The sequence below is a fragment of the Nelumbo lutea genome, chromosome 6 (assembly GCF_056320005.1).
Source record: "Nelumbo lutea isolate HS-2025 chromosome 6, American lotus-T2T, whole genome shotgun sequence".
Taxonomy (NCBI): domain Eukaryota; kingdom Viridiplantae; phylum Streptophyta; class Magnoliopsida; order Proteales; family Nelumbonaceae; genus Nelumbo; species Nelumbo lutea.
The window spans coordinates 18,132,649-18,204,737 of record NC_142689.1 but is presented as its reverse complement, the minus strand read 5'-3'; the positions used below and the strand labels follow the sequence as shown (position 1 = coordinate 18,204,737).

Sequence of the window (72,089 nt, the reverse complement as noted above, 5' to 3'; positions counted from 1 at the left end):
TAGAGAACCCATAAGACTGGTTTTGGATCATCTTCCACATTTTGTCAATGGAAGGTTCCCTTTTGAGATCATTAGATTAAAACATGTTGTTCGAACCAGAACTTCAAAGAAAACGTTTTTTTTTTTTTGAACATGTCTTCTGTGTACTTGTTTTAATAACCAATCTGTTTCCAAAACAGATAGTTTTGATTCGTTTTTGAAACTCACAAGAAGAAAAAGTAATTCACATTGAAGAACACCTGGTTAGAAAGTATTCTCAAATTGCACACGGTACCAGGTGAAAAGCACATCAAAAGAATACCTAGAATAACTAAAACAGTGCAGAACAACCCTAGTGTTGATGAAACATAACACTAAGCAAACCAGTATGTGTTTCACTTCAACCTGACACATCTAATCGAAAATTTATAAATGCACTCCCAATTCTACTATAGACTCAGTCAACTTACTTAGACTTGCTTGAGATTCAAGATATTCTGATTTCTGAACGGAAAAATCCAGGAAAATAACCATAATGGAGAAGGAAAGATGAAGAAGAGGAACAAGAACAAAAATCGAAGTCATTGCAACAATTGTCACTGTCGCTTCCTTTTCTAATAACAATGAATAACATGAAAAAAATGTACTCTGAAAGGTGAAAGCTTACCAAATATCAGTGGTCACACCCTTTGCACATGTGCATGGGGAATATCTCCCATAAATAAAAGGGACTTTTAACATTCAGTCCACCCCAGAAATCCTAACTCAACCATACAGTTCAGGGTAGGTGCTAACTCGAAATTGATGCCAATTCATGGGCGGGTATGGGTGTTATAGGTGGAGTTGTTTATAAATTTGAATTGTTGTAGGTCTACTATTCAAATCAGAATTGTGAGGGGGAGTGCAATTTAAAAATCTCTAAATAAAAACATACAAATATCGAATGTCTCCAAATAAGAATTTAGGATATGCTTCTAGACATCCCATCATGTATTTGGAACATCTCTGATGAATAATAGTTTGGAAGGAGTACAAATACAAATATATAGAGTGCAAAACCTTATATTTTGTATCATTTTGTATATATTTGTATTTGTACTGCTTCCAAACTGAGTCACAGGGACAAGTATAAGAGGTGTTCCCAATGTGCAACTAGTTGGAGTGAGGAGTGCTTTATGAGGAGAAGATCTGCATTCTACTAAGGGGGCGTTCTTTGTTGGTCAATGGGATTTTGATTCCCATTTACCAAGAATCCCATGTTATTTTTTCAAATTTACATGGGGACCAGGAAAAGTTTATTTTTTTGGGTATCATTTACCCCATCTCCTAGGGAGCTCACATCTACGCCCCACAATGCCCCACAAACACATCCCCACCTTGTATTGGGAACATCTCCCAATGATGTCTCATCATCTCCCATACTTGTTACTGGGAGATGTTCTCAATACAAGGTGGGGGTGTGTTGTAGGGCATTGTGGGGTGTCCCCTTGTGAAGCACGGATGTGAACTCATCTCCTAGGTGAGTGAATAACTTTCCCACCTGGGGGGAAAGGTTGCCAACACTTGAACAGAACAAAAATGCCCCTTTTAATATTGGACTTTTATGGCTAAAATGGCCAATGCCTTATCTACATGGGAAATAAAAGAACATGGGTAAATGCATTTACCTGAATAAGTCTTTTCTGGGGAACACTTACTTGGGTAAGTGCATTTACCTAGATAAGTAACTTACCAAAAAATGAACAGGCCCAAGAGATAAATAAAAAACATACAAGTAGGGGAGTTGGGATTTGTTCCACATAGGATTGTTCTCACAGTTTCTTGTAGCTATGCATTGGAAATATCTCCCAATGAAAAACAACATGCAAGTATTAAGATATTCCCAATGCATGGTTGCAAAAGTATGTAAGCGATGCGAGGACAGTTTTGTGAGAATCAAATCCGATCTCCAAGAAGATATTTCCAATTCACACTAAAAAAAGCTACGAGGATTGTGTGAGGTGTGAGGACCAAATCCAAGTTCCAATTAATAGCAACTAGCCCAATAGGTACTTCCTTTTTCTAATCACAATGTGCTATAATAGTGGAAATGTGTAATCTGAATACCAGATCAAAAAAGAAATTTGCTAAAGTGTCTATCATTGAGTTTGGATACTCGACCTTGAAATCTAGATATTGTAAAACCCTAATCTGTCTATACCATCTATCTATACTATTATAAAAGTATGTATGAGGGTGTGGAACTTTTCTTGGCTAAAGTGTCCACATTTGTTATTTAGCCCATCTCTAATTATGAAGGTTGAAAACATAATTTCAATTAATGCTTTTCACCTCATTTAATCACCTCTTATTAATTATTGTATTTAAGGTATTAACTTTCATTCTCTCTTATTAAATCCCATATTTAAGCTATTTTTAACTAATAAATGCTACTAATTAGATTTATGTCCAATACTTTTTAACAATATAAACCCATGTATTTTAAAACTTAATCAAAAACAAAATCAATCATTATCCAAGTGGTGACTAAGCAATTCAACTATCCAAATCAAATTAGCCAACCAATGAAGTCATAGTTAGGGATGCAAATAGATCAGATCGAGTTCGAATCAAGGTATATTCAAATACGATCCAACGTTATTCATGTCAATCCGATTGGATCTAATAGGATCCTATTTTAATTCAAATGCTATCGGTAACGGTAAGTCGGATCTTCGGATCTAATCTGACATGACTTGTTTTCTTTAAAAATTAATAAATTATTAAAAGAAAAATAAAATATACTAATTTAAATAAAGCAAAATACAAGAAATACAAGTATTTTTAATTATTTTCATCATATATATACATATTTTTATAAAAAATAAATGATATAGCAAATTTACAAAAATATATTTATAAATAAATAAATAACATATATATTTATAAATACATATATATCGAATCAAATCTTCTCAGATCGGATAAGGGGGTGACCGAATTTGGTCCGGTTTCTAATTGGGTCCTATTATCCGATCTGATCCGAAGATCTAAATAGGAGTGATCCGAATTCAACCAAATATGATCAGATCCTGGATCTTAGATCGGATTGGATCATGATCCGATCCATTTGCACCCTAGTCATAGTTATATAATAATGTTTTAAATAGAAATAAATATAGAAAATTACAAAATATAAAAAAAAATAGACACATTTATTATACTTTTATTAATCAAATTAAAAAAAGAAGTGTAATAAACAAGAATTATTTTTATTGATGTTAAAAATGAAATACAAAGTCTAAAACTAACAAAAAATTAAATTGTTTTCCTATTTAGTGAAGATCAATAGTTCAACTTTTGGGTCAAATCTATCAACATTTAATGTCATAAATAAATAATAAAAATTAATAAAATATAAAAAAAACACAAAAATAAAAATACATAAAATTTACAAAAATAACATTTGAGCATATGTATAATATCATATATTTATCATATTAAACAAAAAATAAGTGTATGTACAACATTATTTTTTCACACATATAAATAAAAAGTTATAGAAAAAACGAGCATGTCTATAACTCCATATTTAAACTATTATTAAAAATATGAATAAGATTATAGAATTTTCTTTTGACTAAAATACTCTTTTTTGAATTTAATCATATTTAATTGTGCGGTTTAAACATAGTTTGAACTACAATTTTCATGTCATTCAATTATCTCTCTTTAAATCTTACATTTTTTTTAAATGAACACAAAATATATAATAAGAAGATAAAAATAAGAGTTTAGCCAAGTAGGTAGGCCTGTCAATGATACCCAAAAATTTTCAACCCAATATGAGGTGCTTATGTAACTTATTCAGATTTTGCAATATGCATTCAATTAAAAGTGAAAAGCAAAAATATAAAAAATAAAAAATACATGAATTTTATAGAACATTTTGGATACATTATTCCTATCATTGTCTTCATCTAGAATTGTCATGTGTAAAGCATGTGCACACTTCATAGTATATAAAAGTGTGGATATAAAGTGGACTTTTTTTGGACTAAAACTACCCTCTATTTATTTGTTTGATAAAGGGAATAAAAGTCATTTTATTATAATTTTAATGGCTACTAAAGTGTCCATATTTGTGTTCTATAATTGTAAGGGTTGAAAATGTAACTTCAATTATTACTTTCCACCTCATTTAAGTCTTATACTTGAGGTATTAGCTCTCATTTTCTCTTATTAAATCTTATATTTTAAGTTATTTTTCACTAATAAATGCTACTAATTAGATCTATATCAATATTTTTAACAACATAAACCCATATATTTTAAAACTGACTTAAAAACAAAACCATTGTTTATCCAAGTGGTGGCTAAGAAATTCAACCATTTGAATCAAATTGATCAACCTATAAAGTCATAGTTAGGTAATAAAATTTGTAAAATAGTAATAAATATAAAAATTACAAAAATTTAGAAAAAAATAGATACATTTATGATATTTATGTTAATCAAATTAAAAAACTAAGTGTAATAAATAATAATTATTTTTGTTGATAATGAAAGTTAAATTACATAATTTAAAAATGACCAAAAATAAAATTATTTTATTTTTTATCAAGTATCAATAGTTATTAATAAAATATAAAAATAATAATTATTAATAAAATATCAATATTTACAAAATTTAATGTTATAAATAAATAATAATTATTAATAAAATATAAAAATACAATAATGAAAAAATACATAAATTTAAAAAAAAAATCAGGCACATGTATAAGATCATAGATTTATCATATTAAACAAAAAAAAGTATGTGTTACATATCTAAAATATTTTTACACATGGAAATACAATAATATATATATATATATATATATATATATATATATATATATAATTTGAACACATCTATAATTATATATTTACACTACTATTAAAAATCTGAATAAGATTGTGGATTTTTTTTACTAAAGTACTCATTTTGAATTTAGTCCCTATTTAATTGTGAGGTTTAAATTGTAAATTGAATAATGATTTTGAAAACTGGACTAGACCAGGTAGTCAGGCCATTTGAACTGGGAACTAGTGAAGTCTCTACATCCGGTTTTTCTTTTGGACCATTAATTATAAAAAAACATTGAAATGGTCAAAGAACTGTTGACCTAGGTGGTCGAACCGCTAAACCGTTTGACCCCTATATCAATTCACGGTTTTATTTAACTTTTTAAGGAAGTACAAATAGAGGAGATGTTGAATTTTAGATAGAGATATCAGTTTTTCAAATATGAGATCACTAAGATGAAAGAGAGAGAGAGAGAGAGAGAGAGAGAGAGAGATTTGCGAGATCTGAGATGAGATATGAGGTCTGATCTGTTGTCGCCTGCTCGCCGTTGTTGTCCGATACCGTCATCACCATCGTTGACGTCGTAGCCACCACCACCACTGCCAGTGTCACCATTGCGAGTGAAACACCACCACCACCACCACCTCCTCCTCCTCTATCTTCTTTCTTTTCTTTTCACTTTCCTTCCTCCCTTTCCTTCCTTAATTGACATACCTTCTATGTATTTATATTTCTTCATAACTTGACCTAATATGTTAATTCAATGGTCAAGATGCAAGAAAATTACCTTGAGCATTTCGACCCATTCGACTTGGACACTCGAACTGATGACCCAAAAATCGATGACCAAAGTGGTTCGATGTTTGGGTCAGTTTTTTAAACCTTGAATTGAACTGCTACTTTTCACCTCATTTAATTCCCTCTATTTAAATCTATTTTCAAGCCAGAGATATCAATGAAGGAGAGGAAGAGAGGGGGGAGGAAGAGAGAAGATAGAAAATATAAGAGAATTTGGATTCAAACATGTAGTTGGCGGCACCAGCTATTAGCTTATATATTAGGGTGACCCAACTAATAATAAAATGAAAAGGAAATTACAAGAGTGCCCCTACAACACTAAAAAACAGAAAAAACATAAATAAAATGCCTCAGAGAAATCATTGTGCCGCAGGTGATATAATCCCTTGGTAAAGATGTCTGCAAGTTGATCTGACATATAGAGTGCATATTTCCCCAGTAAAAATTTTCTCCCTAATAAAATACTTGTCAACCTCAATATGTTTAGTTATATCATGGGGCACTGGGTTGGAAGCAATGTTGAGATATTAGCTTTGTTATCACAATACAAGGATATGGGGCCATCAACGAGAAATCCCAACTCATTCAACAAGTTCTTTATCCACATAACTTTAGCCACTCCATGGGACATTGCTCTATATTCAGCTTCAACACTAAACCTTGCCACAATATTTTGTTTCTTGCTTCTCCACGTGATTATGTTTCCTCTCACAAAGGTGCAATACCCACTAGTAGATTTTCTGTTATCAATTGATCCGACCCAATCAACATTTGTATACACCTCAATGTTCAAGTGACCATTTTTTTTGGAAAATTAAACCAGCCCCCAAGAACTTTAGATACTTGAGAATTCTATTGGATGCCTCTAAGTGAATAGTAAGAACACCCACAGCATAAGATATGTTTGGCCATGTCATAGACAAATATAATAGTTTGCCCACAAGTCTCTGGAATTGTTTCACATCCTTGATAGTCTCACCTTGACGATCACCTAATCTGTGGTTTGGATCAATGGGGGAGTCAGCAGGCCTGACTCCAAGTTTTCTTGTATCTTGTAATAAACATAGGGTGTATTTTCTTTGAGAAATGAAGATCTCATTTTTTCGAACGGGCCACTTCAATTCCAATAAAATACTTCAAGGGACCTAGATCCTTCACCTCAAATTGAGAGATTAGGAACTCCTTTAGTCTCTGAATTTCCACCTTTCAGTCGCCTGTGATCATTATGTCATCAATATACACTATCAAGGCTGCAATTTTTCCTTCTCCCTTTTTCACAAATAGTGTATGATAAGTTTAGGTGAAATTTGCTGAACCAAACTCTCGGTGATTGTTTTAGTCCGTACAAGGACTTCTTTAACCTATATACATTTTTTCTTGGTCTTGGGCATAGAAACCAGGAGGTTGCACCATGTACACTTCTTTTTCAAGATCACCATTAAAAAATGCGTTTTTAATATCTAACTGGTGGAGATCCCAATCAAGGTTAGCAGCAAGAGAAAAAATAACCCTAATAGAATTCATCTTAGCAACTGGAGAAAATGTCTCTGCATAGTCTACTCTATACACCTAAGTAAACCCTTTTGCCACCAACCAAGCTTTGTACCTTTCTACTGTACCATTAGCCCTGTGCTTTACTGTAAAAACCCACTTACACCCTACCGGTTCCTTTCCCATTGGGAGATCCACTAATTCCCATATACCATTTTTATGTAAGGCATCAATCTCTTTTTTCATTGCATCTGTCCATTCAGGCACTGAAAGAGTTTCTGCCGCCTTTTTTGGGATAGGGATAGGGATATTGTCAATGGAAGAGAGAAAAACACGAAAAGAGGATGAGATGTTCTCATATGAGATAAAGTAAGAGATATGATGTCTAGTGGTACATGACCTAACTCCCTTCCTTTATGCAATAGGGATGTCATGGTCATTGGTAGAAGAATAAATAACAATAGGATTAGGAATGTCAGTGGGAATAATAATACCTGGTGGAATGTGATGTATCCCTGGTGAATCTGATGATGTTGGTGGTATAGTTTTAAGTTGCTCTATAGCTTTTAAACCCAGCTACCCCTTGTGGCAATGGAGAAAGACATAGAAAGGAGGAGGGTTAGGTAGGGGAGGTAGTACGTGAAATTGTTTCTCCTCCACCCTATTTTCCCCTTAAGAAGAAATTGGGAATAAGGGATCACCCTCAAAGAAAGACACATCTATAGAAACATAGTATTTTCAAGAGATAGGATCGAAACAATGGTAACTCTTTTGACAAGAAGAATCGCCCAAGAATACACAAGGAAGAACACGATAATCAAGTTTACCATGGGTAGGAGACAAGTTTTGAACAAAACAATGACAACCAAATACACGAATGGGAATAGAATAGATGGGAGCTTTGGGGAATAAGAGAAGATGAGGGGCCTTGTACCCTAACACCCCATATGGTATACGATTGATGAGATATGTAGCACATAACACAACATCCAATCAAAAACGTTTTGGAACACTCATACGGATGAATAACCCACGAGCCACTTCAAGTAGATGGCGGTTTTTTCTTTTCTGCAACACCATTTTGTTGAGGAGTTTTGGCACAAGAGATACGTTGGATAGACCCACACAAAGCAAAAAACTCTGTAAGATCACAACGGAAGTATTCTTTGGCATTGTCAAACTGGAAATTTTGGATCTCTGTCTAAAATTAAATGAATATCATGTGTTGGAAATCTTTCATAATCTTTGGTACTTCACCTCTGGACTGCATAAGGTACACCCATGTATATTTGGAATAGTCATCAATAAACTTATAAAAGCAATAAAATATTTATAACCAAGCCCAGATGGTAAACCAATAAGGCCCCAAACATTAGAATAGACAATATGGAAAAGAAAATCGAATTTATTGTTTCTTGAAGAAAAAATGATTTCTACAATGTTTTCTCAACTGACAAGTTTGACATTTGAACTCAAACATTGACACCGATTTAAATAAATCTAGAAGTAAGACCTTTAGTGACTCAAGCGACTATGCCATAAGTAAACTTGACTCATACTAGACTAACTCGTAGACTCAATGACCGCAAGACTAGCTTTGTTCTCCAACATGTAGAGACCATCCACCATACGACCTATACCAATCATCTTCCCCGAGTCCAAATCCTGTAGAACACAAGAAGAAGGGTAAAATGTCATTGAAAAGTTTAAAGAATTTGTAACGCTACTAACAAAAAAATAAATTTATAGGTAATTTCAAAACATGTAATACATTATAAAGGGTAAATCCAAAAAGAAGGGTTATGGTTCAATGACCAATTATGGTGGAAAAAGAACCATCAGTTAATCTCACTTTGTCCCTACCAAATAAAAGTTGATAGGATTGGAAATAATTTGATTTACCCATCATATGGTTTGAAGCTCTAGAGTCAATTATCTAAGGGGAATCAAATGAATGGGAAGACACATGGAAGGTTGTGGCAGGATTATCATTACCTGAAGTAGATGTAAAAGAAGTTGAGGCAGGAGAAACAGAACCCATTTGACGGATTGCTCTCCTATATAGATCCAAGTGGTCACGGAAAGAATTAATGATATCTTCCCGGGGATCGATAACAAATGGGCAATCCTAGTGAATAGCAATAGATGACGTAGACTCCTGAGAGGCCAAGCTTGTTGTATTAAATTTGTTTTTGGCTCTGCTGTCTCAACTTCTTATTTTGATTTGGTTTCTTATTTAACTCCTTGGCCCACTTTGGCTTTCCATGGAGGTCCCAACAAGTATCTCGAGTATGCCTGGCCTTTTGATAGTGAGTACACCATAGCTTATCTTTATCATCCACTCTTTTATGGAATTCACCTTAAAGGAATTATTGCCTCTTACAGTCGTACTCCCTTTAGCCACTAAGGCAATTTGCTCCCCCTCTAAGCTATTCATCACACTTCACCCGCTTTCTTCGTATTGAACTAGAGCATACACTTCTTGTATCGAAGGAAGATCTTTACTTCATAATATCTGAATTTTGAGGGACTTACATACAGGGTTCGATCCCAAGAGGAAGGTAAAAACCCATTGTTGGGAAACCAGAGACTTGTAGGCCTTAGCATCAACATCACACTTCTAGTCAATGTTCTGATAGTAATCTAGTTCTTTCCAAATTGAAGTCAAATCTAAATAATAAATTGAGAGGATCCTCTCCCCTGCTAACAAGTAGAGGAGGCAACTTGCAACTGGTATATTTTGGCATAATGGTGTTGCTCTAAATAAGTAGATTTTGCCTGCTCCCAAATCTCAACAGTTGTTTTAGCCTACATGAAGGTTTTCCTAACTGGAGGCAACATGGAAAGTAACAACCATGACATCACAATACTGTTTTCCTGATCACACCTATCATGCTCCACCCCCTTGAGACTTTGGTTCTTTTGTTTTACTATTAATATAGCCTACCTTCCCCTTGGCTGTTATGTATAATTTGATTCCCCTTGACCATTCTAGGTAGTTAAGACCATCAAAATGTATCACGGCCATGGAAAAACTCATGTCAAAACCCCCACTCATTCCACTTTGATTGGAGGACCCACTAGACAGGATAGAATCCTTAGATGACATGTTAAAGGATGGTTTTGTTTAAAAAAAAACAATTCAACCACAATCATAGTTCAGCCAAGTTCAACCACTATTCAGCACTGTTCAATTCCAGTTCATCCAGTTCAGACCCCATACCAAGTTCGGCCATTGTTCAGTCACTGTTCAATTTCAATTCATACAGTTCAGTTATAGTTCAATCCTCAATTCAGTTCAGACACTATTCAATTTAGTTAAGTCTTAGTCAGGTATAATTTTTTTTTTGGATCCCACACATCTACTGGAAAATTTTCCAAGAATTATAGTCGACTACTATTTTATAGTTACATGTCATTTTTTACCTATATCACCCAGCTATTTGGGCACAAAAATGGATCACACGATCCACAAGACTAAGAACAAAAACTTATAGCACTTTAGGTTCACACAATTCAAATTTCAATGAAACCTAGTAGTTTTAGGTAATCTAGACCTCCAAAAACCCACTTACCTAGGTACAAGAGAGGATCACTTGATCTGTAGAAGATAGATTTATCCTTGCAACATCAGATTTCCCTTCCTTTGATGGGTTTCTTGGCACACGACCAAGGAAGAAGAGAAGAAGACTAGCAGAACCTCCTTTAGATCAATCCGATCGGCTTCTTGATCAGATTCGATCCACATCAAGGAGAGTCCAAAAAAAGAAAACTTTATCACACACTTTTTGATCTCAGAAGTCATGCTTTGATACCATGTTTTTAGGCTAGAGATATCAGAGAAGGAGAGGAAGAGAGGATGATGGAAGAATAAGAAGAGAGAATAGAGAAAAGAGAAGAAATTTGGATTCAAACGTGTAGCTGGTGGCGCCAACTATTAACTTATATATTAGGATGACCTAACTAATAATAAAAAGAAAAGGAAATTACAAGAGTGCACCTGTGACACTAAGGAATAGAAAAAATATAAATAAAACGTCTCAGAGAAGAGGCTAACTGATTCCAACAAAATCTTACATTCTTTTTATGAATGAACAAAATAAAAAGATAAACATAAAAGATGAAAAATTGCAAAAAGAAGAGCCTAGCCAAGTAAGTAGGCCTATCGCATTATATTTGAAACTTCACAACTCAATCTGATTATCACATATTTAGATGAGGTGTTTATGTAACCATATTTGGATTTTACAATCTACATTTGATTAATAATAAAAATAAAAAATAAAAAATGCATACAATTTATAGAAAATTTTGGATATCTTATTACCATCATTATCATTATCATCTATAATTACCATGTACAAAGCTTGTGCACACTTACTAGTTATAAGAAAAGCTTAAAGGGATATTTAGTTTGAAAGAATCTACCTTTAAATACCTTTTTCCCTTCAAAATAAACCCAACCAAATAGATTTCAAGAAAATCTACAGTTACCAACAAACCATCAAGGATAAACAAAGGTTAAATTGTAGATTGTACCTCATACTTTGGGGCTAATCTCACTTTAACTTTACCCCAACTTAGAAAAAATGGGCCACCATAGAATAGAATTCCAAACTGTCAAGTTAGGTTTTGCTATTAGTATTTCATTTTTTATTGGATACACGTGATATCATATTCGACTTGAAACTTGTAAAATTCTAAAATCACTCTTCAAATGAAAACACTGCTCATCATCTTCTTCCACGAGATCAAATTAGAACATTGGTGAATGGAGTCCCAAACCTAGTCCACCTCTTCTCAAAGATGCCCCAATGCCATCTCGAAGTCATCCCTTACGGTCACAATCAAGAATTCCTTTGACCCAATACTTAATAATATTAGACAAATGGAGGGAGCTCCCTTGACATAGGTGGCACATAGAAGAGACTTATCAATGACTTGTCAAGTACAAGGTTGCTCTATGCTCCTCATTTGCCAATATATGGAAGAGACCAATTTTCTAGTTCTCTAAATGTATTTGATGGTTTATGACAATGAAGGGTGTTTTGGTAAATTTACTACATATTGTGATGCCTACCGGACTAAAGTGATAGCTTTAAAGAGTGGGTACTAAGGTTGTGTTTGGTTTTAAAGAAAACATAGGGAAAGGAAAGGAAAGTTAGGGAAACCTTTACAAACCTTTATATATTTTCATATCTTTCTTCCCTTCCTTTCCCTACTTTTCCCTTCAAACCAAACAACCTAAAGTAAAACTACCCCCAATACTTTTTCCACTCTTTAAAACATAGCCTAAATAAATTGCATTGGGAATGAAAATGAAATTATATTAAGCCAAAATAGATATACAAGCTCAAGGTCCAACCAACTTGGGGGAACTGGCCAAACAAAATTTTCTAGACATATGAATAGAAGATTGCCATGACTCCCAGTATTTCCCTTCCTTTTTCTTCAAACCAGTTTGGCTTGGTATTAGTTTTCGTGCGAGTAGGGTGTCAATAGTATTCAAAAATCCGATTTTGAATGCAAGATTTGACATAATCAAATCAAATTTAGATAATTTGAATATCTAATTGGTCAAATTTGGATATCCTTCTCATATCGAATAAGTAATCGGATTCGAATTTGGATATGACTTGGTTCAATTCGATAAATATTTGAATTCGACCAATTATTTAATTCTTATATATAAAATATTTTATATAATTTATATTTAATAATTAAATTATATAAAAAATTATATATGCTATATAAATAAAATATTTATTAATTACCTAAAATAATTATTTAGTCAAATTAAAATCAAATCAAATATCTAAATATTTAATCAAATTCAAATTCGAATATTAATTTTCAATATCTATTTAATCAAATTCGAATATTACCTAATTCTATTCGAATTCAATTCGTTTACATATGCGAGGAACCCTTGGATAAGAACTAGGAATAAAACTTTTTTCTCTCATTTGGACGTGGATATTGATGACGGGATAAGATCCATATCTCTGGCCAAAAACTGTTGAATCGTTCAATGACCCATTGACCCCAGCAATTGAACCGTCGACCCGCTCAACAGTTATGATGCTTTTTATTTTTAATTATTTTTAAAATTTTATTGTCTGAACGGATTATCCATTTGAACCGGACGATCGAACCGTGGTGGCCGGTGAGATCCGCATGAGACATTGAAACTGTTGGTTACTTTCCCAAATTCACTTCTTCCAAGTCAAACAACACCCCCCCCCCCCCCCCCCAAAAAAAAAAAAAAAAAAAAAAAGAAACAAAAATTGAGTAAATTCGAGGAAGGGTCCGTCTCCTTTCTTCTTTCTGTTTTGGTGGGCGTTGATCCCAGAGTTCTTCCGATTTCGCCGTAGCCCGTCACTGTTGAAATCAGCGAGAAACCCTTTTCAGTTTCTTCAATTTCCTCACTGGGTCTGCGTTTGATTCGCCAATAACCTTCTCTCTCTTTCCCCGTTCATATTTCTTTTGGGAGGAAATCCGATCCGTATTTTTATTTTTCGGTTAATCGATCTATTTTGTTCAAATTCGTATTAATTTAGAACCTGGAAATGTACAACGCTATGATGGACCCTGAATTGATTAGGATGGCTCAAGAACAAATGAGTAGAATCTCGCCTAGTGAATTGGCGAAGATCCAACAGCAGGTGACCTTCTTTTCTTCCGTTTCTGAAGTTCAATTTAATGTTTGAATCCTGAGTTATGTTTTATTCTTTAAGATCGTTTTCTTTTCCTTAAGTTCTGGTTGGCTGCCGCTTGTTGGAAATCAAAATCCAGGTACATGTTGATTTATGGATTTCAATTGATAACACTCGAGACCTACTTCCGTTTCGCGTTTTAAGGTTTGAATGAATTGTGAAGAAATACGTTTGTTTTTTCCCTTTTTTTTTGTTCAATTCCGAATCGCTTCATGTTGAAGCGTTGAAGTCAGAATTCAGAAGGACCAGAACATCCCTCCTTCCGGAGTAGGGATGTTCTAATGAATTCTTAATTACTATCCTTTTTTAGTTACCTAGTTGTAAAATAATATTATTTTAAGTTACGAAACAACTATAGTTGTTAAGCTGGAATCCTGAGACAACTTTACTCTTTCTTCCCTTGGTAGATCTTTAGACCGAGGTTTATGGGTTGAATAGGCAACCGACCAATTCATAATCTAAATTGTAATATTATAATTGTGGAACTAAGAACTTGTGATCACAAGAATGGAAAATATTTTTTGTATTGCTGAGGTTTTGGTTAAACTTGATGGTTAGTCTGTGATCCACTATCCAAATGATGGATCGATAGCATCTAACAACAGGGTCATGGCTCCATACTCTGGTTAGTGAGAGCTCTTAATTTTGAGTGATGTGCTTTATGATATCCATGTATTATATGCTATTCTCTTTCATTTGGCATCCAAGTCTGGAAGATAGACCGTGACCACTATTTCATATTTACATGTAAGGGACAAGTTCTTTTGTATTAAGCTTATCTTTAACATTGTATTAAGCTTATCATTACATCTTGGCAGATGATGTCCAATCCTGAGTTGATTAAAATGGCCACTGAAAGCATGAAAAATATGAAGCCTGAGGACTTGAAAAATGCTGCAGAACAGCTAAAGTATGCTCGTACAGAGGATATGCTTGAGATTGGTTCTAAGATGGCTAATGCCACACCTGAGGAGATTGCGGCCATTCGAGCCCGTGCAGATGCTCAAATCACATATGAACTGAATGCAGCTCAGGTGCTGAAGAAACAGGTATTGTCTGAATTTTGGATTCATGGGTCATGACTATTGTTTCTTTACTTATACCATGATGTCCTGAAAGGTCTTGCTTTTGACACTTTTAGATGTCTTGTCAGATTAGTTTTCCAACAAGATATGGATTGTGCAATTTGTGCATATTTGACTGTATAGGAAGTCATGGACAAACTACCAATAAAATCCATTACCTAAAAACCTTATAGAATAGAAATGGGATTTTTAAAGCATGATTTTTGAAGGCAGAACAGGCAAGGCGAGAGGCCTTTGGCTCAAGGCAAGAGTGGTCAATTTCACCTCAAGGGTATAATGTGAGAGTTGATCCAAGAAATGTATGCCTCAGTTTCTGAGATCTGTACACCTTTGTGCCTCTTGCCTTATTATCAGAGGTGTAGGTCTCTGACTCTCTGCATGGTCAATCCAGCTACAAACATAATTATGTCGTATTTCTATCATGTGGGAAGGCTTAAACTCTCTTTCTCCATTATTCTGTATTCTATTCTTTGCTTCTCTTAATAAAATTTCTGATACTTTCTGACAAAAAGACTTCATATCAGACATGCCATTCAAAATGATATGCAATGTGCTGCATGCCAACACCATTAAAGGTGAAGAGATAGTCATACATTTGTTTAAGTAAGGGCATTGGTATCATTGTAACTATGGAATCAGTATTAGTGAAAGGGCTCCTAGCCCACAATTGATGATTGCTCTCAAACTTGTTTCCTATTATTCTCTTGTCATATTTCTTCTCATTTTTTATTGTTCTTTCTACTTGCACGGAAATCTCATGTTGGTAACAACCTTCTACTGGAGACTGGATTACTAATTACACATTCCCCTTGAAATGGCTGATGGCATCACTGTCACCAGGTAATGCCAGCAGACCATACAGATGGTGGTGACTCCTGAAAGGAAAAAAAAACCTAGTTTCTGATAGAGGGTCAATGTAGGATTATTTTAGTGTGAGAATCATGCTTGTTTGATGTCATTTAAGATTTTTGGTGACTTTAAAAGGTGAAATTGAAAAACAAAATGAAAAAGTTATAGATCTGAGATATGCTTGCATAGTGAAGTATGACTTTAAAAGGTGAAATTGAAAAATAAAATGAAAAGTTGTAGATATGAGATATGCTTCATAGTGATCCATATAGTTGGTTTAAGAATCATGCTGGTTTGGATGTCATTTAGGATTTTTTGGTGTCTTTAAAAGTTTAGTTGCATATGATCCGGATAGTTTTTTTTTGGGCAAGGTTTGTTGCTTCATTCCAGATCGCCCAACTTTCCTTGAGCTATAGAAAGTTCTCTAGTTTGATTTGGACCATATTGAGAAATTTGTGAAGATTTCTCTTTACTATATTTGGTGCCTCGCTTGTATGCTCCCTTTTTTGGGATTCTAGATCATTGTTGATTGGAGATTTGGGCTGAAACATGTGTGCGGCATTTTGAATAGTACTCGGATGGTGTAGAGAGACTTCTAGGATGTTCCAAGTGTCACTGCCCCTTTTTGGTACTTTTTATGAGGTGTTTCAGTGGATAGAGAGCACTTTGAGGAAGAAGTTATTAGAGAAAAAGTGCCTCAGTGATTAATTTGTCATCTTTGGAAGTTTTTGATAACCCAAATATACAGATGGAAGCCCATGAACCAGTAGCCAACTTGTATATAGAAGCCCATTAAGCTCAACTGCTCAATCCCAGAAAGCCCAAAAGAAGAGTTCCAGGGCCCACCCTATGAAGCCATGCAGCAGCCACAAGTGAGGCGTGCCACACCATGGCACGTGGCAATTTTGTGTAGAAAGGGTGATGCCACTTGTCAAGATCTCATTGTGCCATATTTCTTGATAATTTCTCAAATTTCTTTCTATATTCTCAATATTCTCAGAATAAAATAAAAAGGCTCTCCAAACCAAATCAAATATTCTGCGAATAAAATCAAATATTTTGTGAATCAAATCTTCTACAAACTTTGTTGAGGACCTAGCAAAGTTGCACTTCATCTTAATCAATCCAATATTAATCATTAGCATTGCATCCAGCAATTTTAATCCATATGCAACCAATGCTTCAGTAAATTATTTATTATGTTCTTAAGGTTAATAGTGTATACATATAGTTGTGCTTGCCAATTTTTTATGATTTGTTTTTAAAAAACAAAAACAACTGCCAAATCAGCAAAGTCAATATGATTTTGCTGATGCGGCAGTAGTTTTTTTTTTTGAAAAACAAAATCGTACCTATTTGCTATTGCCCCCATATGTATTTAACAATTTTACTGTCTTCTTTGCTGTTATGAGTAAAGTGTAGGCATTGACTTATGGATCAATTTCTACTTTGACAGGGGAATGAACTCCACAGTCAGAGCCGGTTCCTGGATGCTGCACAAAAGTATTTGCTTGTATGTGGAATTACAGTTCCTCTTTTTCCTTTATCAAAGTTTCAAAATGCTAGTTCTTCTATTCGTTGAAGATTCCATTTTTATTTTTAATAATCTTTGGAATAATGAAATCTCATTTTTTTTTTTTGCATTTTTAGGCAAAGAAAAACCTGAAGGACATACCAGTCTCCAAAAGCAGAACACTCCAGTTAGCATGTTCTCTTAATTTGATGTCTTGTTACCTCAAGACAGGGCAATATGATGAGTGCATAAAAGAAGGCTCTGAGGTATGACTAAACCACTGTTTCTTCTTTCTTCATTATGTATTGTTGTATGATTAGTGCAATACTTACAACTCATTTAATGCAGAAATGGCACCCAACCATGAAAATGATAATCTAAGATGAGTAATTATGGTGGTGGATAGACCATTAATTTGGGGAGAAGATAAGCAAGCTGGAAGTTGTTTTCTTATTTCCTTTCAGTCTATATATGTTTTAGGGGCTATTTGATAATGGTTGAAATGGCTGAACTAATTTAACAGCTTATTTAGTGGTAAAATAATTAAATAATAAAATATACAAGTATAAAGTGATCAACCTAATTTCAGTTTCAGCCATTAAGGAGCTCACAACCTCCTTAACAACTTGTTCATTAAAAGAGCCAATTTAATTCAGCAACTTTGGCTGTTATCAAATGGTCCCTTAGATGAGCAATCTACTTCAAAATGGGAGTGTACCTTCTCCATTAACATCCTCCATTTATGCTTTCATATATCTCTTACAACTAAGTTACTTGTATGCAATTCCAGGTATTGGCATATGATGCTGAGAATGTCAAAGCTCTTTATCGAAGAGGTCAAGCATATAAAGAACTGGGATTATTAGAAGTGAGTCTACATTTTTCTGTGGATCTTCCTTGCTTGAGATTGAGCAGGAAACCCCTATATGGTTACTTAAAGTTAATGATGTCATTAGCTCAATAGAATTGGTTGCATCTATGAAAAATTTTGCTCTTTATGTTTTAATCTATTCGTATTATCTGATGACATTTATGAAACCTATTAGGATGCTGTCTCTGACTTGAGTAAGGCACACAGAGTTTCGCTTGATGATGAAACTATTTCGAATGTTCTAAGGTATGGATTTATATTAATGGTAATCCGTAATTCTTGGGTATTTGGGTGGATGTATCTTGAGTGATATTTCTACTGTGTTGTTATGCATGTGCTGTATGTGTCACTGTCAGTCTGGGTAAGGTTATCTGAATTCTGTTTCCATGTACCACATGGTCATAGATGTTGTCATTTTGTAACAGGGATGCAAATGAAAGATTGAAAAAAGAAGGTAAAGAGCAACACTTATCAAAAGGTACGTTTATATTATATGTTTCTTAATCATATTAATGAATGCTTGTCATCTGAACATATTTCCTTAATTCACATTTAGAAGAATTTTTCTGCATTGAATTGCAGGAGTAGTAATTGAGGAAATAACTGAAGAAGAAGTCCAAACTGTGCTACCTGAAAGACTTAAAAGTTCATCCACAGAATATTCTGTGGCACAACCTCAGGAGATGGGAGAATGCTCTGAGACTCATAGCTCATCCAACTTTGGCAGTGCAACTACTGAAGCTGAGTGTTTACAGGGTTTGAAAGACGACCCAGAAGCTATCAGGTGGGTATGTCTATGCACTAGTTTTTGCAAACCAATAAAATCTGAGTTTAGTTGATGAAAAATTAAGATGAGCAGAAGCAGGAGAATGGAAGGAAAAAGGAGAACATGGAAGAGAAAACACTCCAAATTGTGGCCTCTATGATGCAACAAACTATCTCTTATATTAACTGATATAAAAAAGAAGAAAATTACAATAATGCTTCTGATTAGGTGGAAACAACAAAGAAATAACAAATAAGCCTCAGAAGATTTCTACTTAGAGAAGCTGACGTCATGGAACAACTCAAATTCTATGTATGACTACTAATAGAAAGAAGATTTCTACTTAATCTAGGACTATGAAGAACTGAAGGTTAACATTGTTTTTTTGTAACCATAACATAACCCTTTCCAAAACTAGGAGCAAGTGACCTATTGTCATGGAAACCTTATCCCTCCCTGAAGATAACTGATAAGAGCAAAATAAAGTAGAGAAATTGGTCATGTGACCAAATGCTTCCAAGGAGTCCTACATTTACCCAAAGCAAAAGCTAAGTTGGCAGTTGGCAGTTGTACACATACCTTAGTTGGCAACTGTAGTAGAGCCTTAATGGAAAGAGGGCTGGAGAGAAAGAATTCGAAGAAGCTGAAGATTCAGTTGCTGGGTTTATTGGAAAGTTAGGCTGTAAGCTCAAGGATCCCAATGAGCTGAAAGCCAACATTAGTGAAAACGAAGAAGGGGAGAAGATATGGAAGAGGAAATTGAGTGAGGCTGAAAGACTAAGAGGGGAAAGAAGAAGAGGGGTAAAAAAAAGAAGAGGAAGCACAATAAAAGGGGTTAGCATTAAGAGGAGGTAATAGAACTTTAAAATGAGGATTATAAGTTGGAACGCATGTGGTTTGGGGAGTGCAAGGAAAAGAGCTGTGATAAAGGAGGTTATTAGGAAAGAAAAGCCTGATTTGGTTTTGCTGTAGGAATCTAAGCTGACTGATTTTGATAGGAGATGGTAAGAAGTCTGTGGAGGACAAGGGGCATAAGTTGGGTGGTGACCCCTTCTTGGTGGTCTCAAGTGGCATCATTACACTCGAGGAATGAAGTGTTAGAAGGGGTAGAAGAATTGATTGGTAATTTTTCTGTCTCTATCAAGTTTAAACAGATTGAGGATGGTTCTGAATGGGTTCTAACCAATATATATGGATCGAATAGTTACAAAGAAAGGAATGGGATTGGGAAGAACTTGATGCTACTAGAGGCTTATGGGAAGGACCATGGTGTATTTGGGGTGACTTCAATGTTGTTAGATTCTTGAGGAGACAAATAATCCAAGGCAAAGGATCACAACTAGTATGAGGAAGTTTAATCCATTTGTGAATTCTTTTGGACCCAAGGACTTGCTCCTTGCCCATCATAGTTTCACTTGGTCAAACCTCGAACTTAATCCTATTTGCTCAAGATTAAATAAATTCTTATTCTCTAGGGATTGGGAGGAGCATTGGGGTGGTTTAGTTTCAAAGGCATTACCTAGAGTAACATCAGACCATTGGCCGATTCAACTATACAATACAAGGAAGATTTGAGAGGATGATGTCCTACTCCATAGTCCATTCATATATGAAAACATGTGGTTAGGCCATCCGGGTTTTCTTCAAAAAGTAAAAGAGTGGTGGGTAGAGGAAAGACCTAGTGAAAATTGTGAAGGAATGGGATTTCATAGGAAATTACAAGGGCTGAAAATAAAAATCAAAGAATGGAATGAATTACATTTTGGGAGACTAGGAGAGAGTAAACAAGAGGTGTATGATCAAATTGAAGAGTTGGAGTAAATGTATTGATTAAGTTGGCCCCGGAGTGCATAACGGAAGTAGGACGAGAAGAAGGAAGTAACAGTCTTTATAATGCCCGGCAAGTTGTGCTCGGAGATGGTGATAGAGGCAAAGACTTTTCTGTTCGAACAGGGTTGGTCAAAAGGAGATGCAGTCTTGAAGATTAGAGAAAACAGTAGGGTGACACTGCTACCACCGGAGGAGGTAGTTTCTTGGTTGAAAGGATTTGTGAATGGAGTGGTGAACTCTGCTAGAAAGGAAGGCTGGAAGAATTCGATATTGAGTCAGGGGAAAAAGTTCGAAGTGGAACTAAGAAGGAACACCAAGGGATGGTTTATCACTGCCATAGAACATTTCGGTAATGATAAGAAACAAATGATGTGTGCCAGAAGGGAAAAAAGTGCAGGGATGGACATCTTTTGCTAGTAAGTTACAGTCCTTTGTTACGAGCTATGAAAGGAAGGTTAAAGTGCAACAAGAACAAAGAAACGAGAAGCTCAACGAAGATAGGGTAACTCAGGAAGAGGTTAGACCCCAAGAACTTAGTGAAAAGCAGTGCATACATGGTACTGGGGTCGTGGTAGCTAGCCTAACAGGATGCCAGAGACTGCTGACTGTAGCAGAAAGAGGAGATTGGGCAAGAAGATGATTATTACAGCAGAAAAGGTGAACGACTGGACGGAAGTGTTGGAGGCAGTATCGCAAAAATTGGAGACTGAAGTTGATGAGATACTACTTCCATTTTCTGAGAGGAAGGCTTTACTCGATATTGGTGACAAGAAGCTAAGCTTTGACCCGGTGTTAGTGAGTGGAAACTTAATACAGATACAAAATTGGTCCCCGATTTGCAATGAAGTAGAGCTTTCCGATGGAAGTTTTGTGATAAAACTATTAGGATTACCGTTTCATCTATGTAAGGAAGCAATCTTTGGAAGTATAGTGAAGATGTTCGGAGTTTTATTGGAGATCAATACGAGAAGCTTGAGGGCAGTGGAACTTTGAGTGGCCGGAGTAAAGCCGAAAAAATGTGCCTCGGTTGATTGAAGTCTCGGTGGAGGATACCTGGTACAGAGTTTGGCTGGCTTCAGGAGCTGAAGTGTCACTTTGGGGAAGACCTCTGGAGGTTGAAGACAGTGGTGTAGTCGCATGTTGGAATACACGTGGTGCGGCGGGATTGGAAGAGAAGGAAGGCGTGTGCATATCAGCATTAAGAAGGAATTGGGACAGTTGCAGGCCAAAAACCGAACGACAAGTAGTCCCGTTATGGTAATTAATTCAAAATATTTTGAATTAAATCGTTGCATGGGCTAGGTCTCTTATGCTAAGGTGGTCAGGGAAAGAGAGAGCCCAATTAAAACGTGCCAAGCAGCTGTGTCCGAACCAACAGGGGAGGGAGTTCAAAGTTTGGGTGGATTGGATTTGAAATAGACCGTCCCATGTGATAAATTAAGTGATCACATGGGGCGGGTCCCCAGAGGAGTGATTGCAAACGGAAAATTCTGTCTATCATCTTCTACGAGCCAACTCGATGGTTCAGGGTTGCGATGGCGAACTTCAGTAAGAGAAAGCCAAAGAAGCTTGCTACAATGGGTCACTCGAAGAGATTTTAGGGAGAAAGATGAGAATCGACAGTCTCTAGACCGTCCAAACCCACGGTATGTGAGGGGTTGACTGGAGGATAGGGAGGAAGAAGATGAAGGATGGGTTGATTGTATAGTGGAGGAAGAGAGCGACGGGGAAAGCTTAGATGAAGCTACTAGCATCGAAAGCGATGATGACGCATGCTCCGTTATGGGGGACAATGAAGCTACCTTAGACCTGGAGGTTCTATTTCGAAATGATGAGAAGGAAAAACATTTAGTCAGGTCGACACTTGAAAATAGAGCAAATAAGACCGAAGGAGATGTGCTTCATCAGTGAGTAAGAGAGGAAAGCCAACACCCAAGAACCAACAAAGCCCAACCAAGTACCCACTCAGTGCCTTACATTGATAGGGAAGTAAATTAGTCTCCTCAGAAGCAGACCGGGAACACACCACAGAGGGTTAAACAGTTGGGTCTGGAAAGAAATCCTAATGTTGCAATTGTGACAGAATTGATTTCCCACCAACCCTAGGAGCTAGATTGCATTCATACCTCAAAACAGGGAAAGTCAGATCAAGTGTTCTTCCTTCCTCTTCTCCTACCCCGCAACAATACCCAAGTAACCTTGTCATTTCCGGTTTTGTTACTAATGAGTGTTCAGTGTCTTTTGTCCTAGATTCCCTACCCATTAAGGAGTCGAAGGTCCATGACATTGCAACCACTATAATTGCTTGTGCTCGAAACCTACAAGGGGAGGCAGGGGAAGTAGAGGGGGAAAGGGAAAGAAATAAAAGAGTGTGCGAAATCATTGAAAAGTTAATGGGAGAGGTTGAAAGAATACAACTACAAGTAGAGGGTGCACTAGGGGTGCCAAAGGGGAATGAGGTGGAGATAGGAAGAAAAAATAAAGGGGAGAGAGTAGGGGGAGAGCAAGATAACCCCAAGGCAGATGACTCGGTAGCAGAATTTGTGGGGAAACTGGGATGCAAGTTGAAGAATCTGAATGATCTAAAAGCCTTCCTACAAAAAAGGAAGGAGGAAAATAAGAGAAAGAAAAGGAAGCTAAGTGAAGGAGGAAAATAAGAGAAAGAAAAGGAAGCTAAGTGAAGGAGGAAAATAAGAGAAAGAAAAGGAAGCTAAGTGAAGTTGAGAGATTGAAGAGAAATGTAGAGGGAGATAGGAGTTTCCTTATGAAAGGGGAAAGGAGAAAAGGGGCTAAGTAGATACAAAGTAATAGGAAGGGGTCAGAGAGAGAGAGAGAGAGAGAGAGAGAGAGAGAGAGAGAGAGAGAGAGAGAGAGAGAGAGAGATTAAAATGAAATTGTTGAGCTGGAATGTTAGGGGTATGGGTAGTGAAAGAAAAAGAGCAGTAATTAAAGAAGCAATAAGAATGGCTGATCCAGATGTGGTTCTAATTTAGGAGTCCAAACGGATGGAATTTGACAGAAGATGGGCAAGAAGTGTTTGGAGATCTAGAGGTATAAAGTGGGCATCTATTCCTTCTTGGGGAGCTTTTGGAAGAATAGTACATTGTGGAAAGAAGATGTTCTAGAGGGGATTGAGGAGTTGGTGGGTAACTATTCAGTCTCATTGAAATTTAGGCAGGTGGAAGGGGGTTTCTAATGGGTGTTAACCAATGTTTATGGTCCTAATGATTATAGGGAGAGAGAAAATGCGGGAAGAGTTGGGAGACATTAGAGGATTATGGAATGGACCTTGGTGTGTTGGAGGAGCTTTTAACACTAAGGTTTTTCAATGAGACTAATAACCCTAGGCAAAGGGTTACCACAAGTATGAAGAATTTCAACCAATTTGTGGAAACCTTTGAGCATAAAGATATTCCTTTTCGGCACAACACGTTTACTTGGTCCAATCTCTAATCGAACCCAATCTGCTCTAAGTTGGATAGATTCTGATGAAGAAAGATTTGGCCCGACCTCACAGTTATGCGACACGTGGCAGAAACAACAGCTCGGCAAAAGGGCCAAGCCTAAGGCATGAACAAGGGGACACCAGCGGACCGAACTCCCTACGGGGGGCCCGAACTCACCCTTGGCCCAAAACCAGAGTAATCCGAACTGGCCAACCTTGTAACAGCTCGGGATATACCTCGCCGAATTGGCCAACCTTGTAACAGCTCGGGATATACCTCGCCGAACTGGCCAACCTTGTAACAGCTCGGGATATACCTCGCCGAACTGACCTGCCCTATAGATACCTCCAAACTCAAGACTTCGCCTCGCTCACCACTTCGCATCACCTTCTGGGCACCAAAACCAAACAAGTCGTACCATGCCTGACACTGAGGAAGTCCGTGCCCGAGGGCGCCGCACCTGACTGACTTGGGATCTGACGCTTGGCGGCCGCACTCTAAACGGCCACCTGCCACCGCCACTGACACCGCCATCTCCAGTTAGAGAGACGGTTAGGCAGTGACGGTTTTGTCCCAGCAGAAAGGACGACAGCCGAATTGACAAGCGCAAGGGTAATCATACCCGACCTGACAAGGGCCTCGGAGCGAGTGTGCGAAGTGATTATAAGAGCCCCCTGCCCCCAACAAACAAGGTATGCAAACTTTGCGCTATCTGGTGTTATCTTGCTTTTGAAGGATTCTAACTTGAGCTTCGGAGCCGCTACATCGTGTTCCCCCCCGGAGCTTCCTCATCTCCTCTGTTTCAGGTTCCCTGCTACCCAGTTCAGAAGCAAGGTCGTTGACAGCTAAGACCGGCCGAATCGCGCTTCATCAATTGGCGCCGTCTATGGGAACGCTTCAAAAAGCCTCCCTCCAAACTTCCATAATGCCTTTTCTTAAAAAAACCCAACACTCATGGCCTCCTCCAGCAATGCTGGACGTGGCACGGAGACAAACACCACCGGGGAACAACTTCAAGTCCCTGTGGTGTGCGTTGGACAGTTCACCATCCCCCTTTCGGTGGATGGGATCCCTAGCCTGAATGCGCCACAAGCAGTGGCGCCCGTAAACCTTCCTACCACAAGCATCCCCTTTCCTCCCTCTATTGAGACAACCTTTATTGAACCGACTGCCGTCCCCCTGGCAGCCAGCCAAAACCGGTTGGACGACCTGATGCAGTGCATGCGGGTAATGCAAGCCCAAATGCAACAGTTCCAGCAGCACCAGCTTCACCAGCACCAAGTACTGCACAACATCTCCCAGTATCACTATCAACAGCAGTTCCCCCAACTGCCACTGAACCAACCACTACTTCCACCTCGCCACCCCGCTCCAAGGCTGGTCAAGGCCTCCCTGCAGGATGGATGCCCCCACCAGGGAAAGGCCTCCCGGCCCCAGAACCCCCCTAACAGCCAGGTCTCGTTCCCAGGCCGAAGAGAGAAAAATATAATCCCCGCCTCACAACTCGCAGGCGGGTCGGGAACCTCGCCCGCGAGATCGGCACCCCGGCGCTCCAAGCCCGAGTTCCCGCTCACGGAAAACCGATTTGGCGCCCTGGTGGCAGACTACCAGCATTCCGGGCCCATCGAGCTCGGTAACACGGAGGCCAGCAGCGCCAGTACAAGGCCCACTCAACAATGAAGGCGCCGGCGAAGTCGCCGTACCGCCACCCATGTCTTGTTAGAGCTCAGAGGCAAAGAGACGAGCTCGGACGAGGTAGGAGCTGCCCCGATTCTCTCGGTTCCTTCCCCCCTCGCATCAGAACTCCTGGCGGTCCCCTTACCTAGAAATTTCAAGCTCCCACCTCTGGACAAGTACGACGGGTCCTTCGACCCCAACGACCACGTTGACGCTTTCCAGTCCCAAATGCACCTCGCCAGGGCCAACGAATCGTGCATGTGCGTGGCCTTCACCACCACCCTCAGGGGGGTAGCCTGCACTTGGTACAGGAACCTGGCCCCCGGGTCGATAAAGTGCTGGGTCCAGTTCGTGCAGGTCTTCACCGCACACTGTCATCAGCCAACGGTGCCCCAGAACAGAGGAAAGCATCTTCGGAGTAGTCCAAAGGGAAGGAGAATCCATCCAGGGCTACATCAAGCGATTCAACGAAGCATGCTTGCAGATACCGCGGTTGGACCCCGCAGTGCAGCTCGCGACGGCCAAAAGAGGGGTAACGCACAAAGAATTCAAATGGCACATGGTGGCTAACTAGCCCGCAACCGTGGCCGAATTCCTCAAGCTCGCGGACAAGTTCATGAGGACAGAGGAAGAAATCAACCAACGAACCGAAGGCGGGAACAAGAAAAGAAAGAGGGAAGGCGAGCTCTCCAACCCGGTCGACAGAAAAAACCCGGCCTGGGAGCCGAAGCTGAACCAGTCGTTCCGAGCTCCCCTAGCAGTTCGGACGGATTACACGCCGTTAAACACAAGGTGGACCGAGATCTTAATGACGATCAAGGACGCCCCGTACATGAAGTGGCCACCTCGCCTAAAGGGAAATCCGAACGAGAGAAATAAGAATTTGTATTGTAGTTTCCATAGATACCATGGTCATAGTACCGAGCAGTGTAATAACCTCCGGGACGAGATGGAGGGGCTCATCCGTCGCGGATACTTGAGAAACTTTGTATAGCACAATAATAATAACAATAAGGCAGGTCGGCAAGGGGAGCACGAAAAGGATGCCCCTGAGTCTAGCAGCAGACCTGCCGAACCGTTGCAGCGACAACCTCCGGAAGAGAGGCCAGTTCGGGGAACCATCCATGTAATTGTGGGAGGTTCGGTGGTAGCAGGGTGTACCTTGGCAGCGGCCCGGACTTTAGTTCGTGAAGCGGCCCTCGAGGAACGGAACCCCCCAAAGAGACCAAAGACCGAAGAACCAATCTTCTTCACGGAGGACGACGCGCGAAGGGTCCGCTACCCCCATGATGACGCGCTTGTCATTAAACTAAGGATCAACGACTTCGAGGTCAGACGCGTACTCGTTGATTCGGGCAGCTCAGCGGACATCCTCTTTAAATCAGCATTTGACCAGCTACAGTTACAGAGGAGCGAGCTGAAGCCCGCGAACACTCCCCTGGTAGGTTTCAGCGGAGAGGAAGTCAGGCCCCTCGGAAAAATAACAGTACCTGTGGAAGTCGGCACATGGCCTTGTGCGGTCAGACTCAACCATGATTTCCTGGTGGTCGCGACCCCCTCCCCATACAATGCCATAATAGGGCGGCCGATCACGCATATCCTACGCGTAGTGGTCTCCACCTACTATTTGGCCATGAAGTTCCCTACGGACTTCGGTGTGGGGGTAGCGCGGGGCAACCAGCTCGAGTCCCGCAAGTGTTATGTTGCCGTCTTGAAGGGAAAAACCAAGGCGGCCGACGACCTCAAACTAGAGCGGCCTGCGGAGCAAGGTGAGGAACGAGCTTCGCCCACGGAGGAAACGGTCGCAATCCCGACTTCGGCTACGAACTCAGCTCGCACACTTCAGATTGGAGCTTCCGTCGAGGAACCCCTACGAACCGAACTTGTGAGTTTTTTACTTCAAAATTTAGATATTTTTGCCTGGTCCGCGGCTGACATGCCCGGCATTAGCCCCGACCTGATAACTCACAAACTTAATACTGACCCTGTAGTCAGACCCGTTAGATAGAAGAAACGCAACTTAGCCCCAGAACGTTGGAGGGCGGTCGACGAGGAGGTCGAGAAGCTCATCGCAGCAAACTTTATAAGGGAAGTCCATTACCCGAGCTGGGTGGCCAACCCGGTGTTGGTAAAAAAGGCAAACGGCAAGTGACGCATGTGCATCGACTACACTGATCTGAACCGAGCTTGCCCGAAAGATTGCTTCCCCCTCCCCAGAATTGACAGCCTAGTGGACGCGACCTCGGGAAATGAGTTGCTAAGCTTCCTGGACGCCTACTCGGGCTACAACCAAATCCGGATGGACCCATCCGATGAGGAAAAAACTAGCTTCATAACCGAGTTCGGCCTATATTGCTACAAGGTCATGCCCTTCGGATTAAAAAATGCCGGGGCGACTTTCCAAAGACTTGTAAATAGGCTGTTTCGGCCCCTGATTGGCACGAAGATAGAATGCTATGTAGACGACATGGTCGTCAAGACTCAGTTTTCGCAAGAATTAATACAAGACTTAGATTCTGTCTTCCAAATCCTGCGTCAGTTTAGCATGAAATTGAACCCCAACAAATGTGTCTTCGGCGTCACCTCGGGCAAATTCCTAGGGTACATTGTCAATCGGTGCGGTATTGAGGCCAACCCGGACAAGATAAAAGCCATTCTAGATATGAGACCACCTCGGAAAGTAAAAGAAGTTTAGTGGCTAAACGGCTGCATAGCCGCTCTAAGCCGCTTCATGTCCAAATCGGCAGACCGCTGCCTACCTTTCTTCAAAGCAATCAAAGGCAAAGGGTTCGAGTGGACCCAGGACTACCAGCTCGCGTTTGACGAGCTAAAAGGTTACCTCGCTAGTGTGCCAATCTTAGCTCGGCCCGAGGAGGGTGAGGTCTTAGAACTGTACCTCTCGGCAAGCGACGAGGTGGTCAATTCGGTACTAATAAAAGAAACAGACCGGGTCCAGTGACCCATCTATTATGTTAGTAAAATTTTGCAGGGAGCAGAGACAAGGTACCCGCAGATAGAAAAGCTAGCATACGCACTAGTGACAGCAGCTCGGAAACTCCGCCCATACTTCCAGGCTCACACTGTCATCGTTCTAACTGACAAACCTCTGAGACAAGTTTTACTCAAACCCGAGGTTTCCGGTCGACTGACGAAATGGACCATCGAACTCAGCGAGTACGACCTCCAGTACAAGCCAAGAACTGCTATTAACGCCCAAGCTTTGGCAGATTTTATCGCCAAGTGCACTTTCAGCCACGAAGCCCCAAAGGTCGAGCCCGAGGTCCCCAGTTCGGGCGAACCCGGAGCTCCCGAGCCAATAGAGTCTGAACCCCGTGAAGTAGCAGCCAGTGTGGCATCTCTCCTGGTCAGGCGAAATGCGAACTAGGATGAGGAGACCTGGATCCTTCACGTGGATGGTTCCTCGAACCGGCAAGGCAGCGGAGCTGGAATAGTCTTATGCAGCCCGGGCGACACAAAAGTAGAATGCGCACTACGCTTTGAGTTCGCGGCATCCAACAACGAGGCGGAGTACGAAGCACTGATCGCCGGGCTGGACCTAGCGCGAAAGGTTAAGGCAAAACACTTGGTCATCTGCAGCGATTCTCAGCTCGTGGTAAACCAAGTTACCGGCGAATACGAAGCACGCGATCTCTCCATGATCGCATATTTGGCCAAAGTAAAAGAAGCCCTGCTCAACTTCCGGTCACACATCATCAGGCAAATCCCGAGGTCAGAAAACACGGAGGCCGACGCCCTGTCCCGGTTAGCCAGTACGAGTCACAACAACATGAGAACTGTGTACATAGAGGACTTACCTCGGCCTAGTATTCTCGGGGGGACAGAGGAGGTCGCTCCCGTCTTGGAAGCAGACGGAACCCTCCCTGCAGAACGCATTGCGGCCAAGAGGGTGCAGCGCCAGGCAGCCAAATACGTCATAATAGATGAACGGTTATACCGACGGTCGTACACGCTCCCCTACTTGCGTTGCCTGCGACCTGCCGAAGCCGAGTTCGTACTCCGCGACACTCATGAAGGCCTGTGCGGCGGACACTTGGGGGGCAGAGCACTCGCCCAAAAAGCACTTCGACAAGGATACTACTGGCCAACGATGAAGGCAGAAGCTGTCGAGCTAGTCAGAAAATGCGACAAGTGTCAAAAGCACGCCAATATCCACCATCAACCTGCCTCCGACCTCAAATACCTCGCCAGCCCATGGCCCTTTGCACAATGGGGCATCGACCTCCTGGGGCCATTCCCACCAACAACAGGTGGAAGAAAATTCCTAGTTGTTGCAGTAGATTACTTTATGAAGTGGATAGAAGCCGAACCTCTGGCAACTGTTACGGCCCGAAACATACAGAACTTCTTTTGGAAGAACATAGTATGTCGCTTCGGGTTACCTTGGGTACTAATCTCCGGCAACGGCAAACAGTTCGAGGATATCAAGTTCCAAGAGTGGTGCCAGAACATGGGGATTCGGCAAAACTTCACATCAGTCGCGCACCCGCAGGCAAACGGTCAGACGAAAGTAATGAACAGAGCCATCCTGCACGGACTGAAAGCACGTCTGGATCGAGCTAAGGGATTGTGGGCCGAAGAGCTACCAAGTGTCTTATGGGCTCATCGAACTACAGAAAAAACCGCCACGGGAGAAACCCCCTTCAACCTCACCTACGGCACTGAAGCAGTGATCCCGGCGGAAATTGAAGTACCAACATTGCGACTAGAAACATACGACAATCGGACGAACGGGGACGAGTTACGTACCAACCTTGACCTATTGGACGAGGTAAGGGACCTCGTGCACATCCGAACAGCGGCATACCAGCAGCAGGTAGCTCGCTACTACAATAGCAGAGTAAAGCAACGAAGCTTCCGAGTCGGCGACCTGGTCCTTCGTAAGATTATGGTGCCCGAACCCGGCGTGGGCAAACTTGGACCAAACTGGGAAGGGCCCTATAAAGTAAAAAGAGCGCTCGGGGGGGCATACGAACTCGAAACCTTGGAAGGCAAACAAGTATCTCGAGCGTGGAACATCGTGAACTTAAGGCGATACTACCTATAAACCGCCAAGCGAAGTGGACGAAATCAGGTCCTATGTGCCACGATGCAGAGCCAAGAGGAACCTCGGCGTAAACAAGCAAAGAAGTCGAGCATATTATCAGCTCGGCAAAAAATCAGTTCGCTGCAAAAAGCCTTCGCGGCAAAACAGGTCGCGGAAGTATAATAACCCGGACAAGAAAGTGGCATATTCAGTTCGACAAAGAATCAATTCGGGGAAAAGGAACATTTGGGCAAAAAGATTATCTATTCCGTTGCAAGAAACAGGAGTACATTGGCCATCAGAAAAAAAAAAGGTTGTTACATGCCCGGAGCTACTTCTTCGCCATCAGAAGGCACTTCAACAACACCCGAAGGCCCTGCCTCTCCTTCAGAGTCTGGCTCGCCATTGGCAGCATTGGCCATCTCCTGAGTTGTACGCGAAGTGGATATGGCACTAACATCGAGGTCGGGGTACGTGTTCCTGATCATCCACCTGCTCAGTTTGAACCCCCTCTTGTAAGAATCCACCATCAGATCGTCAAAACGCGGAGAGGCAATGTAGTGATGGCACTTTAAACCTTGTCGTGCCCATTGCCGGAGTCCCTTCACTATCTCTTTATCGAGAGTAACACCTGAATCAGGAGCGACCTCACCCCACCCGGTCTGTAAGGGCCATCCTTGTGCACTTCGCACACCGAAGTAGTCCCGCTTCCACACCGGGACCTTATTAGGAAGATCGTGTAGAAGCTTAAAACCTTGGCGAGGAGAAAGGTAATACGCCCGTCTTCCCCCAGGAAGAGAACCCGCCTGTCTCTTGAGCATCAAGATGGAGGAGAATATCTCTAAGTCCAAGGGGAAATTCTGCTCGCAAAAAAGGGAAACTGTCCCCACCAGGTTCCGAATAGAGTTCGGATGAAGTTGGCCAATGGTGACACCGAAGTGGTTTATGACTTCGACGAGAAGGGGGTGGAAAGGAAGTCGCAACCCCGCAGCGAGCTGCTCTCGAAAAATCACGATCTCATCAGGACCGTGTTCCCAAGGAAAGCTACCCGAAGGAATAAAATATGTATACCCCCAGGAAGGTTGTAAGACATAAGTATAGATTGAAGCCCCTCAGGCGTCATGGTCGAGGGACCAAACCTGTCTAGCATTCGACCTCGGCGAGAGGTAGACGCCAAACTGCCCGAAGCGGCTCGGTCTACTGGTTCATAGTCCTCGAGTTCCACCTCAGGATCACTGAGGCAGTCGAGGGACACAGCTCGGTTGGTAGAACCTACGTCGGCCCTACTTGAAGAGTCATCTGAGCTATCAAAGCTAGACATTGAGGAAAAGGTGGATTCAGGAAGGTACTCATCGAAAGAAAGTTTTGAAGACTCTGGAGACGGGAACAAGCCAAAGAACCTTGAAGGCTATGTAACCAGCCTTGACGCGAGTTGGAAAAAACTTGGACGCGAGCTGAAAAGCTGGACACGAGCTCAGTAGACAAACCGCAGAAGTGACAAATCGATTGGGGTCCCCCACTATTTATAGCTACAGTAACCAAGAATCGACCGTGCAGATCAAAGACGATCCGACGTCCCACGTTTTTCGCTGACTGCACGTCCCATAAGGTCGAGACGTGATTGGCGCACGTCTTTCCGAAAAGAGCAAAACGTCAGTGCACGCCTTCTTGAAACCGACGTCGGGCCGACACGCGTCTTTCTGAAACTGACTGCGCCGCACGTCTCCCTGACAGCCGCCCGCGCACGTACAGCAGTGGCACGCCTTTTTGAATGACCTGCTGTCACGTCCCAGCGGCGCGAATTTTTGAAATTTAAAACGCGCGCTGTCACAACCATCAACATTTATGAGTAGGCACGTTTCCAGCCTTCTCGAAAACCGAAGAACCCTGGCATAAGCAACTCGCGCAATCAAGATTCGAAGGACGGGACAAATCCACCTACTACCTCGCGAAACTCCCCGCACCAGAGCAAGACCCTTGGCGCGAGGAGTGGGGGGCAATTGATGAAGAAAGATTTGGCCCGACCTCACAGTTATGTGACACGTGGCAGAAACAACAACTCGGCAAAAGGGCCAAGCCTAAGGCGTGAACAAGGGGACACCAGCGGACCGAACTCCCTACGGGGGGCCCGAACTCACCCTTGGCCCAAAACCAGAGTAATCCGAACTGGCCAACCTTGTAACGGCTCGGGATATACCTCGCCGAACTGGCCAACCTTGTAACAGCTCGGGATATACCTCGCCGAACTGGCCAACCTTGTAACAGCTCGGGATATACCTCGCCGAACTGACCTGCCCTATAGATACCTCCAAACTCAAGACTTCGCCTCGCTCACCACTTTGCATCACCTTCTGGGCACCAAAACCAAACAAGTCGTACCATGCCTGACACTGAGGAAGTCCGTGCCCGAGGGTGCCGCACCTGACTGACTTGGGATCTGACGCTTGGCGGCCGCACTCTAAACGGCCACCTGCCACCGCCACTGACACCGCCATCTCCAGTTAGAGAGACGGTTAGGCAGTGACGGTTTTGTCCCAGCAGAAAGGACGACGGCCGAATTGACAAGCGCAAGGGTAATCATACCCGACCTGACAAGGGCCTCGGAGCGAGTGTGCGAAGTGATTATAAGAGCCCCCTGCCCCCAACAAACAAGGTATGCAAACTTTGCGCTATCTGGTGTTATCTTGCTTTTGAAGGATTCTAACTTGAGCTTCGGAGCCACTACACCGGGTTCCCCCCCGGAGCTTCCTCATCTCCTCTGTTTCAGGTTCCCTGCTACCCAGTTCAGAAGCAAGGTCGTTGACAGCTAAGACCGGCCGGATCGCGCTTCATCAGATTCCTTTCCTCAACTGATTGGGAAGAACTATGGGGGAACATCAACTCTAGAACACTCCCCACAATTACCTCCGACCATTCGCCCATTATGATCTGCAATGAAAATCTAAGGACTGATGGGCCTGCCCCCTTTAGATTCGAAAACATGTGGCTATCCCATTCGGGTTTTGTCAATAAGGTCAAAGAATGGTGGGAGCAATGCAACCCTTTAGTGGAATAGGAAGGAATGAAATTTCACAAAAAAACGCCAATATTTGAAGCTTAGGATTAAATAATGGAACCTGTTGGAGTTTGGCAGGTTGGAAGAGAGAAAACAATCTCTGATTGAGAAGGTTGAGGAATTGGATCATAAATAAGAGGGGATTTTTTGGGGAGGGGGACAAGGAGCAAAGATGGCTATTGAGGAAACAACTGGAGGATCACTTGCTAAAGGAAGAAATTAGCTGGAAACAAAAATCTCGATGCAAATGGTTAAAGGGGGGTGGGGGGTCGGTAATACTAAATTCTTCCACACTATGGCAAATGGCAAAAGGAGAAAGAATTTTATATCCAAATTAGAAGTTGAGGGATCAACCATCTCACTTCCGACAGAGATAGCAAGGGATTTTGTACACCACTTCATATCTATTTTTAGAAGGCCTCTAAATGAAAGGGTGTGGTTAGAGGGTTTGGAGTGGTCGGATTTGGGGTTAGAGTGCAGGGAGTGGCTAGAAAGAAAGTTTGAAATTGAAGAGATAAAGGAGCCAGTGTTTTCAATGGATAGAACAATGGCTTCGGGCCCAAATGGACTCACAATGGTTTTCTATCAGGATTGTTGGGATATCTTGGAGGACTTAGTGTTAGTGTTTGATGAATTCCACAGGAGGGGGGTAATTAATCCGGGGCCGAATTCTACTTTCATTGCTTTGGTCCCTGAGAAGAGAGATGGCTCACAACTTAAAGATTTTAGACCAATTAGTTTGGTCAACAATTTATATAAGACAATTGCAAAAGTGTTGTTTCTCAGGATTAAGAAAGTTCTCCCCACTATTGTTTAACCTAACCAGGGAGCCTTTGTGAAGGGAAGACAAATTTCTTATCAAATCTTAATTGCAAATGAGAGTTTGGAGGCCTTCAAAAAATCTAGGAAGAAAGGAGTGGTAAATTGGACCTGGAAAAGACTTGTGATCTGGTTGATTGGTCCTTTCTACTGCAAGTGATGGCTAGCTTCGGTTTTGGGGAAAGATGGTGTAATTGGGTAAGGGGTTGCTTGAGGAGCTGCCATTAGTCAATGTTGGTAAATGGGTCAGTGGTCGACTTCTTTCCATCTTTGAGAGGAATAAGACAAAGAGACCCTTTTTCCCCCTTATTGTTCATTTTGATTATAGATGTTCTTGGGAGATTGATTCACAGAGCTGACTCAAGAAATTTGTTAAGAGGATGGAGAGTAGGAAGGGAAGAGGTTCCACTCACACACTTGCAATTTGCAGATGACACAATCCTCTTTTGTGAAGGGGGAATATAAGCTGGATTCGAAGTTTGAAGTTGGTTATACAACTTTTTGAGCAAATGTCTAATCTTAAGGTGAACTTTGAGAAAAGTTGTATTATGGGAGTAAACATGGAGGAAAGGGAGGTTAGGGAGTGTACAAATATGCTAGGATGTGTAACCTCAGATTGGCCAATAAGTACTTGTGCTTGCCCTTAGGAGATAAACCTAGGAAAGGAAGTTTTTGGAACCCAGTGGTGGAAAGATTTGAGAAAAGGCTTGCCTCTTGGAAGAAAAATTGCCGCTATGGGGGGAAGGATCACATTGATTAGGTCAACCCTAACTAGTTTACCTGTTTATTTCCCGTCAGTTTTCAAGATCCCCACACAAGTTTCTAATAAGCTAGAGAAATTGATGAGGGACTTTCTGTGGGAGCTAGGGGAGGAAATGGAGGAGCACAGGGTAGGTTGGGAAGTGGTGACTAGAAGCAAGAGGCAAGGTGGGCTGGGGATTGGGAATATTAAGAAAAGGAATATGGCATTATTAGGGAAATGGTTATGGAGGTTTCCATTAGAAAGGGATAAACTGTGGGCAAATATAGTGGTTAGCATTCATGAGCTAGAGAATAATGGCTGGGATCCGGGAATCCTGGCAAGGGCCACAAGCACTTCTCCTTGGAAAGCAATCCATAATCTCCTTCCAGTCTTCTCTCAATGGACCAGGTATGAATTGAATTCAGGTAACCATATTTAATTCAGGGAACAAACTTGGGTAGGGGATTCCCCTTTGTCAAGCCAATTTCCATCATTGTATGCTCTCTCTGACCTTAAGAATGAGCCTATTTTTTCCTTTCTAGCTCCTTCCGATGCTTCCTTTGGTTTTGGATGGAATTTGAATTTGAGAAGGGCTGTTAGGGACATTGACTTAGAAGAAACTATGTCCCTCCTGGCAATCCTTGAAAATGTGTTTCTGAACCTCCAAAAGGAAGACTGCAGAATATGGACCCCATCCCCCTCGGGCCCTTTCTCTTGTGCCTCTTTCTTTGAGTCCTTTTCTCAGCATCCTACTTCCCTTGGGATGCCTTTCCCTGTTAAAGAAATTTGGTGCAAGCCTATTCCACCTCGGGTTGGGAGTTTTTGCTGGGTAGCCTTTTTGGAAAGAATAAACACTTGTGATCTTCTTCAAAGGAAAAGACCCAAGACTTGTCTTTCCCTGCACAGGTGTGTTCTTTGCAAAGCTGATGGAGAGACTGGGTACCACTTATTAGTGTCTTGTCATTATGCAACAACTATTTGGGCTTGGGCTATGTCTATCTTTGGGTGTAGTTGGATCCCCCCTTCGAATGTGCAGAGTTTATTTTCCCCCTCTTTTTTCAGTTGCCTGCAAAGAGGGGTAGGATCATGTGGAGGAGTGTTAGGGCTGCTGTATGTTGGTCTTTGTGGGAAGAAAGAAATGAGGAAGGAAATACTATAGCCCTTTTATCTGGTCCAATTGGAGTGGGTGATTCTCTCAGGGCTGAGATATCAACAGCCCTGGAAGGGATCCAAAGAGCAAGAGAACTGGATATTAGGAGAATGATTCTTGAAGGAGATTCGGAGATAGTAGTAAGATGGCTAAAGGAAGACAAGCCTGGGTTGTGGAAATACAACAATGAGAGGAAAAAATTTAAGTGGCTGGCAAAGGATATTGAAGTTAAGTACGGCTGGGTTAAAAGAACTGCAAATGCCTTTGCTGATGGGCTAGCTAAGCAAGGGGTGTATAGGGCTTCATTGTTTTGGGCTTCTTTCTAATTCTGTTTTGTGCTTGTGGGGGAGTTAAGACAGTTTACCTCCCTCTTTTTTATTGTAAATCTGCCTAATTAATTCCAGTGAAATTCTGTTATTGATAAAAAAAAAACAAAATTGAAGAGTTGGACAACAAGGAGGTGCAAGGATTATTTGAGGAAAGAGACAAAGAGCTAAGATAGTCCTTAAATAAAAAAATTGGAGGATATCTTACTGAAAGAAGAAACCAGTTGGAGGCAAAACTCATTGAGATCAGAAAGGAGATTCTACTTTGCATTGTCAGACTGAAAAAACTTGAATTTCAGTCTGAAACTAGGTAAATATCATACATTGGAAATCTTTCACAAATCACAACCTTTGGAACTTCATCTCTAGAACAAAGTGGGTATACACACACATTTCTGGAATAGTCATCAATAAGGGTAATAAAATACTTGTAGCTAATCTCAGAGGGTAAAGTAATAGGGCCCCAAACATCAGAATGAATAATATGAAAAGGAAATTCAGCTTTATTACATTTTGAAGAAAAAGGATTTCTACAATGTTTACTCAATTAGCAAATTTGACATTTCAATTCAGACATAGACACTGACTTAAACAAGTCTGGAAACAAAAATTTCAATGACTCAAAAGCCAAATGACCAAGACAATTAAGCCATAAATAAACCTGACTCATATTGGACCAACTCATAGACTTCTGTAGCTTCAAAACCAGCTTTATTCTGCAACACATAGAGACCATCGACCATGCTTCTTCTACCAATCGTAGTCCCTGAAGTTAAATCTTGTATGACACTAGAGCACGGAAAGAAGATTACTGAGCAATTCAATGAATTTGTAATGCTACTAATGGAAAGCCAGTTTATGGGAAGTTTAGGTACATGTAAAACATTTGAAAGAGTAAGGCCCAATGGGAGAGAAGACAATGGGACTGAAACAAATTGGACTTAACCGTCATATTGTCACGGGCCTGTGTCACACCGTCACAATATGGTTTGATGCACCAGAGTTAATAACCCAGGGGGACCTAAGGTAAGAGAGGATACATTGTAGCAGAGTTACCTGATGTGGATGCAAAAGAATCCATCTGACAAAGTGTTCTACCATACAGCTCAAGATGATACAAAATAAGTTGATGATATCTTCCTTTGGATTAGAACCAGAAGGGTGGTCTTTGTTCAAAGTAGGACCTGAAGCTTGATGCTCTTGTTAAACCATATTTGCTGAATAGGCTTCTTATTCTGTTCTTGAACTGGTTTCTTACTCAATTCTTCACCCACAGGCTTGACCTTGTTCAAATCTGATCATAATAACTTGAACATTTTTCTCACCAATTCTCTCCACCATCTTGTTAAGTAAGGCAAACTATTTAGGGAAAATTAGAGTTCTGTCCACCTCAGATTTTTAATAGGTTTTTGGGTTTTATTTACCAACAAGTCCACCAACGATTCGCTACCTCCCTTGAATTGTGATTTATTCCCCCCACCTTTTACTATTCCAACTGTACTAAAGGTTATGGGAGGACTGAACAATAAAAACCCCAATAATTTGTTAGCCATTTACATTACTTGAAGCATCAATTCTCTCTATGAACATTGTCCTGGCATGGATATAGACCAGACAATTTATAAGGGTTTGTTCTATCCTTCCTATCCATCCACCCATCAGACACAAGAGAGCACCCAGCTCTTTATGATGTTGTATGTTTTTGTGTAATCAACCTCCTTCAAGAAAGGAACCCACAATTCATAGTAACTTAGGATTTTTAATTCCGCTCCATATTTACTCTATTCCTTCCACTATTGCTTCAAAAATTTTCAGCTGTTTGTTTGATTGTAAATTACTTACTTGGGTAATACATTTACCTGGGAAATACATTGCTTAAAAAAATTTCAGCCGTTTTTTTGCTATTTACTTATAAAAAAATACATTTACCTGGGTAAGTGTTCCTTAGGAAAGTGTTACCCGGGTAAGTGCAATTACCTGTGTTCTCTTGCAGAGAAATGTTTGAGTAAATGAGAGAATTTCCTAAAAGATATAATTTTATTAATTTATTGCAGTCAAGTGTGGACATATATATAATCAGGTCGAGGGTGTTGGCCAGGCAGCCCTAAATGCTGCTGTTAGCCTGTTACTACCATGTAAAAACCTTGCTGGGGCCATCCCAGCCCATGGTCACCCCCAGGTTGATATAGTCCATTATCAACAGTTACTTACCCTTATTCATTCTTAATAGGATCGTGTAGTCTTAGTTTTGAATTGTTTATTGTGTTATTCAGTTTTAAAAGTTGTCTTTACATTCACTTTTTGTGTTTTGACATGGTTTTATTTTATCTGTTTTCATCAATAGCATTTTATGTGCATCGAGTAAAAATGAAGCAGCAAATATGCACAAGTTATCTGTTTGTTTTCTTTTTTGTTGCATCATACATTCAACTTTTCTAATATCACATGTTTTCATTGACATTTCTTTTCTTTCAATATTTTTTACCGATGAAAGCTATTTATTTAGGTTTTGTATGAATATTTTTTTTATCAGGTTACTTTTCAGGCCCTACATGGTTACTGGACAGAACCATGTGGCACTTTGTACTTTGTTTCAGTGTTTGACCATCTCTCCATTTTTTTTCTTCCTCAACATGGTTTTTTTTTTTTCTTTCAGGTCGAGATGAAAACTGAAAAGTTTATCATTCACATTACTTGGGTCCTTTTTAAGTTTTGGTCATTCTGAGGTTTCTGAGCGCTAAGCACTTCTAACAAATTTATGATGATCTGTAGACAAATTCTGATAAAAAATGGTTGCTGCCAAATTGGTATTGCAGTCCTCTCAATAGTGTTTTTTTTTTTTTTTTTTGAATAGGTAAAGTATGTTTCATTGATAATAAGAGGCTGTACATGAGAGTATGCACCAGAAGAAACTTTACACCCCACAAAAAAATCTACATCTAAAAAAGAAGAAAAAGTGACATTTTTAAATACAGAATGTAAAGAAGAAAAAACTTTATGGCTCCCTCAATAGTGTTATGTTTTGTTGTACTAGGAATCTAGGATTACTAGTCTTCTGTGAATAAAGCTGTCTTTAATTTTTCAATCATCTACTTATGAAACCATTATGGATATCTACCATAGCCTAATTGTTTATCTCTTTTGATTTCTTTCTGTCTTATAGGTCATTCCAAAATTTCATTTCTAATGCTGACCCTGAAACTCTTGCTTCTCTGAGTTCTGGAAATTCTGGAGGAATGTCCCCTGAAATGATTAAGACTGCCTCCAGTATGATCAGCAAGATGCCATCTGAAGAACTTCAGGGAATGCTCCAAATGGCTTCCTCTTTTCAAGGGTCAAGCCCGTATTTTCCTCAAGGGGAGAATTCAAGTTCTGGATCACTCCCACCAGGTGTATCGCCTAACATGCTTAAGGTTGCAACTGATATGATGAGTAAAATGTCACCAGACGAGCTCCAGAAAATGTTTCAACTTGCCTCTTCTTTGAAAGAGAAAGACTCAGTTACAACAGCAACAACAATGAAAAGTGACAGGCCAAGATCAGATAACACGTCAAAAGTCACAGCATCTACTAGACTTTCCTCTGTTAATGGGAATCACAATGTGGGAGAGAGTGGGTCAGCCTCAAATTTGGATATGGACTCTTCCCCTCAAAACTTCCCATCTTCACCTGCTGATTTTCAAGAGCAGATGAGAAATTCAACGAAGGATCCAGCAATGCGGCAGGTATTTGTAGTAGATTTGTTCATTTATTTTTCTTTCCTTAGTAGAAACAGCCTGTTGTTGTTTTTTGATATGTATATGGAGGATTAACATTAAGGATAAAAATGAGTACATGAGAGGATGTGATCCAAGGCTGGACTGATAACAAATTTGAGGGGAAATAAGTGATGATGCGAAAGGGTTAGGTCCAAGGTTTGGGGTTGAAGGGCTAGAGGTAGGTCTAGAGAATGGAGGGGGGATGGGGGTTTGTTAGGTCTATAGCTGTATGAAGTGATTAGAAAACTGGTTTAGTGCTGAATTTCCTGTAACATGAAGAAATTTCTAGAGCGAGAAAATAAGCAAGTAAACTTTTAAAGATTGGAATGAAATTTCCTCAAACTGTTTTAGAGTAAGGGTTAGGTAACTGAACCAAAGCAGGGGGTTGAAAATGGGGAGGCTTTAAGAAGGTTGGGCACAAAAAGACGAGAGTTCTCAAAATTAGATACGTTTCAGAAATTTCTAGAGCGAGAAAATAAGCAACTAAACTTTTAAACTACTTAATGACTCTGAAAGTCTAAAGACTAAAGTCACTAAACCATGACTGGACAGGTCAAACTAATAGCTGAACCCTATAGGTACAAGTTAAAACGACCAAAATACCCCTACTGTCCAATTTTGACTTTTCAGCTCCTGCATCAGGAAGTATAATACTATTTAAAAGTTATGATGCCTCCCTATTCTCTAAAGAAAGGGTGGTGAATCTGGGCTCCCCACCCTTTGGGCTTTTTTTCTTGTGCTTCTTTCTATAAGCCCTTGGCTCCTCTACCTTCACCTCAGTTGTCTTTCCCTGTGAGAGAAGTTTAGGTTAAGCTTATTCTTTGAAAAGTTGGAGGACTTTGTTGGGAGGTATACCATGAAAGGATCAATATTATGGACTTGTTATGAAAGAAAAGACCAAATTGGTGTAGACTTTGTATGGCTAATGGTTGGTCTTGTTTTCATTTGCTAATTTCTTGTCCTTTTGTACTCATAAAAAAATAAAAAAGAAAAAATTGTCCTTTTGTTACTAGTATTTGGGAAAAGCTTTCCTCTCTTTGTTTATAGGTGGATGGAGCCCTATTGTATGGCAAGAGTAGAGTGTTCTATGCAGAGACTTTTGTGTGGCCAATGACAAGAGGAAGGACTCTATGGAGGTGCACAAGGGCTGCACTAGAATGAACAATTTGGGAAGAAAGAAATGCAAGAATATTTAAGGATGGAAATGGAGAGGCAATCTTTGAATGCATAATGGCTAGGACAATGCATTGGGTTAAATCTATCGATCTCTTCTCAACCTTTTCTCATGATGATTTATTGAGAAGGGGGGGAGGGGGGGTTGGCTGCGACGCTGCGTCCTCTTCAAAGAAACCAGAAGTTTGTATTCAATGGATGCCACCTGAGGAGAGCTTTATCAAGCTCAACTTTGATGAGAGTAGTGTAGGAAATCCGGGTCCATCAGGTGTGGGAGGAATGTTTAGAAATGCACAAGGCACATCATTGCTATATTTTCAGGACCAATCAACTATGGGGATTCAGTAAGGGCTGAGCTTCTTGCAGTACTTTATGGATTACAGTAGGCTAGAGTAATGAACGTCACAAAGTTAATCATTGAAGGTGATTCTAAAATTGTCATTGGGTGGTTAAAAAATAGTCAGAAAGCAGTATGGTATTATACAAATGAACTTAAATAGATTGAATGGCTGAAAAGGAGGCTTGGTTATAGAGATACAATGGGTGAAAAGATCTGCAAATGGGTCAGTTGATGCTTTAGCTAAGCAAGGGTTAATACAAGAACAAGCCAAATGTATTGGGTTAATTTGTAATTATTTTTAATACTGTTGAGGTAGGGTAGTACCGTAGTAGTTGCTACCCTACCAAAGGATTGCTTGTACTAATTACCTCACTTTTATTTATTTATTTATTTTTGATCAGCAAAGTTACCTCACTTTTAATTTCATTAATAGACCGTTTCAGTTACTTATCAAAAAAGGGTAATTGCAGATAGATGCACTGTACTTGGGAGGTAGTCTCACTTTAGGGCTTGAACTTTCAAATGTGCCATTTTAGTACCTTGAACTTCCAGAAATATACATTTAAATCCAACTCCTTTAAACTAACAATACAGTAAGGGGGTAAGATTATGAAAGTACCCATGTACTGATACTCTTTTTTCACTGTTAATTTTCTATCTTTGGACTTTGGATGCAAACTAGAGTTGATAAAGACTCAACTTAAGTGCGCTTTGGCTGTAAATTATGGAAATTCTGCAGCTGGTTTGTGTCCAAAGTCTGAAGCTATAAGAAGATAAACAGTGAAAAAAGAGAAATAGAAATGGACATTTTCGTAATTTTACCCGTCGCTGTAATGTTGGTTCAATGGAGTTGGACTTGAGTGTACATTTTTGGAAGTTTAGGTACTAAAGTGGCACATTTAAAGTTCAGGCCCTAAAGTGAGACTATCCCCAAAGTGCAGGGTACTATCTGCAATTTACCCCAAAAAATGCTCCGACTGCAAAAATAGTTGTCTCACATCCAACATAGTTAAATTGTCTCCTATTGTGTTTTAAATCTCTGAGAACTCAGCAGGTTTAGACACACAAGCTAGAAAGATTGTATTTGACATATAATTATGATAGTGTGAAAATCTCCGTTGCCTACTCTCTATCCTCCTACTCCATCAGATCTTGTTGCTGGTTTCCCTAATTTCCAAGTCAAGGTAGCCGTTTCTTTTTTCTTTTAAGATCTCTTCTTTGTTTCTAAAATCTTTTAATGCATGCAAATTGCAGATGTTTACATCAATGATAAAAAATATGAGCCCAGAGATGATGGCAAACATGAGTGAACAATTTGGAGTCAAGCTTTCACGGGAGGATGCAGAAAAGGCTCAAAAAGCAATGTCCTCCCTGTCACCGGAAGACTTAGATAGAATGGTATGTTCTTACTGTGCTTCATTACTGTTTCTTGATTGCTTTTTGTCTTGTGATTGAAAAAGACTTCATTTGGGGCTCCTTCCCTTTGTTTCTTGGAAAAGGGCATTTATCATTTTGGTGGTGCTATTCCTTTATTGTATCCGTTCTCTTGATTTACCTGTAGTAACAATCATCTATTCCATAAAGGAGGACTACTAGCAATATGATGCACTTCATGGCATAGCATTTATTAATGTCTTAAATACCAGAAATCCTATCTATCAAAAAAAAACCCCAGAAATTCCCATGCAGATGTATCTAATCATGGAATTCAAGGCATTTTTACTTGCTTCATCAGAAGCTCACTGTAGCTCTATCGTTCCTCTCTGTAAAGAAAAAAGAAAAAGACTACTTAGCATAGTTGTCAGGGTGACGCCTAGGCGGCGGGCGCCTAGACGACACCCAGGCGACAAGGCGCCCTTGGAGGCTCACCTTGCCTAGTCGCCAAGTAGTTTTGTGCACTATGTTATAAAATACTTTTATATTTTTAATTTTTTGACATTATAATTATAAAATAGGCATTATTAAATTAGAATATTCATTTTATGTGTTTATGTACTAATTTTTTTTATTATTTTCTTATTTGTTAGGGTTTAATCAACACAAACATTGCTAATTGCTGTATTGAACCCATGGTTCAAAGTATCGATACACCTCTGTGTATCGGCAGAGGTGTATTTAAAAAATGGGTTCCCAAAAACACCTGTAAACATGTCATTGGGGCGCCAAAGATACAATACAATACACCCGGTACGGAGCGTATCGTAACGAAGTTTTTGTCCTTGATTGAATCCTCAAAAATTTCAGAACTTGAACCAATTAGCAAGGGAAGAACTTAAATTTTTGTCTAATCAACACATTTTCTTCTTACATATCTTCTTCTTCTTCCACCTTTTCTTTTCCTCTTTTCCTATAACAAAAGTAGGGGTTCAGCCCCTATATTTTTTGAAATTTCTTTCCTTTGTTCCTTTTCTTCTCATAAAATGCTGATTTTCTAAACTTAAAACATGAAATTTATACTTCTCTTATGAAAATTATGGATAACTATTAAGGAAAGATGGTTATGGAACCTAAGGAACTACCCTAGGATATATGGTTTTACTTGAAAAAAATCCATCGCCTAGGCATTGCCTAGGCGACTAGGCGACAAGGCGCCCCCCCTGTCGCCTAGCCTCGCCTTGGCACCTTAAAAACTATGCTACTTAGAAAAATGGCCCCGTCCCTGCTCAGAGGTGCAACATTGGCCAGGTTGAGGTTAACCTAGCCTAGGCAGAGGTAAGAAATTAGAAATCCTCAGCCCTAACCCTGATGCAATCCTGGCCTCAACCAGTAGCCAAACCCAACCCAACCTGAGGCTAAAGCAGATAATCCTAATCTAGTCTATCCCGATTTCAAGCCTTTCCACAAGAAATTATAGAAAATCTTAAAAGAAAATTCCTAAGTCATAATAGACCAAACTGAAAACAATAATGCTGGAAATTAAAGGGATTCACATCCAACCAGTGGGCTGTGGAACCAATTTTAACGCCCCATACCAGTCATAAAATACATGGGGTCCACAACCATCAACTTCTGACTGTGAGCCCCAAGCATTTTATGACTGGTGTGGGGTGTTACCATTGGTTTCACAGCCTGCTACACAGCCTTTGCGCTCAGCTAATCTGAATTGTTTTATTTTATCATCAAACTAATTATCGTATACTTAACAAGGGAAAATGACTGAAAAAATATGAATGGAGATAGGTAGGAGAAATCAATCAATGTTCTACATAATATCCTAGATTTTGGGAGCATCCTCCCTGTCAACAACTATTCTTCCTTTTTCTTGGTGAACAAGGAGAGACCTCTGATTCTTGTCAACTTAGAAGGGTTTAATGCTAATATTGATGGTGGATTTGTTAAAATTTTGGTGATTCTTCAACATGTGGATCAGTTTAAGATAACCAAATCTTCTCTCCTGGGTCTTGGAGGTTTTACAGATATACTGTATGTCGTTGTCCTTATGGATGGTTACTGCCCTCCTGTGTGTGTGTGTGTGTGTTGGCAGAGATCTATTGGAGTATTCAAATTGTAATGTGTTTGAGGAATGGGGTTATTTTAGGACAAAAACTTATATTCAAAGACTTAATTGAATTGATGTGGTCAAAATCTTATGATTTATGATATGATTCATGATTTGAATCATGAATACCAAAGGTTTCGATCTGAATCTTATGTCTAAATCTTTTTCTGCAAAAATCTTACGATTTATATTACTAATTGATCATTCAGTTTAAAATAAAACATATTAATAGGGTCTGTTCGATAATGGCCGGAATGGCTGAATTAAATGATAATACTTTCTTTTTTAGTAGATAAAATAATTAACAATAAAATATTTGAGGGTTAGCAACCAACCAATTTCAGCTTCAGCCAATAAGGAGCTCACCTCTTTTTCATAATTTAATCACTTAAAGACAAAGCAATATGTGATTCAGTTCAGCCACTTCAGCTATTATCAAATAGCCTCTAAGATTAAGTTGACTTGAATGTTTGGATTTCAATTTGACAATTTAGTGCATTATTCACTAATTATTTATGATTATTTCTAATTAGTAATAAGTTAATGATTCACATGCATAAATAATATGTTAAATCATTTTCATACGAAATTATAATTGTTTAATGACTGCATGTTTTGGGTGTTTAATAATTTTATCATCATATTTACCATGTCTTGTGTATCCGGCTCCATATAGTTGGGAACTTGGGATAAGGCTTGGGTGATGATATAATGATGATGATTTAGAGTGTCTTAATGAATTTTTGTTAATTTGATAGTTCAATTCATCCATTAATGCACTATTGGTTTAAGTGTGTAACAACTACATGCCTCATATGTTGATTGTATGTAGTATATTTCTTAACATAAACTATTAAAGTATGTTTTCTGATGTGCTTATAAGTTATAACTTATTTAAAGCACTTTGAGCCTTAGATTTTAGTGTTGTTGATATGTTTGTAGGATTTATTATAGTTACAAGAATGTATCCATGTGTATCCCAATAAATCCTCCATATCCATGCATTTTCTAAATGCATCTTAATATGTAAACCTAAAATTTCCTTTGAACCTTGCTTGTTGGGTTCCAGTCGGCAGTCACATTGGACTGCAATATGATGCTCAGGAATGGATTCAGGTTAAACTATTGGTAATGATAATGAAAATCATCATGAACATCTGACTATGCTGATCTTGGTGGCAGACCTCTATAGCCAGAAAGTACTGATTGGTGTGCTTCATCGTTGAATATGTCTAAAGCTGGATTGAGTGACATTTTCTGGTTCAAATACATTATTTTTTTGGTTTTTGTTTTGTTTTTCTTTTTCCTTCTTTCAGATGCGATGGGCTGATAGAATACAAAAAGGAGTTGAAGGTGCAAAGAAAACGAAGAACTGGCTTTTGGGTAGGCCTGGAATGATCCTTGCATTATGCATGCTCATTTTAGCAGTCATCCTTCACTGGTTGGGCTTTATTGGCAGTTAGAAAGGGGCTCATCTTGTTCTGACATGTAAGATATCTGCAAACAAGGTCTCTACTAACTGGGCTACAAATGTTGGCACCAGATTGGTGTCTTCACTCAACAAGAAAATAGTTAACTTTTTCTCTACGGGAGGTGTATGATGCAACAACTCAACTAGGTTCTCAATGATTTATTGAGCTAAGCTTGAGGGTGATAGGTATTTGAGAAGGGATTCTGACTTCTGAGTGGATAAAGATATCTACATTCTGTTCTTTTCGTATTGCAGCTCGTTTAATTCTTCATTCTTTTGGACTATTTGATGCTTCTTCTTTGGAAGTCCTACTGATGAAGATTAAAGAAATGTTGCAGAAACTTCAGTGACAGGTGACTTGTTTTGTAATTTAAGAATCTCACTATTGGGCCCTTATCTTTTGAACCAAGGAAGAGAAAGTGGTATATAAACTGAGAAGTTGGCATTCCATGCTTTAGACCCTTAATTTTCTGAAGTTGCTTTAATATATTATACTGATCGATTAGCCCGATTTATCCATTTGGAGCCTTAAAAGTTGTAAATCATATTTCAGAGATGGATTGGGCGGTCCAGTCCACCCATGGAATTTGTCCTGTGGCTGTGATAATGGGACTTAACTTAAATTGCCTTAATTTTGTAATTTTATGAAATACTGGCATAGAAAATAGAATAGAGTATGTTGGATAAGAGATTCAACCATGTCCGTTTCAGAGTCCGGATCCTAGATCCATATGTGCGTTGTTTTGATGTTGAAGTTAGATTTGAGTTGGTACTGCCGACTGCTATACCAGTATCAGACAACTTCATAGCAACTTGAAATTGAAACTGGAGCCTCCGACCCATTTGAACCTGTTGTTGACTTGCAAGGTACTGGATGTCGACCCGTGTAAACTTTATTGACCCGACCCTGTTTCATGGCTTAATGGGACATTTTGGTACACAGATGGAATTGGGATAAAGCAAACAATGGTACCAACCAATATAAAGAAATAATCCGACCAATTTTCCTTCCAATTACGGCATACTTAATATAAGCAAAATTCGATATCTAATCTGAGATCTGAATGAACCCGTAATAAAAAGGTTAAATTTCTGAATGATGTTTCAGATCTCATCTATGATCTTTTGTCTTGGTCTTGGGACCTTTATCTTATAAACAGAAAATGGGAATTGATATTTAGTGTCTAGTTTTTTGACAAGTCTGTAATGTCCAGTTAGTTAGCCAGATAAATGTTGGGGTTTAAGTTGGGAATTTGATTTAAAGAATTTTACACTAGGGCTTAGCCTTTGGACTGAAACATTTCAAAATTTAACAAGTTTTGAAGTATCAATATGTATCATAGTGTGTATAGGATGTGTAATGGTTTTGAAGGTCACCAAATCACCCTTTTAAACATTAATATTGATCTTAATATATCTATGTTTGAATTATCAAAGTGAAAGAAAAGAGTATCGATGGTTGAAAACTCTAGATACACAATTTTTGTGTTCCGTAGTATTGAAACTTCCAACTATGATTTTAACAAATGCTCAACCCAAGCCTTCCCAAGTTACACCAAGCTAGGAGTGTTGTTTGTGCAAACATGTGATAAGAATGGTTTGAGGTTTTTGAAATATTTTATGAGTCACATGATGAGGTACTATTATCCTCCCCTCCTTGATTGATTCCAAATCGAGGGAAGACAAGCAATAAGAAAAAGTAATGCGGAAGTTCAAATCAGCCCCCCCACAAGATATTTCCCACATCCCACAGAACATCTCCGCCGTGTATTGAAAACATCTTCCGATGGTAATAACAGAAATGATGAAGTATCATCGGGAGATGTTCCCAATACGCACCGGGGATGTGCTGTGGGGGGCTGATTTCAACTTGTAATGCAGAGGGAGGCCAAAATTATTTTTTCAAAAAAAGAGTTTCCTTATTTTTTTTTTCCAAAAAAGAGAGGATGTGGTGTATTTTACCTAATAAAAAATTTTAGCACAGATAAATTTTATGTAAAACAACACGGGTAAATATACTTAACTGGGTAAGTGTTACCGGGGAAACATGTACTCAAGTAGTCAAGTAAGCACATTTACTTAGGTAGGTGAGGTGCCAGAAAATCAATGGGGCCAAATGAGGAACCATTCTGGTTCCATATCTCCTATAAAAAGGTATCTACAAACAGGTTATGTAGACCAATCATGAGTGAACTACTCAGCCATTTATACAACTATTATATGTGCCAGTTAAGGGTATGTACAAATGGGCTGCAAATGGTATCTGTTTATTCAAATTTGAATTAAGAGTGATCCGAATTTTATCTGTTTATAATTGGATTTAATATGGACCCACCCCTATATGATCTGATACAATTTGATTCAACTTGATATATATATATATATATATATATATATATATATATATATATATATATATATATATATATATATATATATATATATATATATATATATATATATATATATAAGTTTACTTTAAGCTCTCTCTAATGAGAGTTTGAGGGCTACCTCGAATAGAGTGAAAGTCACTAGCTAGAAGTATAGTGGTATTTTATGGTCCTAAAAATTAAAATGTTTGGTTTGATGCATTCCATCAATTTTAAGGCTTTTTGCATATTGGTCAAGCACGCAGCAAAGACCCGTGTTCTCTCGTGAAAGGCTAGTCTTCCTTAAACCCTCTTCCCCATCCCTATCAACTGCATCCCTCCCCCTCTAAATACCCATTTCCCTTCCTTCCATTATCATGACTATTTCCTCAAGTTTCTCTTATGGTGTGTTTGATTTGAAGGAAAAAGTAGGGAAAGGAAGGGAAATGTAAGGAAACTTTTGTAAACCTTGTATACGTGATCCTACCTTTCCCTACCTTTTCCTTCAAACCAAATATAGTTTTAAATTTGACAATTTCCTTAACCTGAATCCTTGCATGTTGTGGGCAAAGAAGGAGATGTGCTGCTTAAAGAAGAATGTGATAATTTTTTTTTTTTTTATCTTTCACTTCCTTTCATATTGACCTCACAAGGTGATTGTAGTATGTGAGATCTTGGCAAGGAGTAGGCATTTACAGGACAAATCTTTGATAACTGAATTTATCGATGACTCTTATAGAGTTAAGTTTCCAACACAAGAGGAATGTGATCGAATTTTCTTGAGAGAACCTTGGATGGTTGAAGATGACTGTCCTTATGGAGAAAGTAGCATTGGGTGGATTATCCTTTGTTGAGGATCCCTATGAAGCCTATTCCCGAGGAGATAGAAAAGTGGAATAAATTCATAAGGCTGTGTTTGGTTGCAGTGCAATTTTATTTGCATTAGTACAAATTCATGATAATGTAAATGAAAAAAAATGTAAATTCTGGTTTAATTTTGTTTTGGATTTTACTTTATTCTGCTTAATGTCTTAATTAATTTCATTTGTACTGCAATCAAACAAAATAAACTAAAATTTAAAAGAAAAATAGGTCAGAATTTACACTAAAATCATTTGCACTGCCATAGTTTTTCATCAGTACCAATATGTTTGCATTTCAACCAAGCACAGCCTAAGTACCAAAGTATCTTGTTATTTTTATAAACCTCTAGCCAAAGAGGTTCAATATACACTTCTCAACAAACATCATTGCTGATTGCATGAGTTTTTTGTTAGACAGTTTTGTATGCCCTTAGCTTCAATCAAGATGATGTACTTTATGAGTTTATTGTAAATGAATAAAAGTGCATATTTGATTCATGTTCCCTTGGTATGTTTCTGTGTAATACCTGATGGAACGCGATCCGGCTGGTCTTAGCTGTCCGTTGCCTTGCTTCTGAGCGGGATAGCAGGGAACCTGAAACAGAGGAGATGGGAAAGCTCCGAGGGGGAACCCGGTGTAGAGGCTCCGAAGCTCAAGTTAGAATCCTTCAAAAGCAAGGTAATAATAGATAGCGCAAAGTTTGCATACCTCCGTTGTCGGGGGGCAGGGGCTCTTATAGTCACTTCGTGTACTCGTCCCGAGGCCCTTGTCAGATCGGGTATGATTACCCTTGTGCTTGTCAATTCGGCCGTCGTCCTTTCTACTGAGACAGAACCGTCACTGCCTAACCGTCTAACTGGAGATGACGGCGTCAGTGGTGGTGGCAGGTGGCCGTTTAGATTGCTGCTACCAAACGTCAGATCCCAAGTCAGTCAGGCGTGGCACCCTCGGGCACGGACTTCCCTAGTGTCAGGCATGGTACAACTTGTTTGGCTTTGGTGCCCAGAAGGTGATGCAAAGTGCTGAGCGAGGCGGTCTTGAGCTCGGAGGTATCTATAGGGCAGGTCAGTTTCGGCGAGGTGTATCCCGAACTGTTACAAGGTGGGTCAGTTCGGCGAAGTGTATCCTGAGCTATTACAAGGTGGGTCAGTTCGGCGAAGTGTATCCCGACCTGTTACAAGGTGGGTCAGTTCGGCGAAGTGTATCCCGACCTGTTACAAGGTGGGTCAGTTCGGCGAAGTGTATCCCGAGCTGTTACAAGGTGGGTCAGTTCGGCGAAGTGTATCCGAGCTGTTACAAGTGGGTCAGTTCAGCGAAGTGTATCCGAGCTGTTACAAGTGGGTCAGTTCGGCGAAGGGTGTCCCCTTGTTCCTGCCTAGGCTTGGCCCCTTTTGCTGAGCTGTTGTTTCTGCCACATGTCACATGAGAGAGGTCGGGCCAAATCTTCCTTCATCAATTGCCCCCCACTCCTTGCGCCGGGGGTCTTGCCATGGTGCGGGGAGTTTTCGCGAGGTAGCTGGTGGATTTGTCCCATCCTTCGAACCTTCACTATTCGAGACGCTTTTGCTAGGGTTCTTTCAGTTTCCGAGAAGGCTAGAAACGTGCTTACTCAAGAACGCTGGTGGTTGTGACCGCGCGTTTTAAATTTCAAACCAATTCGTGCCGCTGGGACGTGACGGCGGGTCATTTCAAAAAGGCACGCCACTGTTGTACGTGCACGGTCGACAGTCAGGGAGACGTGCGGCGCGTCAGTTTCGAAAAGATGCATGTCGAAGCGACGTCGGTTTCAAAAAGATGCGCTGACGTTTCGCTTTTTTCGGAAAGACGTGCGCCAATCACGTCTCGACCTTAAGGGTTGTGCGGTTGGTAAGAACGTGGGCCGTCGGATCGTCTTCGGTCTGCACGGTCGATTCTTGGTTACTGTAGCTATAAATAGTGGGGGACCCCGGTTGTTGTCACTTATGCGGTTTGTCTACTGAGTTCGCGTCCAACCTTTCAGCTCGCGTCCAAGTCTTTTCCATCTCGCGTCAAGGCTGTTTATACAGTTCACGATTCTTTGGTTTTTCTTCAAACTTTCCGGTGAGTACTTTCTTGAATTCGTCTTTTCCCCAATGTCTAGCTTTGATAGCTCAAATGATTCTTCGAGTAGGGCCGATGTAGGTTCCACCAACCGAGCCGTGTCCCCAGACTGCCTCAGTGATCCTGAGGTGGAGTTTGAGGACTACGAACCAGTAGGTCGAGTCGCTTCGGGTAGTTTGGCGTCTACCTCTCGCCGAGGTCGGATGCTAGACCGGTTTGGCCATTCGACCATGACGCCTGAGGGGCTTCAATCCATACTTCTGTCTTATAATCTTCCTGGGGGGTACACATATTTTATTCCTTCGGGTAGCTTTCCTTGGGAACACGGTCCCGACGAGATCGTGATTTTTCGAGAGCAGCTTGCTGCAGGGTTGCGACTTCCTTTCCATCCCCTTCTCGTCGAAGTCATAAACCACTTCGGTGTCACCATTGGCCAGCTTCATCCGAACTCTATTCGGAACCTGGTGGGGACAATTTCCCTTTTTTGCGAGCAGAACTTTCCCTTAGACTTAGAGATATTCTCCTCTATCTTGATGCTCAAGAGACAGGCGGGTTCTCTTCCTGGCGGGAGACGGGCATATTACCTTTCTCCTCGCCAGGGTTTCAAGCTTCTGCACGATCTTCCTAATAAGGTCCCGGCTTGGAAGCGGGACTACTTCGGCGTGCGAAGTGCACAAGGATGGCCCTTTCAGACCGAGTGGGGTGAGGCCGCTCCCGATTTGGGCGTAACTCTTGATAAAGAGACGGTGAAGGGTCTCCGGCAATGGGCACGGCAAGGCTTAAAGTGCCACCACTACTTAACGGAGGCCAAGCTTATTGCAGCCGGCCTGAGTTCGGGTAGGTTTCTGGCTATGCGGATTTTTTTTTTTTTTGATGTCGAACTCGTTTCTGTAGGTGTGATGGATGCGAAGAGAACTCGTGGGGGGCGTTTGTTCCAAGGTATGAAGAGGAAGAAGCGGGTCGCCAAGCGAACTCGTACCGAGCTGCCCCTGGATGAGGAGCCCCAAGCCCCAGACCATACGCCAGAGGATCTGCCCAGGGAGCCCGAAGTGACTCCACCGGTGCACGAGACCGCCGGGGCGCCTTATGCTGAAACCACTCATATGGGCGCTCCTGTGTACTCAAGTGCTCTTGCTCACTCCGGGTCTGCTCATACGCGGGCTGGGCCCTCAGGCTCGGGAGCTCAAGGGGAGTTTAGGAGCGTGTTGACGCCGAACTATGCACTTCAGAAGAGTAGGGACGCTACTTTCCCCGAGGAGGTCGCGGCGTGGACCGATCTTCCCTTGAATCAGGTCGCTTGCCGCGCCGTAACACATGCCATGGTGGTAAGTTAGATTCTGTCTTCCTTTTTTATTCTGTTGCTTCTGCTGTCATTTGCTCACTTGTTTCTTTTGGTAGGTGAATTCTTCGATTCATGCCTTGGCGGCCCAAGTGGAGAGGAGCTCGCGACAGGCGCGAGTTGCTGAGGCTGCTGAAGAAGCCTTCCGTGCTGCAGAGGCAAATACCCAGGCTACTGAGGTGGCTGCTTATGCTGTTGAAGAGGCTGCTCGCGTCGCGATGGCCAGACAGGCGAGGTCTCAGCGTGACGCCGAAGCCATGGGGGTAGTTGTCAAGCATATGGCAGACTTGAAGTTGGATTTGCAGCATCAAGTCGAGTATCTTCAGGAGGACATCAGGGAGAGAACACAGATTTTTTCCCAAGGCATTGAAGACGCCAAGAAGAAGGTAGTTGAAGACTACATTGCCTCCTCGCGTTTTGACGATCTGATGGTGGACTCTTACAGGAGGGGGTTCAAGTTGAGCCGGTGGATGATCCGGAATACATACCCCGACCTCGATGTAAGTGCCATAACCACTTCGCGTATAACTCAGGAGATGGCCAATGCTGCCGATGGCGAGCCAGACTCTAAAGGAGAGGCAGGGCCTTCGGGTGTTGTTGAAGTGCCTTCCGATGGCAAAGAAGTGGCTCCGGGCATGTAAATTTTTTTTTTTGCCAATGTATTGTTTCTTGCAATGGAGTGTCTTTTTCCCCTTGCTCATCTTCCCCGAGCTGTTTCTTTGCCGGGTTTTTTAAATTTCCGTGGTCTTTTGTGCCGCGAACTGATTTTTTGCCGAGCTGATAATGTGCTATCTACGCCGAAGTTCCTCGGCTTGCCTTGTGGCACATAGGGCCTGATTTTGTCCACTTCGCTAGGTTGTTTATAGGTAGTATCGCCTCAAGTTCACGATGTTCCACGTTCGAGGTATTTGTTTGCCTTCCAAGGTTTCGAGTTCGTATGCGCCCCCGAGCGCTGTTTTTACTTTATAGGGCCCTTCCCAATTCGGCTTCTATCCACTTCGTAAAATAATCTACCGCAACCACTAAGAATTTTCTTCCGCCTGTTGCTGGTGGGAATGGCCCCAGGAGGTCGATGCCCCATTGTGCAAAGGGCCACGGGCTGGCGAGGTATTTGAGGTCGAAGGCAGGTTGATGGTGGATGTTAGCGTGCTTCTGACACTTGTCGCATTTTCTGACGAGCTCGGCAGCTTCTGCCTTCATCGTTGGCCAGTAGTATCCTTGTCGAAGTGCCTTTTGAGCGAGTGCTCTGCCCCCCAAATGTTCACCGCACAGGCCTTCATGAGTGTCGCGGAGTACGAACTCGGCTTCGGTAGGTCGCAGACATCGCAAATAGGGGAGCGTGTACGACCGTCGATATAACCGTTCGTCTATTATGACGTATTTGGCCGCCTAGCGCTGCACCCTCTTGGCCGCATTGCGTTCTGCAGGGAGGGTTTCGTCTATCAGGAAGCTCGCGAGTGGATCGATCCATCTCGGCTCTGCTTCTAAGACGGGAGCGACCTCCTCTGTCCCCCCGAGAATACTAGGCCGAGGTAAGTCTTCTATGTACACAGTTCTCATATTGTTGTGACTCGTACTGGCTAACCGGGACAAGGCGTCGGCCTCCATGTTTTCTAACCTCGGGATTTGCCTAATGATGTGTGACCGGAAGTTGAGCAGGGCTTCTTTTACTTTGGCCAAATATGCGATCATGGAGAGATCGCGTGCTTCGTATTCGCCGGTAACTTGGTTTACCACGAGCTGAGAATCGCTGCAGATGACCAAGTGTTTTGCCTTAACCTTTCACGCTAGGTCCAGCCCGGCGATCAGTGCTTCGTACTCCGCCTCGTTGTTGGATGCCGCGAACTCAAAGCGTAGTGCGTATTCTACTTTTGTGCCGCATGGGCCGCACAAGACTATTCCAGCTCCGCTGCCTTGCCGGTTCTAGGAACCATCCACGTGAAGGATCCAGGGCTCCTCATCCCAATTCGCTCTTCGCCTGACCAGGAGAGATACCACATTGGCTGCTACTTCATGGGGTTTGGACTCTATGGGCTCAGGAGCTCCGGGTTCGCCGCAACTGGGGACCTCGGGCTCGACCTGTGGGGCTTCGTGGCTGAAAGTGCACTCGGCGATAAAATCTGCCAAAGTTTGGGCCTTGATAGCGGTTCTCAGTTTGTACTGGAGGTCGTACTTGCTGAGTTCGATGGCCCACTTCATTAGTCGACTGGAGACTTCGGGTTTGAGTAAAACTTGTCTAAGAGGTTTGTCAGTTAGGACGATGACGGTGTGAGCCTGGAAGTACGGGCGGAGTTTACAAGCTGCTATTACTAGGGCATATGCTAGTTTTTCTATCTCCGGGTACCTTGCCTCGGCTCCCTGCAAAATTTTACTAACATAATATATGGGTCATTGGACCCGGTCTGTTTCCTTTATTAGTACCGAACTGACCGCCTCGTCGCTAGCCGAGAGGTACAGTTCTAAGACCTCGCCCACCTCGGGCTGGGCTAAGGTTGGCACACTAGCGAGGTAACCTTTTAGTTCGTCGAACGCGAACTAGCAGTCCTGGGTCCACTCGAACCCTTTGCCTTTGACTGCCTTGAAGAAGGGTAGGCAGCGGTCTGCTGACTTAGACAAGAAGCGGCTTAGAGCGGCTATGCGGTCGTTTAGCCTCTGAACCTCTTTTACTTTCCGAGGTGGTTTCATATCTAGAATGGCTTTTATTTTGTCCGGGTTTGCCTCAATACTGCATCGATTGACAATGTACCCTAGGAACTTGCCCGAGGTGACGCCGAAGACACACTTGTTGGGATTCAACTTCATGCTAAACTGACGCAGGATTTGGAAAACAGAATCTAAGTCTTGTATTAACTCATGTGAAAACTGAGTCTTGACGACCATGTCGTCTACATAGCACTCTATCTTCGTACCAATCAGGGGCCGAAATAGCTTATTTACAAGTCTTTGGAAAGTTGCCCCGGCATTTTTTAGTCCGAAGGGCATGACTTTGTAGCAATACAGGCCGAACTCGGTTATGAAGCTGGTTTTTTCCTCATCGGATGGGTCCATCCTAACTTGGTTGTAGCCCGAGTAGGCGTCCAAGAAGCTTAGCAACTCGTTTCCCGATGTCGCATCCACTAGGCGGTCAATTCTGGGGAGGGGGAAGCAATCTTTCGGGCAAGTTCGGTTCAGGTCGGTATAGTCGACGCACATGCGCCACTTGTCGCTTGCCTTTTTTACCAACGCCGGGTTGGCCACCCAGCTCGGGTAGTGGACTTCCCTTATGAAGTTTGCTGCGATGAGCTTCTCAACCTCCTCGTGACCGCTCTCCAGCGTTCTGGGGCTAAGTTGCGTTTCTTCTGTCTAACGGGTCTGACTACAGGGTCAGTATTAAGTTTGTGAGTTATCAGTTCGGGGCTAATGCCGGGCATGTCGGCCGCGGACCAGGCAAAATTATCTAAATTTTGAAGTAAAAAACTGACCAGTTCGGCTCGTAGGGGGTCTTCGGTGGAAGCTCCGATGCTTAGTGTGCGAGCTGGGTCCGTAGCTGAAGTCGGGATTGCGACTGTTTCCTCCGTGGGCGAAGCTCGCTCCTCACCTTGCTCCGCCGGCCGCTCCAGTTCGAGGTCGTCGGCCGCCTTGGTTTTTCCCTTTAGGGCGGCAACGTAGCACTTGCGGGACTCGAGCTGGTCGCCCCGCGCTACCCCTATACCGAAGTCCGTAGGGAACTTCATGGCCAAATAGTAGGTGGAGACCGCCACCCGTAGGATATGCGTGATCGGCCGCCCTATTATGGCATTGTATGGGGAGGGGGTCGCGACCACCAGGAAATCATGGTTGAGTCTGACCGCACAAGGCCATGTGCCGACTTCCACAGGGACAGTTACTTTTCTGAGGGGCCTGATTTCCTCTCCACTGAAACCTACCAGGGGAGTGTTCGCGGGCTTCAGCTCGCTCCTCTTTAACTGCAGCTGGTCAAATGCTGATTTGAAGAGGATGTCCGCTGAGCTGCCCGAATCTACGAGTACGCGCCTGACCTCGAAGTCGCTGATCCTTAGCTTAATGACAAGCGTGTCATCATGGGGGTAGTGGACTCCTCGCACGTCGTCCTCCATGAAAAAGATTGGTTCTTCGGTCTTTGGTCTTTTTGGGGGGTTCCGTTCTTCGAGGGCCGCTTCGCGAACTAAAGTCTGGGCTGTTGCCGAGGTACACCCCGCTACCACCGAACCTCCCACTATTACATGGATGGTTCCCCGAACTGGCCTCTCTTCCGGAGGCTGCTTCTGCAACGGTTCGGTAGGTCTGTTGCTAGACTCGGGGGCATCCTTTTCGTGCTCCCTTTGCCGACATGCTTTATTGTTATAGCTGTGCTGTACAAAGTTTCTAAAGTATCCGCGACGGATGAGTCCCTCTATCTCGTCCCGTAGGTTATTACACTGTTCGGTGCTATGACCATGGTCTCTATGGAAACTACAATACAAATTCTTGTTTCTCTCGTTCGGATTTCCTTTTAGGCGAGGTGGCCACTTAACGTACAGAGCGTCTTTGATCGTCTATAAGATCTTTGTCCGCCTCGTGTTTAACGGCGTGTAGTCCGTCCGAACTGCTAGGGGGGCCCGGAAGGACTGGTTCGGCTTCGGCTCTCGGGTCGGGTTTTTTCTATTCAGCGGGTTGGAGAGCTCGCCTTCTCTCTTTCTTTCCTCGTTCCCACCTTTGGTTCGTTGGTTGATTTCTTCCTCTGTCCTCATGAACTTATCCGCGAGTTTGAGGAATTCGACCACGGTCGCGGGCTGGTTGGCCACCATGTGCCATTTGAACTCTTTGTGCGTCACCCCTCTTTTGGCTGCCGCGAGCTGCACTGCGGGGTCCAACCGCGGTATTTGCAAGCATGCTTCGTTGAACCGCTTGATGTATCCCCGAATAGATTCTCCTTCTCTTTGGACCACTCCGAAGATGCTTTCCTCTGTTCTGGGGCACCGTCGGCTGGTGACGAAGTGTGTGGTGAAGATTTGCACGATCTGGGCCTAGCACTTTATCGACCCAGGGGCCAGGTTCCTGTACCAAGTGCGGGCTACCCCCCTAAGGGTGGTGGTAAAGGCCACGCACATGCACGATTCGCTAGCCCTGGCGAGGTGCATTTGCGACTGAAAGGCGTCAACGTGGTCGTTGGGGTCGAAGGACCCGTCGTACTTGTCCAGAGGTGGGAGCTTGAAGTCTTTGGGTAAGGGGACTGCCAGGAGTTCCGATGCGAGGGGGGAAGGAACGGAGAGATCCGGGGCAGCCCCTACCTCGTACGAGCTCGTGTCTTTGCCTCTGAATTCTGACAAGGCGCGGGTGGCGGTTTGGCGACTTCGCCGGCGCCTTCGCCGTTGAGCGGGCCTTGTGCTGGCGCTGCTGGCCTCCGTGTTACCGAGCTCGATGGGCCCGGAGTGCTGGTAGTCTGCCGCCAGGGCGCTGAATTGGTTTTCGGTGAGCGGGAGCTCGGGCTGGGAGCGCCGGGGTGCCGACCTCGCGGGCGAGGTTCCCGACCTGCCTGCGGGTTGCGAGGCGGGGATGACATTTTTCTCTCTTCGGCCTGGGGACGAGGCCTGGCTGTTGGGGTGGTTCTGGGGCCGGGAGGCCTTCGCCTGGCGGGGACGCCCATCCTGTGGGGAGGCCTTGACCGGCCTCGGAGCGGGGTGGCGAGGTGGAAGTAGTGGTTGGTTCAGTGGCAGTTGGGGGAACTGCTGTTGATAGTGATACTGGGAGATGTTGTGCAGCACTTGGTGATGGTGAAGCTGGTGTTGCTGGAACTGTTGCATTTGGGCTTGCATTGCCCGCATGCACTGCATCAGGTCCTCCAATCGGTTTTGGCTAGCTGCCAGGGGGACGACAGTTGGTTCAGTGAAAGTTGTCTCAATGGGGAGAGGAAAGGGGACACTTGTGGTAGGAGGGTTTACGGGTGCCACTGTTTGTGACGTGTTCAAGATGGGGATCCCATCCGCCGAAAGGGGGATGGTGAACTGTCCAACACAAACTACGGGGACCTGAAATTGCTCCCCGATGGCGTTTGTCTCCGTGCCACGTCCGGTGTTGCTGGAGGAGGCCATGAGTGTTGGGTTTTTTGAAGAAAAAAGGGAGTATCGAAGTTTGGAGGGAGGCTTTTTGAAGCGTTTCCCACAGACGGCGCCAATTGATGGAGCGCGATCCGGCTGGTCTTAGCTGTCCGCTGCCTTGCTTCCGAACGGGGTAGCAGGGAACCTGAAACGGAGGAGATGGAAAAGCTCCGGGGGGGAACCCGGTGTAGAGGCTCCGAAGCTCAAGTTAGAATCCTTCAAAAGCAAGGTAATACCAGATAGCGCAAAGTTTGCATACCTCCGTTGTCGGGGGGCAGGGGGCTCTTATAGTCACTTCGTGTACTCGTTCCGAGGCCCTTGTCAGATCGGGTATGATTACCCTTGTGCTTGTTAATTCGGCCGTCGTTCTTTCTGTTGAGACAGAACCGTCACTGCCTAACCGTCTAACTGGAGATGGCGGCGTCAGTGGTGGTGGCAGGTGGCTGTTTAGAGTGCTGCTGCCAAATGTCAGATCCCAAGTCAGTCAGGCGTGGCGCCCTCGGGCACGGACTTCCCTAGTGTCAGGCATGGTACGACTTGTTTGGCTTTGTTGCCCAGAAGGTGATGCGAAGTGCTGAGCGAGGCGGTCTTGAGCTCGGAGGTATCTATAGGGCAAGTCAGTTTCGGCGAGGTGTATCCCGAACTGTTACAAGGTGGGTCAGTTCGGCGAAGTGTATCCCGAGCTATTACAAGGTGGGTCAGTTCGGCGAAGTGTATCCCGACCTGTTACAAGGTGGGTCAGTTCGGCGAAGTGTATCCCGACCTGTTACAAGGTGGGTCAGTTCGGCGAAGTGTATCCCGACCTGTTACAAGGTGGGTCAGTTCGGCGAAGTGTATCCCGAGCTGTTACAAGGTGGGTCAGTTCGGCTAAGTGTATCCGAGCTGTTACAAGTGGGTCAGTTCGGCGAAGTGTATCCGAGCTGTTACAAGTGGGTCAGTTCGGCGAAGTGTGTCCCCTTGTTCCTGCCTAGGCTTGGCCCCGTTTGCCGAGCTGTTGTTTCTTCCACGTGTCACATGAGAGAGGTCAGGCCAAATCTTCCTTCATCAATACCCTTAAACTGGACACTTAATGGGACTCGTGTTAGTTTAGAACGTTCTCAGCCAATGGGTCAGTCTAGGGAGACCTATCCTGACATGGCTGACACTGTGGTGCCACCAAGTCGGTTGGGGTGGCCTGTCTCAATTGCCAAGGTGAAACCCTAGGCACATATAGTGTAGGATTAATTGAATCTTTGAACTGGACTAGATTTCCAGTATTGCCCTGGACCTTAGAGATTAATGGGCAAAACTGGAAAGTTACACCCGACCCCTAGACTCGATTATGATACTGCACTGGGTATCGGATTAGGCTGTCTTTGATGTACCATTCAGTGAGATCCTTAGCGAGGGTCAAAACCTGGGTATGTTGGGACAGTTTGAGAATTCATCTGAGTGGGTGATCATAGTGACAGGATCAGCCCCTTTGTCGGACAAATGTAATGATCGGGGATGCACCCTCACTGATGGAAACCAAGACTGCCGGCAACCGATTTCAATCGTTGAGATTTGTTTTGCAATATATATATATTATGGTTTCGAAAAGGTTTGCAAAATGTTTTAATTCTCGGGATCCATATAAGCAAAGAGTGCAACACTATTCCTTGCAGCCAAGGGAGAGGTCCTCTCTTGTCGGGCAGTGTATGATCATTGGGTTGAGAGGTTAAGTGTAAGACCATTGAGGATAATACCTGATGGGCTAATTTTGCATCTGCCCACAGTCCTTAGGTGTTACAAGGTGGCTTGGTTAGGGTAAGTGTTGGACCCATAGAGACCATGAGATGATTTTCAAGGGGTGCACTGCCCCTAATAGTGTATTCGACCAGGCATTGTAACAAAGGCTGGGCTGAACCCATGTGGCTGATGTGTAGATCAATGTTTGGGTCCCACGCCATACAAGGAAGCCCAACTAGGCAGTAGTTTGGAAGGCTAGGTAAATACATAACCTTAAATGGGCCTTAAGCCCATTTCGAACTGGGCTGATTTGATTAGTCACTTAAAGGGGCGAATTCTGAGATGGATCAGCTGATAGGATTGGGCCCAGACCCTATCCACTTAGAGAGTCCAAGATCTAAATGAGATTTAGATCTGGAAGCATCTTAATTAGATTAGGAGATGGTTGATCTAATCTGCAGATAAGATAAGGGTTATCCCTTATCACTTAAAGGGACTTCTAATCCAAATATGATTTGGGTTAGTAACTCCTAATGGGATTAGGAGCTGATCCCTTTGAGATTATAAAAGGAAGAGGGGGCGACAACCTTTAGACATGCAATCCACATTCTTGTCTTCAGAGCTGAAATCACAAGAGAGAATTTGCACCCTGCGAATACTCCCTTGCCGCCTCCTTCCTGCAGCCGCCGCCTCCAGCAGTTCGATCTTGATACCAATCTTTTGGAGAAAAGAATGGTTGGAGCTGTATTCACAAGCCACCCAGTTGATTCTTGCGAAGGGTCAAGTTCTTTTGGAAGAACACTGCTGATTCTGCTCCACCCTGCATTGCGTCATCTTCAGTGGGAGTAGATTTTGGATCCTTCCTTGGGCGTGAACACCTCCATTGGGAGATACTGTTTTTCTGTATCAGGTATAATCCTTCCCTACTTCTTTTGGTTTGGATCTGGTTTAGTTTATGGTTCAAGAATGATACTTGACAATATGATTTACTAAATAGGGAATTCGATTCCCAGTTGAAGGGAGAGAAAAATTTTTGAAATTCGCCCCCTTATTTCGCAATCTTTGGGCGTCCATGTGATGGATATCCTATCCCTTATTCAACAAGGTTTCAACCCTGTCTAGTGAAATTAACTTGCTCAATTCAAAAATCTGAATTTGGTCATTTGAAGTTTTGAAGCGCAATTCCTTCACCATCTTATTATACATGGCCTTCTTTGTTAATTAATGGATGCTTTGATTTGTTTTAATTTGTTCTCAAGAAAAAGAAAGTTGGTTATTTTTATGAGAGAGTCATTGATTTAAGTTTCATTTAGAGGGTGTTTGGTTACGTTTATGTTTATTCAGTAAACTTTTATTGGTGGTGCTACATAGGTGTCATCTCAGCATTTTCTCTCTTTTGCTCTTCTGCATGCATCGAAAATGTAAAAAGTGAATTTTGGTTTTATGCATGCCAGTCGTTTGTGGAAGTTATTTTTTAAAGCTTCAACAAACGGCTAGGCGTTTATTCAATATTATGATGATGTGGCACCTAGTTGTCATAAACGGTTGTAATTATTGTATTTCTCGGTTTTACCAGCAAATAAACTACAAACGTTTATTCAATAAACATAAACGGAACTAAACACATAATGTATTTTCAACATAATTTATTCATGATATATTGATATATAATATTTTACATTTTTTAATTTAATTTATTGATGTTACTCAATATCCATTTACTATTCAAATTCGTTTATTTATCAAAATTCATGGATGAATTTTGATTGGCTTTGGAAACTGACGTGTTTTGGCTATGACAAGCAGGGGGACTCGGGGGAGCCATGGGCCCCTAGGGTACAGAAAATCCCCACTGTAATACAGTTTTCCATGTAAATTTTCCCTCCCACCACTCTCCATCCCAATGATTGCCCCCCTATGGCCCATCCATATTTATTCTCCCCCCTCCCCCTAATCCATTTAGGTTTTGGCCCCCTCATAAAAAATGCCGAGAGATATAACACCTATCCCTAGATAAGAATCAAGTCTCACTATAATGAGAAAATGGAGGTTAAAACAAATATGAAAAAGATAGAGAGGTTAGTGCCTCTTTTTAGAAAAAGAGGGACGTTAGTGTAATTTATCCAATAATAACATTTTGTAGGAAACTCGAGTATGGGGTCAGAGTTCTTGTAGCCCCAAATGTTTTTATCTTCAATCCTGCCATCTACCCCTTATTAAAAATCAGGCCCTGCAATCAAATGGGGCAAGAGAAGTTAAAAATATTTTTCAAAGGTAGAGGAGGTATTGGTGTAATTTTCTCAATGATATGTGGTTAGGATTGGCTAGTCTGTAGTGGTTGATGTGTTCGTCTCAAACACTCAAATTTGTCCTTTTAAAACTTAAGTCCCAGTGTCCCACCATCAAATAGAACAAAGGAGGTAAGAAAACAATTTTAAAAAATAGAGGGGGATAATAAATTTTAATTTGAGAAAAAGAGGGGATATTGGTGTAATTTAACCAATAATTTGTAGGGAACTCTTGTATTTGGGGTCAGAAGATTTGTAGCATTAGATGTGTCCATCTGCAATGTTTTTAAGAATCAGGTCCCACCATCAAATAAGACAAGGGAGCTTAGGGAGGTCAATGACATAAAAGGAAAAATATATGATATCGAAAAGACATGGTATTGAAACAGTTTTAAGTTTAACAAATGAAAGCACACCTGTGGAATGTGATGAACAATCACTTTTATTTATTTATTTGCTTTAAACGGGTAACCCATCCCCAATTCAGATGCTGGTAGGTTTAAATCCCAAGTCTCCGCTATATCCAACAAGAGGCATTACCAACCAGCTGATAGTGGTTGATTGGATGCATGCTTTTTATATATCATGTCTATCATATTCAAGCGTCATAAAGTAATTAAATGACAAAATATTAATGATGGGCAATAGGGGGTATTTGTGCAAAACAAAGTCTAGGGGAGTAAGGGGTGGTTGTCTGTAATTTATTATTAAGCAAGGGTATTAGTGTAAATTATAAAATATATTTTGTAGGCAACTTATATTAGGGCTGAGCAAATGGGTAGGTTCTACCTAGAACCAAATGGAATCGACTTTAAACCGGCCTTGAATTGATTTCCAACTTGGTACAAGGTAGGTCTGGTTCTAAATTCTTGGAATCGATTCTCACCCAAGCCGGTTCCAAGGTCTAAGGGTTTTTCCTACCTGAACCAATCTGATGAACCAACCTTGGTTAGCCTTGGTGGAATTTGCCTTGGAACTGAACTTGCTTTGAAATAAACCCCAAAATACTTTTGGAGATATAAAGATTTGAACCCAATTACTCATCCTTATGAAGGCTATGGTCTCACTTGACCATTAAGTTACTTAAGTTATTTGATCATTTTTTTTCGTTTTAATATTTGAATGTATACAATAAGTAATGTAAAAGGTAATTGATGGTGCGTAATCTGGCTACTCCTAGCTGGAGGGTAATCCGAACTCCAAATGGACGGCGAGCTGGATCAATCTACAAAATAGTGGATTAGAGAACCCGAGGTAGCTAACCCGACGAGGTCGCTCCGATGCTTAAGTCAATACTTATGCTGTGAATGCGAGCTAAATGCTTGAGAGCTTGAGTGCTAGTGAGTAGAATAATCATGCATACCTTTGCCTTGAGATTTCAAGTCTTTATATATTGGAGTCGTCATGGGCTTTACGAAAGAGCCCCGGGATCTCTGGGCTTTGAAGATAAGGTTGATTCCATTTTTGAATGAGAGCAGTATGCTGATATGATTTATCGTCTACCTCCAATTCAGGCGGAACCGGTATAATATTCTATATATTAAGTTAATTTAATCAATAAACATAATATAAGTTTTAAACTATATATTATATTTATTGAAAATCAAGTTTTTAAAGAAATTAATTTTTTTTTCTTTTGAAGGGGGAGAGTAAAAAAAGAGTAGGTTCCACTGGTAGATCCTAGAATTGACCTCTATAGGATAGGTTCCAATTCTAGGTTTTGCTATAGAATCAAACCGAGCCAACCCATGCTCACCCCTAACTTATACCAACATCTGTCAGTGTTTAAGAATTGTTCCCACCATCAACTGGGTCTTACCTAAGTATGTGTTTGGTTTTGTGAGCATAGATAGAGTGTTTCTCATATAAAAGTTTAATTGAAAAGCATTACTTTAAGTGTTTATTGCTTTTATGGATGTTTCAAGTAACACCCCATAAAACTATCTTCCACCTCGGCCTAGCATTTATTACTTTTATTGTTTAATTGGGTGTTTTAAGAATTCACATCTGCACCCCACAAGGGGGCACCGCACAATGCCCCATAACACATCCCAACCTTCTATTGGGAACATCTCCCAGTGACAAGTACAAAAGATGATGAGACATCATTGGGGGATGTTCCCAATACAAGGTTGGGATTAGACTTATTCACGGGCCAGGCTTCAGGCCTAACTTTTCATTATATTGGGCTTGGGCTTTGAGCCCGATCCATTCAAATTTTAATAAAAGTCAAACCCAAGTCCGAGCCATGAACAAGTCTAATAGGGATGTGCTGTAGGCATTGTGGAGCGTTGATCTGAACTCGTGTTTCAAATAATATCCCTATTAAATTATCTTCCACCTCACCTTACAATGCTCCATCTAAGCGTGGGATATTAGAAGAAAGCAGAATTTGAAATTTCTCCCAACGCCCCCAATACGTAAATCTAAAACATTTATGCTTTTTAATATTTATTTGACAAACATTGAAACCAAACAGGGGTTTCATGTACAATAAACGCCAATGCCCAAGTGTGCTGATGTGGCAATATTTTAATAAACGCCCACGGTGCCAATAGATTGCCTAAAACATTGCCTGTCTAATATGAATAACATATCTCCACCGTCCAATTAAGGGCTGTAAAATCAGACGATCAAAATCCACGGCAAATGCCAAGACGTTAGGAAGGACCTGTTCCGTGGTGGGCCACATCCTCGTGGAGTAAATTTTGGGGTTCAGGCCCAAGATTTGCATGTTCTACGAAGAAGTGATTATTTTGGATCTGGGTGGATCCGAAACCACGTGGTCCCGCTCACGTGCGTAAAATCCGATGCCCGATGGAAATCCATATTCGTACTTCGGACTTCGGACTTGTGGGGGTCCAGCCCATGACTGAAGGCTCGGAATTATGTTTCCGTAGATCATCAAATCATCCGATAGTTTTAACGGAAAACCCAACCGAAAAACCCCTGTAAAACCGACCGACTATCCGAGGGGGTGGAAGGCCTCATGCCAAATTACGAAAATGCTCACATGTTCTTTCACATTTTCGATGGCGTATAAACTAAGTTTCCTTCTCACAAGGGTTAGTTTAGTAATTTGGTTATCCATTTACACTAAACACAGTGGTTGGTTTTTACCAAAAAATAAAAAATTACAGTGGTTGGTGACGCATTAAAACAACAAATTTGTTTGTTAGTTTGCTTTTGATAAAAAACTCTTGGTGCTCTAAACTTCTAGTTGTTGTTTTCTCTGATTTTCGCTTTTCGTTCAGTTTCTCATTTTTTCCCTCAAAATTTTCAATCACATTACAAAATTTTCTTCAATCTGTGTTTCCCTGAAGATCGCCCGGTAAGGTTGTCTCTTCCATTCGAATTTTGTTTCATTTTGATTTGATTTATGTCTAATTCTCGATGCAAAATACAAGAAATGGTGTTTTCATTTTGATTTTCCTTGGTTTTGTGATCTCTTCGTGAAATGCGGGTTTAGATGGTGGAGTTCTCGCTCCATTTTCTGATATATTTTTCTTCTTTTTCTGGATTATTTTCGTGTGGAATTGTTTTTTATAATTCAAGTATCTGATGTTGTTGTGTAGAGGAATTTTTCTGCATTGTCTGTTTTTCTTTTTTAGATAAATTGGGATTAACGGGCTTGTTGGGTTTTACGTCCTGGAAATGGTGTATTTGAGAATGTTTCTCCGCGATTCTGTTGGTTTGATTTTTTATCATTATTTTGTCTAATGGAGTTTGACATGTTTTTCTTCTGAAGGTGATATTCTTGTGTCAATTATTTTTTTAATTAGGAGATTTTTTTGGGGGAGATTTATAATTTTTTATATGGGTTGTTGGAATCTATAACCTTCTGAAAATCCCCATATCCAATGCCTGCTGGAAAAAAGAAAGAAAGAAATTCAGTGGCATTGAATGTGCTTTTTGCACAGGGGCCACTATATGTAGAAAGAGAAATAAGCCTCGGAAACACAGATGCTGTTATTTTCATTGGCTTCTAGGGAACTTGGGAACACTATTACATGAAAGTATTTTTCATCAAACAGTTCTCTTAAAATCAAATGCATTTTATCACCGATATAATGTTTATTTTTTGTCTTTTTTTTTCCAGATTTTGTGCTTTGTTAGCTTGGGGGTTTTGCGCCTCTTCCCTTTCTAGTGATTCCCTTGCTGTATTCTCCTCGTTCATTCTAATAATTCGTTTGATCTTTGAGAGGTATTTGGATCAATAGAATTACAAACTTATCCTATTTTTAATTTGACTATGAATAAGAAAAATTATTATCATCAATTTGACCATGAATTTATAAGAAAAGTCAATATATTAATTTGACTGTGAATATATTAGGAGCTTTTATACCCGAATAGTTTTAGGTTTTTGATTTTCACAAAATGCTGTCTTGTGATATTTCTATGTTTGAGGTTAATCTTGTAATTGTAATAAAGCTGCTTTTTCCAATATAGGGTCAGGTATCTAGTGACTGGAGTTTGACCCGTTCTCACCTATCTGCTTTTTCCAGTCATTATACTTATGATTATGACCAACTGAAAACCTGGAGACCTGAAATGTAATTGAAGATTACTTTTTTTCCTCAAATCTTGACTTTTTTTTCCTGACAAAGTTCCACTGAATAAAAGAATCACCTTCATAGATTTTATGGTTATTCAGGAAACACACCTTTTAGCCAGAGCTCTTGGAAGATGAACTGGAGCTTTTGGGTCTTCAATGGGGCTAAATAAATGTGAAAATACTATGAGACCCTGTAGTGGAGAAGTTTTGTGAATGCTGGTTGGTTGGAGGGAAGTGTACAAGGGGAAGGGCATTTTACTCTGTAGTACTTATTCTAATTTTCCTTTTGTTATATCTTTAGTGATTCTCTTCTTCTGCCTTTTATTGGCCAATAATTTAGCAGAGGTATATTTTGAGTAGTTATGACTCAATGAGAGGAGGTTCTATTTGATTTACTGGAGGTGGATTTCCATCTCTAAGTGGAGAGGTTCATAGCTTGTACCTGTTAGAAATTATGAACAAAGAATTACTGAGTAAATGGTTTTTCAGGTTCAGGGTTTAAATGGCCATTCCAAATAAGCATTGTTGTAAGAAGCATGGATGGGAACTTACCTGCAGTTCAAACTCATCACTTGATTGGTTGGTGTGGACTGCGGAATCTTAAAAATTCTGTGATTTCAATAGGTTTATATCTTTCAAGATAGGACCTGGGCATAGTTTTCAAGGCGCCAAGGTGAGGCTAGGCGACTGGGGAGCGCCTAGTCGCCTAGGCGTTGCCTAGGCAATGGATTTTTTATGTTAAAAACATAGATCCTAGGGTAGTTCCCTAGGTACCATAACCATATTTCTTTAATAATTATTCATGATTTTCATAAGAAAAGTAAAAATTTCATATTAAAGTATATAAAATCAACATATTCATGAGAAGAAAAGGAAGAAGGAAAATAAAATTCAAAAAATATAGGGGCTGAAGAGGAAAGTGTGCTGATTAGATAAAATTTTTAGTTCTTCCTTACTTATTGGTTCAGGTTTTTAAGTTTTTGAGGGTTCAATACAGCATTTAGCAATGTTTGTGTTGATTAAGCCCTAATAAATAAGAAAATAATAAAAAGAAATTAGTATATAAACACACAAAATGATTATTTTAGTTTAATAATGTCTATTTTATAATTATAATCTCAAAAAAGAATGAATAAAAAAGTTTTTTATAGTAGGAAGTAGAAAACTGTTAGGCGATTAGGCGAGGCGAGCCTCAAAGGGTGCCTTGTCGCCTTGACAACTATGGACCTGGGATTACTTTGTAAAGGTGCATTGTGTATGAGGCAGGGTTGTCTGGTTTGTTGGATTGAAGCGGATCTTTGGATGCCTACACCTCTGATGCTTGTCCTGTGCAAGTGGTCAGTTCAGGTTTTGGTCTTTTGTTAAGTGTGGAACTTGGTTGGTCTTGGGAGTGATTTTGTTTGGTTTCATTTTTTTCCTCTTTTCTGCTTGATAATTGTTTCTTTATCAAAGGGAGTGTAGAGAACATTGATGTGGGCCCCACAGCTGTGGTCCCACTCTGTCCTTAGGGTAGAATGTATTTAGTCACAATTGTGGTTATTTTGCTATTCTGTTATTTCTAGTTTCAGTTTTATATTGTTTGTTATTTGTTAGCAGTTATGATATAAACACCATGGGCAGATATGTCCTTTCATGTAACTAGCATAACCTATATATATTAACTTAAAGTGGCGGCGGTGGAATATTGACATTCTGTTCTTCTCCTCAAAATTTGTGTTCTACTGCTCTTTCATCACTCTTTCTTCTATTTCTTCTTCACTTTCTCTTCTCATCGAACCTGAAATCTCTTAGTGGTCAAGACTGAATAGCAGTCTTGAAAACCTACATGGTATCGGAGCCAAGTTAGGGTTTTTCATGTGAGTCTAATACCAGCCGACCACATGAGAATTCCCTAGGACTGAAAGCTGAAAATGAGGAGTTCGCAGACTGATTCTTGGAGATCGCCAGAGGTGCTAGCAGCTGTTGGAAACTTGCTAGGGTTGTAGAGTGTTGGTGGTCAGGAAGGATCAGAGAAGACTAGGGTTCATGTAACCCTAGAAGGCAGCGAAATAATTTTTCCTTGTAAGTTGTTTACTTTTTAAGAGTTCTATCAGAGAAGATAGGTTGAACCTATCTGGAGGGGAAGGTCGAACCATTCTAGTTCTTTCTCTCTTCGATTCACTAGGGTTTTACAGCAAACCCTGGCTGAACTGTGTTTCTCTCTACTCTAGGGTTTGAAAGTGATCTGTGGCAAGCCCTAGTGTTTGACTGAACCCTGTGATCTATCTAGAGCTACTCTTAAGTTTATTAGTAGGTCCGATCAGATTCTAGGGTTTCTTATTAACCCTACTGCAAGCTCATCTATACAGTTTGGATTGTGCGACTAAATTGCTTCCTTTCAGGACTGATTAAAACCCTAACTTTCCCTAGCATATCAGTTTTTTTTAAAGCTGTTCTCAGAGTTCTAAGGGAGTTAGAGATCTACGGATAGTTACTGCTGTATTGGCTAGTTGGTTCCAGATTAGAATTATTTCGGTTTTGTGCACATACACTGAGAATACAGATCAGGCCTATACTGTTTTGATTGTGATTGGTGATTCAAGTGCTATTTTGAGACTTGCCAGAAATGGAGTCTAAAATTCAGGCAGAAGGCAGTCTTGGGAACATCAGTTATGGTGGTATTTCTGAGATGGGTGGTCAGATTACGATCGTAAAGTTTGATGAATCAAACTATTTGGAATGGGCCCAATCAGCCATGATGGCTATTGGTGGAAGAGGTAAATTAGGGTATCTCCTGGGAGATATGAAAGAACCTTCCAAGGGAAACCCGGCATATGCCAAGTGGATGCAAGAAAACTACTTAGTTATGACATGGTTGTGTAATTCTATGCAGCCTCATATTAGCCGAAATTATTTGTGGGCAAAGACAACTAAGGAGATATGGGATGTTATGAAAGAAACTTACTCCCAACCCCTTAATGTTGCCAGAGCATATGAATTGAAATGTGAAGTAAACACCCTTAAGCAATGAGAGAAACCGGTGTTGGTCTATTTCTCTACCTTGAAGTCCTTGTGGCACGAGATTGATCACTTAGAGACTCTTGAGTGGGAGAGTCCCAAAGATGCTCAGACCCATAGAAAGCACATCGAGACAAACAGAGTGTTTGAGTTCTTGGCAGGACTGAACTCAGAATATGATATTGTGAGGCAGCAGATTTTGACCAGAGACAGTGTGACTCTCTCTCAGGCTTACTCATTTGTACACAGTGAAGAGACCAGAAGGAAGGTTATGATGCAACCCACATCAGCCTTTGTAGTGGCTACACCAAAATCAGGGGGTGATTCAGAGAAGGACATGAGGAAGGAAGACAAGAAGGATGTTGTATGTGAACATTGTAAGAAACCCAAACATACAAAAGAGACATGTTGGAAACTGCATCCCCACTCGGTTCCTGCGAAGTTAAGAAATAAGAAGGGCACTGCTCATATAGCCATGAACACTGATTCAACATCCTCATCTGGCACAAAAGGAACATCTTTGGAGACCTTAGCTATCGCTCGAGCTACCCTAATACAACTAGAAAAGGAGGTTGGAAATTC

General features: G+C 41.3%; 3 protein-coding genes across 13 annotated transcripts in view; all 3 read left to right on the top strand.

Annotated features, from left to right (window-relative positions):
* The window catches only part of ABCG22 (ABC-2 type transporter family protein), a 14,694-nt gene extending 14,561 nt beyond the window's left edge, over nucleotides 1–133 (top strand). For all 7 annotated transcript variants that reach the window (XR_016101374.1, XR_016101375.1, XM_088952254.1 and 4 more), the window contains one exon: nucleotides 1–133. This exon is cut by the window's left edge and continues 456 nt beyond it. The gene's annotated coding sequence lies outside the window, so the exon portion shown is untranslated.
* A 13,179-nt stretch (nucleotides 134–13,312) lies between these two features.
* TPR7 (Tetratricopeptide repeat (TPR)-like superfamily protein) lies at nucleotides 13,313–47,861 on the top strand. The gene is made up of 11 exons (XM_088950395.1): nucleotides 13,313–13,764; nucleotides 14,634–14,864; nucleotides 17,206–17,262; nucleotides 17,400–17,528; nucleotides 18,053–18,130; nucleotides 18,309–18,379; nucleotides 18,559–18,611; nucleotides 18,716–18,917; nucleotides 40,152–40,713; nucleotides 43,514–43,657; nucleotides 47,075–47,861. Exons 1-11 carry the CDS (start codon nucleotides 13,669–13,671, stop codon nucleotides 47,219–47,221), a joined length of 1,770 nt encoding a protein of 589 aa, XP_088806521.1. The 5' UTR covers nucleotides 13,313–13,668; the 3' UTR covers nucleotides 47,222–47,861.
* Nucleotides 47,862–67,133: 19,272 nt separating this feature from the next.
* LOC148847681 (E3 ubiquitin-protein ligase SINAT2-like) overlaps nucleotides 67,134–72,089 on the top strand; it is a 14,126-nt gene continuing 9,170 nt past the window's right edge. Inside the window, exons 1-2 of one of the 5 annotated variants that reach the window (XM_088952434.1) lie at nucleotides 67,134–67,283; nucleotides 68,052–68,156. The gene's annotated coding sequence lies outside the window, so the exon portion shown is untranslated. Of the gene's footprint in view, nucleotides 67,969–68,051; nucleotides 68,157–72,089 lie in introns of all 5 variants that reach the window. The other 4 variants (XM_088952437.1, XM_088952438.1, XM_088952433.1 and 1 more) reach the window with 4 other exon arrangements.

What these genes read in the sequence shown, in the direction of transcription:
- TPR7 (XM_088950395.1), top strand. Translation starts at nt 13,669, where the DNA reads ATGTACAACGCTATGATGGACCCTGAATTGATTAGGATGGCTCAAGAA. An exon ending in AAGAACTGGGATTATTAGAA is followed by an intron (nt 18,131 to 18,308) that starts GTGAGTCTACAT and finishes GAAACCTATTAG; the next exon opens with GATGCTGTCTCTGACTTGAG. An exon ending in CGGAAGACTTAGATAGAATG is followed by an intron (nt 43,658 to 47,074) that starts GTATGTTCTTAC and finishes TCCTTCTTTCAG; the next exon opens with ATGCGATGGGCTGATAGAAT.